Raw genomic sequence first — 51261 nt, 5'->3', positions numbered from 1 at the left:
ATATTTTGGTAGAACAACTTCAGTATAGCTTTGCTTGTCTAGACAATTACCTTGAATCATTCCAAAAGCCATCATCCAAAATGTTTTGAAGGCAGTTACAATCAAATCGTTCTTGCCAAAAGGTATTCATTTAAGTCCTCAGTTTATAATGGCAGTAGTCTGACATGAGTCAGCCTGGTTAAAGGCCATGTTTTCTCTTTTCATCTGTTTATGTTTTCATTATGTTACTTACCCTTGTCTCTGCGTTTTAGTTCCTCCTCTCATCTCCACCTTGTGTGTCAAGCCCCGCCCCTGATTACCTGCACCTGTTTCTCGTTGCTCCCTGATTGTCTGTGCTATTTAAGCCCTGTGTTTCCTCCCTCATGTTGCCAGTTTGTAGTGTTTCCTGTGTGTACCTAGTTGTAGCATATGACTCCTGCCTGCTCCTCTGGATTTGTTTGCCTTCTGATTACTGTGTACTAAACCTGCTACTTTAAAGAACTGATTATTGAACTCCCCTCCTGGGTCTGCATTTGCCTCCATACATTACTTTTCCTCGTGTCAAAGTCATTGCTTTCCAAAATAATTTTTGACAGCGGTGTATCACTTTTTATGAGTTATGAGGTGGTCAGCTTTTCTAAGACACAATGAAAGTGGTGGGGAAGCACTGCTCTCCAGGTGGATTTGGATTGATGCACCTTTCCTGAGTTTTAAGAGAATTCTAAAGATTCACCACTTAAAAGCTTCCATGTTATTTCATCAGTTAGGAACTTTCCTGAGAAAAAAAGGCAGACATTGAATGCACCCTAGATTTTCCTGCATGATTCTGGTCCATTAGACGAGTGTTCTCTCCGTACCAATCGGACAATATTACCTGTCTGCTCCTAATGGCCCCACCTGATGGACACTTATCCACATTCAACTATTTCTGCAAGGATTTATTTTCTTCAAGCTGTTAGCAGAGGTGAGACTGAATCTGAATCACAATTTGGAAAGTTATTTATAATAGATGGATATTTTTAATATCAGAATACGTTGGTTATATTAATCAATTCTGATATAACAAGCATACGGGATACAATTTCTGTTGAACAGAAACAGATGCAGACATCTCTGTACACCCCCACTTAAGACTAGGAGTGAAAAGAATACTTAACACAGGTACAGGTAATTTTCTACACAGCAGCTTTCTCTAAACCATAATTTGCCATGATGAACAGTTAGTATGTTTGAAAGGAATAAAGCAGACAGAAGTGATAAACCCAGTTGGCTACTCAGTTGGACTAAAATCTTTATACATGCAGCATGGTCCATGCTCCATGCAGAAAGATATAAAGTGTATACCATTTTTCTCTAACATGCCTGGCAGCCTTAATGGTACACTATTGCTATTTCCTGTCTGAAAGGGCACCTTTATGGGTCCATCATGTTTTCATTAATGTTAAAGCACTCTAAAGGAAACTATATGCCTGGAAGGTCCAAAGTTTTAAGTGTTTGTCTTTGGAAATGTCTTGAACACATCACATGTCCATTATCCATTCCCTTGAATGTAGAGAGTGGTTAAAATTTAACACGGGCATCTGCATGTTAAAACTTACCAGGCGGCTGTGGAGTCGGTCATCTTCTAACCGGACGATTGTTGTTTGTTTGATACTCAGCATCATCAGCGAAATGTCAGATCTGTCCTCGGGTAAAGACATTTAACCGCAAGTTGCTCCCGCTGCTTAGTTAATACCAATGGAAACTTTACATAGAAACCTCTGCCATCAGGTTGTGAACAGGTGTGAAGTGGGTAGGTGTGAGCTACAGTTTCAAAAAGCTTTGAGAAGTTAGAAGACTAGAAAAGTGCTATACAAGTCCATTGACCATTTACAAGTTATTTTACCATTAACTATTAATATTTAAAGGCTTGAAGACACTTGTCAGTCAATACCAGCTAGTTTGATTTGCTACTGATTATTCTGAGTAAAAAAAAATACAACAAGGATTATTTAAAGCAAATCAAACAACCTCAGTTTTTATTTTTTTAATTTAACAGATTTGTAAATAAATTGTACATCTAACATTTACAAATGAAAGAAAGAAACATGTCAAATCACAGGTTATAAACCCACATAGAGAGAATCACATTATCGAAGAAATGAAGCTTGTAAAGAGGAGAGTTACATCAAAGATTTTTTGTTTTGGCATATTGATCTTTTCCCCATAACACATTTTAAGTAAATAAATCATGCTAAAAGACAGTGAAAAAAGTCATTCTTTTACTTTCTTACATCAAAGTGTGCAACACCCACTACACATAAACTTCACTGTCTTCACCAAGACAAGACCTAGATGTCGTCCACAAGAAACACTGAAAGACTCACATAGATGGTGTGCTTCACTGCCATGCAAACACTGTATTAATGCTGCTAATGTTTCACATTCCATCTAACTTTAAAAAACAATTATATCTTTAACCTTTTAAAGCAGAACACTTATTACACTTTTTTTTCCTCCAAAACAGCAGATGTGTTCTTACATTTAATTAACGTACCCAATATAATGAAGCGATCTCTGTCGACGTAAAGCTTTTTAACACACCATTCACAGCTGATTCTGTTTCCTTTCCTCATCTGGAAACGTATATATGGTACAACTCAATAATACTGTAAACCATCTGCACGTCTTTAATGGACATCTGTCTGGATTTTCATGAGGAGGCCAAGGTTGGCTTCCTTTCACTGCTACATGTTTATTGTTCAAAAAGTAGGAACATGAATCCAGCCTGTGAGAGGCGATCAGCAATGGCTGCACTTTGTCACAAAAGAAACGATATTAGTTCCTGTACTTTGTCTGATTCCAAGTGTGGAAATGGTGTCAGTAGCCTGTGTCATGTTATTGACTCTCCACCTCAGGTGTGATATGCTCGATGGCACAGTCGATAATACAAAACTTCACATTGCATGTAAACTATGAAACAACTAAACATTTGAAAGGTGTGTTACCTGAACCGGTTGCATACATCCTGTTTGTTTGTTTTTTCCTTGTTTGTTCTGATTTGGAGGCTCACCTGAAGTGATGTTTTATATTTAATTTTGCACAGCTTTGTGGCTGTTAAAATACAACTGGATGCATCCAAACCATACTGCACAAAATCCAGAAGTTAGTATCAATACTTAAATGTTCAGTCTGCTGAGGTGGACACAAACAATACCGAACAACCACAAGGTTTCAGTCTACTGTAACTCCCTACTACAAAAGTATGCATTGCATACTGAACTGTGTTTATTCAGAAAGGACCCTTGGCTTCTTTTTTGTGGCGTTTCCTCCTCCACATGAGAAGAGGATGCGTTTAGGAGGACCGTGAACACTGAGGACAATTCAGGATTCTGAGATCCGGTCATAAAGCAATCTCCACCAATATTTGTTTTCAAATGATGGCTTTTGGATTGATGATGGAATTGGTGTGAAAGCCCATTGAATTTTCTCCTGTTGTTCTTGTGAATTATTTACTGTTGTATCTACTGCTGTACAACAACAGATGCTGTCACAACAGAGACTTAAATTGTTGCACAGTTTCTTGGTTTAATCTTAGATAAGGGGGATGAAGGAATTTGTTGCCATTCTGCCATGCAGGGCTGCCAAGGAAAGCAAAGAAGAAGAACGGCAACAAAATAAACAGCGACATCACAGAATCAATTTAAGTTCCTGACAATTCACAAGAATATTTGGACATCTGATCCCGTCGTATCGTGCAAGCAATAAAAAATTAAACTGAAACGCTCTGACTTGTGTATCTCTGTGTCAAAGCCACAATATGAACCATTTTAAAAATAATATACAGAAGAAAAAAGGAAATTTACACATGAAGAGGGTCAATATAGTGTGCAAAAGAATATGTGAGATGCTATAAAAAATTCCACGTTCGCCTAATTTTTGGACAGACGGTTACGCCAAGTTTGTCAACCTCTGCACCACAGAGAGAGAGAGAGAAATAGGAACTTCGGGAAATTGAAAAGGACAGCTACAAACAGTGTCTTCAATTTTATACTCGGATAAAAACCCTCTGTGTGGGTTGAGCCATGCGTCTTTGGGGTTTTCAGAGTTCCTGTCCTCTTTAGTTAGTTTTTTAATAGGTCTCAAAAGGTGGAATAAAAAAATCCCATCATGCTGTCTTTAGTCAGCTCACAGCTACAATGGGCTCCACTGAGAAGATGTCAGTCCTTCCTGTAAGGGCCTGTCTGGCCGTGAAAAGAACACACCTGTCTTTTAGATTGTGGGACTGACTGGAGGAGGCGTGGCTCTGCTGTGAGGAGGCGTGGCCTGGGTGAGACAAGGCATGCCTCTCACTAGAGGACTCATGGTTGTCGGGCCAGGCTTCTCTCTGTCGTGGAGCGGGGGCGGCTGCAGGTCGAGGCTCAGGCTCCAAGCTGATGGCCACCCTACGTCTCCCCCTGCACATATCTACCAGCAGCCTCAGCTCCTGTCTGAAGGTGGGGTTCAGACAGCAGTAGATGAAGGGGTTGTAGCAGGTGGAGCTCATAGCCAGCCAGTGAAAGCAGAAGTAGATGGCGTTAGAGTGGTGTATGGCCTGACTAGAAAGCAGCACCACGTAGCAGTTCAACGGGAACCAGCAGACGGCGAACACTCCGACCACCAGGAGCAGCATGGCCAATGTCCGACGCCTCCTTCTTCTTTGGGCAGCGTGCTGTGCTGTCGTTGTGTCACCGATGGCATTGTGACGCCAAAGCCGGCAGGCCACAGTGGTGTAGGACGCAGTGATGATGAGGAGGGGCAGCATGTAAAGTAAAACAAACGTCAGGAGGTCGATATACTGCCAGTACACATCTGAAGGCTCAGGGAAGTCTGGGACACACAGGCTGCGCTCCTTTTCATTACTGGTGAGGACAATTACAGCACAGACACCAAGAGAGGCACTTTAGTTCAACAGGAGAGAATAAAGTCATAGGGCTTCAACACAATTTGTTTTTGTCATTGATTTTTTCTGTAAAATTGCAGATAATAGTTAAATTGTAGTTTAAGTTGCTTTTTGTAGTCCAATCAGCTGTCCAAATAAATCATTTTCAAAAGAGTTTGCTATTGATTTGGAGGTTGGCGAATCAATAAACATCTGACAAATTTTCTTTTCCCTCTGTACTTTGAACAAATCACTTCCTGAACATTCTTCTTTTCAGGTCTTTTTTAGATCTAAGATTGGTCAACCAACTCCCACAATACCATTGTGACATGTGGGATCTAACTGCACCAGCACCACCACAACCAGCATCATCTATGGAGTCTAATGTTGGTAACCTCAGAAAAGCATTTACATTTCAATTAAACAACATCCTTTGAGAGACGGATGATGATGACTGTTGTTCACCTGTATGTTATAGTGAGGAGTTTCTGGTAGATCGCATGTGGAAGGGAGAAGCAGCTTGCCATTATCCAGATTGCTGCGACCCAGAATCTACCTTGTGCTGGAGACATGCGGGGTCTCAACGGATGCAAAATCACCTAGAAACACAGAGTTTGTTCACACACCTACACACACACACACTTGAGTCATACAAAAATACACAATACGTCCACCTCTGCCTATTTCTCTGGAGAAATGACACATATCCAATTAAAAATCTACCAGTGTCTGAGTGAAATGCTACTCTGCTGATTATTAACCTGATTTAAAAACCCTGAGGTTTCTTACAAAAAAAGAAAAAGGGAACAGCTTACATTCCATTCCGTACACTCCTTTAACTAGTAATATAATTTAGTTTTTAAAGAGGAGAGGTTGCAAAGTTTAGACTCAATATTTTTCCTGATGCACTTTGAGTAGAGATTCTGAGAAGCTTGAACCAAAAATGACTCCTTCGATCTAAAAAAAACGCACAGACAAAAACAACTTTCAGTGCATAAAAATCCTGCCTGGTTACTGAAGTAGCAGTTTAAAATGTTCAGTATTTTCTAAAAAACGTATTCTGACTAAATCACAGATTGGACTATTTTCTCAACTGCAAGTTTATTTGCCGAACATTCACTATTATCAAACATTTTTTTGTTACATACATACTGTAACATGGGTAAAGATGGAAAAAAAAAAGCTTTCCTTTGTGTGCTTGCAGAAAACTGCTTTCAATGTTAAAAACCCCAGAAGAGAACGGAAATAAAAAATAAATATATAAACCACATAATTGGGGATATATTAATTAAAACAGAAGCCTTTGTGCACCAGTTGATGTATACCGTGTCAGCCCCTAAAAACTCTACAAGGGCTTGTTAGTAATGAGAAATGTTGAGCCACAAATTAATAACAGACAGACAGAGAAGACGTTGATGTTGAAACTGTGTGTGTGTGTGTGTGTGTGTGTGTGTATGCGTGGGATTGTGTGTATAGACTTAATTAACCATTAATTCTATTAACAATAGTGTAAGGGGTTTAACTAAATGTCCCTAACGCTGAATCTATAAAACAGACTGGATGATAGAAGACAGCATAACCCAACTGGGGATCTGACATACACACTGAGACTTAATGCAGATTGTAAGACAGACAAGTTTAATGATTTCTGGGCATCTGATAAAAACCGTTAACAGCATGTGTCACAAATTCCTTCCAGCTTAAAATTCCTCTATACATGGTGTGGAGAATCATATTACCTTTACTCTTAGAACGTCAAGCATCTATTCAGAACAATCTCTCATTCCACTGCTGATCGAGTCAGTACATTTTGCTTCAGAGACATTACATGTGATATACGTTTCTTAAAGTATGGTCATAGCTTCTCAGAATAGATCTGCTGACAATCAAGATCATTTCTACAGAGTGTACCCAAACTGAACGAATACAGAGAGAGTCGTTCTATAGTGATACCAGAGTAATGTGATTTTTTTAATTTAAAATATATTTTTTAAATATATAATAAATACTTTTTTAACAGAAGTTTCAATCTAACGGCACATGGCTATCACTGAGTCATCTGTGAATGGACAGTTTGCAGCAAAGAGGTTATTTTGCATAGAAAGGGGACAATTTGTTAATGTTTCGTTTATATATTTGCAAACACCCCAGGACTAAGAGTCCTTGTTTCTTCTGTAACTCTTTCTATGTGCTTCAGTAAATAGATGAGGCCTTTCTGTATAATTTTCCTTGACCCTTTCCTTACAGAGTCCCTGACCCTTTCCTTACAGAGTCCCTGACCCTTTCCTTACAGAGTCCCTGACACTTTCCTTACAGAGTCCCTGACACTTTCCTTATTCAGTCTCTGACTCTTTTCTTATGAGGTCCTGACTCTTTTCTTATGAGGTCCTGACTCTTTTCTTATGAGGTCCTGACTCTTTTCTTATGAGGTCCTGACTCTTTTCTTATGAGGTCCTGACTCTTTTCTTATGAGGTCCTGACTCTTTTCTTATGAGGTCCTGACTCTTTTCTTATGAGGTCCTGACTCTTTCTTTAGGATCCCTGACCCTTTCCTTATGTGTCCCATACAGGGACTGAATGGGTCCATGACTTGCTTTATTTATTAGAACGGTTGTTTCTTACCCTTTTGATGGGCTGAGTCCATGATTTTTTTTTTTTTTTAGTCTAGGTATCTGTTTTTATGCATGTGCATGTAAGTATGAGTGTGTGTAATTGTATGTAATGTGTATATAGGCTACATGAGTTTATTATTTCTTTCTTTGGTTTTGTTTTTGTAGTTTTTTATTAATTGCCTGTAAAGCACTTTGGTCAAGTGAAGCTTTTTTTAAATGTGCAATACGAATAAACTTGACTTGACTGTTTGATTGGATGATCTGTCTCCCTTCTTTTGGTGTTGATCGGCCGAAACACCCCCTAATTCATAGGCACACTACTGATGATGTGCCCGAAAATGTACATTTTTCCCACGTCTGAGATGCAGCTTCTATGCAACTCTCAACATCAAGGCCAACCTCATGTGTATAGCACCCATTGGCACAATAGACAGTTTACCATCATCATTTAGACCATTTACCGTCTCTCAAGATTCTGATCGTCAGAGGGTGAGAGGACATAAAAGCTCCACAATAATTGCGAAGGATTGCACTTTCCCAATTATGAACATGTGTGTTACGCTTAACAAAGTTGCCAGTAGAGAGTTAGGTTTTTTAGATACACCGGTGCAACATGGCCTCAAAATCAACATGGACATTAAATTTTCCAAAAAGCCAAACCTTTTAAAGATGCTCCACGTTTCTCCATTAGAGGCAATTTGTTTGTTTGTTGAGGCAATATTCAGTTTTTTATATGAATCCTTCTCTTTACAACATTGCATGTGTTGCCACGCATTTTTTTCTTTACCCTTGTGCCTTGTGTCTTTGCATGTATTTTAGAATTACAATGAGCATCACTTCTTGTTGTGGATGTGTGGATTGCTTACAAGGCAAAGTTTGTGGTTGTAAAAAAACAAAACAAATCATTTTGGCACCTAAAAGGAACCACAGCAGTAAGTCTTCAAGGACCTTCACAGCACAGACTCACAGAGGAGAAGGCTGAGGCACGACATGTTCTGAAATGTTTTTCTGCTTTATTACTAAAGGGATATAAACGTTGTTATGCATCTTAATTCAAGTTAAACATGATCATGGTGATAAGCGCCAGTATTATCTGTCAGTGAAACATCTGTAGTTTCAATGGTTTCAAGGACAGGCCCTCTTTTAAACTCAAACATCTCTACAAGTCAACACATCTGTTTTGAACATTTCAGCATGCTGCTAACCTTCAAACCAGACTATCTGGCTCTCATTCGCGTTGTTTTCCATTCAGAAACTATTCAATTCAGGTCAGTCATGACATTAATTCATGAATTGCCCCCTCCAGGGACAAATAACGTTTTTTGAATTTACGGACCTATTTGAGCGTCACTGAGACCATTTGTTTGTCCACCAAAATGTCTGCCATTTCAGTCGTTTACCCAACATGCACATGTTAAGTGCTGACTATTTTATGGTGTATTATGCTGAACTAGAAACAATAGGAAATTAATTTGAACTAGCTCACTCGCTTAGTAGCCTAGTGTTGTACCACATCTGTAAGTTGTTGCTCTGGGCTGTTTTGACAATATCCATTGGAACTGTAAATACATTGAGAAGTTCAATACCATTTTAATAATGAATGTGGTAATAACAGGCTATCCACATTTCTCAGCATGGGAAAAGAGAACTTGTACAAGAAGTCTTATATCTCTTCTTAACATGGTCGCTGCCTTTGTTTCAGCACCATGGACAGCTCTGAAAGAAGCACACCAATATGTAGTATATTTAGATTATGTAGTATGCATTGTTCACTTTAAAAATAATACCTGTAACAACATGAAATAAGAAATTGTTTTTATAAATTGGGAGCTTTGTTTCAACAATCTTTTAACAAAAAACAATTAAACTGCTGTTGATTTCTGTTATTTCAAATGCAAAAGGTGAATAGTGCAAACTGTATATGAAGGGTCCGATAGGAGGGTCATTTACATTTTAATGTCCAGGGTCATATGTCAGGAATCTGAACTATGATGGTTGGTTTCAAGGTACAGTACGATTTCTTTAGATAGGACCAACACAGGGCTGAAAATGTAACACAACTTTTGAAGTGCAACTTCAAGACACCTTCTGTGCTGCTGTAAAAAAAATAAAATAAGTGGCACATCAACACATTTCAGGTTTGATTGCAGGATTCACATCTTTAAGCCAACAGAACACATCTCTCACTCCCTGTGTCCTCGTTTCTCTGCCAATAGTCCCCTAAACCAATAGATGTACAAGGTTTATGGTGAGCTGAGATTGTGCACTTGATGAGGAAGTGTTTTTTTTAACCTTAAAAGGAGAAGACCAACCATCTGCAAAAAAAAAAAGAAAAAAAAAAAGACTGAAATACAATCCACATGCTTACACTTTTCACCCTCCTCATTTGAAAACAAGCATCCCACATGGTCAGTTTGTACGCCTTCACGAATCTGTGAATGGGACAAAGACTTCAAGCTCAATCCTCTGATTGTTCCAGATAGTGCCACTACAGACCCAAAGTCATCTAACAAGTCTGCCAGAAGGAGACAGAACCAATATACCACATGACACTAAAATAACAAAGGCCCATAGTAACCCTTTTTTTTTTTTTTTACCATACTACATACAGTAAAGCTCCTCAGATGACTCAAAACTCAGATCCAACAGGAACTGGAAGTGTGATTGAATACAACCTGATGCACTGTTCAATATTGGTAATGTCGACTATGGAAAAAAACAAAAAAACAGAATCATTAACAGAAGAGAGGGGAACAGACAGAAGACTTCTGAAGGCAAAAGTAAACTGCTAAAAGTGTATAATGTAAGGCTTAATGTAAATGATGAAAGTGTGGGTTGAATACAAGACAGAAGCACTTTAGAAGTAAATGCATCCATGAAGCAGCAAGAAAAAATAAAGTACAGAACCACCAAGGTCCCTTGCATTGCCCTAATTGTGCAAAAAACACTGTAAAAAGTTAGCGTGTAGCAAGAACAGAAAGTTGCGAAGGGAGATAGAAACCTGTGGTGAAAAAAACTGAGAACACAAGGCTCATCAAGTCACATGTATTACCAATCAGTGTAGGGTACACAATCACTCCGGCAGGAAACACACAAAGTGGAGAGGAAGTGGACTGAAATACAAGAAGCATCAAAAAGTGCAACAAAAAAAAGAAAGAGAGAAAATGACAGGTGTATCATATCTTATTTTAGGGATGTAACGAAGAAAACAGCTCATACTTTTATGCCATTGTTGATCTCTGCTGATCAAGTACTAACTCAATTCAAAACATTTATTTTAACTGAAAATACATTGAATATTCTCTTATTTAGAGTGACACCGAGCTCACAGCAATCCTCCAACTTGGAAGAGAGATTAAATCTCTGCACTGGCTCCCTATAAAATTTAGAATATAATTTAAAATCCTTCTTCATACTTACAAAGCTCTTAATGGTCAGGCACCATCTTATCTTAAAGAGCTAATAGTGTAGTACTACCCCGAGCTCCAAGACTGCAGGCGTCCTTGTGGTACCTTACTACTATGGTAGGTAGAGCCTTTAGTTATCAGGCCTGCATGTAACAACAAACCAAAATGTTTTGAAAAATATGTCACAAAACCCTAAATGTAATAACTGGTCAATAATGTAACAAAATGCTGAGCCCAAAATGTACTCACTTTTTGCAAAAGAAAACTTTTTGTTTTTGCATTAACTCAGCTAACAGAGTCATTCTACTTGGAAAACGATACAAAAGTCAGCTCTTTGTGTGACCTGTTGAATGGCATGCTCTCCTTGAACAAGACTTTTAATGACGGTGGCTAGGAAACATCCACTTTAACTCAGGGATGACCGGACAAGAATAAGGGGTGAAGGTCGGAGTAGAGGTCAATGACCTCATTTCAGACCCATTTGAAAAGAGAAAAAAATGACATTTCTAAGCATCAGCTACAATAGAAGATTTTCTGAGATCTGGTGTGTTCTAGTTTGTTTCTATCCAAGAGTAGGAGGACATCTGCCATTTGCGATCAGTGAAGGGAACATTTGCTGCTGTATGTATCCCTCATGTACCCATAGCAAAAGGTTTCTCAATCATGAGGCAATCACGCTGCATGAAAACACAGGGGGAGACAACATCTCTAGTTGGCCAATCCTGTAAAGTGAAGCTCTAGTGTAAGTTCAGTCAGGAAGACAACAAGTGATTCACAATCAGGTCTTTCTCATTCACCCTTTCTTTATTGTACACACACTCACTCACTGTCATTCTCAAGCTGGCAGTTTTGGGCTATCATTTGGTAATAAGCTGCCTCGTCAGTGGTACTCATCTAGCCAATGGCACGGCGTTCCTCCCTCATTTTAAACCTATCATCGTTCTGATACCCTTTTAAATAGGATTCTTTCTCTGCCCTATTTTCTTCGTGCGGATGTTTTGTGCGCCCCTTCACCTCCCCATCACCGCCAATCATCAGCAAATTCATTATCCATCAATTCATCAGATAACCCAAATCTAATTTGGATCATATTTTGTTACAAAGTTGTTTTATATTAACATTGTCTTTTTATCCACATAAACTATTTGGAGCTTCTGTTTCTGAATAGCTTTGGTTGTTTTTAACAGTTTTGCAGCACATCTAACAGCTAACATATAGACTTTGAAGCCATAATTCTCTCAAAGGGAAAAAGAGCATCTCTGCTGCGTCCTTTAATTAAAACCAACCTGTCGTCGATCCAGTGCGATGGCAGTCAAGGTCAGAGTAGAGACATGCAGAGAACAATACTGCACAAAACGACTGATGTGGCACATAGTCCTCCCAAACACCCATGTGCTGTTCACGAATCGGACCTGAGGAAATACACAAACACACGCACAGTGTGTACGAAGTGTCAAAGAGGGGTGGAATCAGAGCTGCAGCTCCTTCCATGGCACATATGGAGACATGAGATCAAGCGTTCAAAGTCACCGTCTCTCAAATCTACCTGAAGAAATGTTAATTTGTCTGTGCATGCTGTAACCAGAGCTTATACAGCAGCCTATAATAAACTCTAACATTGAACATTTACTGGCCAGAATTGTACTTACAGTTGTGTTGTTCCGTGCCTAATCCTATAACCGATCATTTTGTTTTTACTAATATTACTGTATTCTGACTTTTCCCTTTATGGAGGTGTTAGAATTATTTTTCACCTGACATGCCATTAATTAGGATTTAAGCCTAACAGAAAAAAATTAGAAGTGAGAGAGTTTCCATCTACCTTGGATGACTATAATGGTGCAACCTTTTAATGTTAATACTGAACAATGCATGTCTTATGTCGCTGGTATATGGTCAAAAGTAGACATTTCTTCAGGGAATAATAAAAAGGCAGGAACATATGGAATAAAAGTTAGATTGGTTACTATAAGGATATGTTTATGCAAAATCATCATATTTGCATTTGCCAAAAATCCACACTAAAAGGAGAAAGTGCAATTCTGTCAAGGCTAAATTCATTACTGTGTAAAGGAGGTCTTACCAGGGTGAAGGGCGTATTGAGCACAGTGATGAAGATATCTGCCACAGCCAGGTTCATAATGAACAAACTGGTGGCAGACTGGGTGCGTTTGTTTTTCATCACCACATGGCACACCAAAGTGTTCCCAAAGAGGGAGATAACGATGATGAGGGAGTACGCGGCCACCAGCAGCGCCTTCACACTCCGGTCTTGAGACTCCCCGCCTCGCCTCGTGTTACTAGCCAGAGACCTCCAGTCCTCCAGCGTCCCGTCGTCAAAGTCCAGCAGGAAAAACCCAGACGTCCGGTTATTCACCTGCTCCGAAACGTTCAGCAAGCGCTCCGAAAGAGATGATATCCCCTCTCCAACAAGTGAGGAGTCGTTGAGTCTGTGTCCCGCGGCTTCTGTCCGGTCCAGGCTTTTGGTACACAGCACCACAAACAAGCAGACAGTTACAATCCTCATGTTGTCCGTTTTAATGTCCCCCACCTGTATGTGGGTATTATGGGAAACTGTCAACCGGAGTCCTGCTCGCTGCCTTGTGTCACTCAAGGCAGAAGGAGATGCTGAAGCACGAGCAACAAGTTGAAGGATGCAAGCCGGCAATGCTGTTTTCAACCTGGAGTGTTCACAGGTGTACACTGATGGAGAGAGAGAGAGAGAGAGAGAGAGAGAGAGAGAGATTCACACTGAATATTGCTTATTGCGATTTTTTAAATTATTCATTAATTTAAAAGGGACACATGCAATGAACTGTATATTCTACACTCTATATTTTATTTAAGTACCCTTGCCTCTCAATTTTAGGTTTAAAAAAGATGCATTAGACTTAAATAAATAAAGAGATAGTGATAGCATACCATACAAATGCAGATATTATAATGCAATTGAAAAAAGAGGGTTAAATAAGAACACACATTATGATAAGGATAAAGTTATAAAAATGTCCTGTGGATCCTGGGCTGTATCATTATGCAAAAAAAAAATATATATATATATATATGCAAGCCTAAAATGTGCTTTGAAGACAAATGTCAATTTAATATGCAAAACTTTGATGAAGGTCCATAAAACATCAGCGTTCAATATGGCAGGGAAGTCTAGATGGTGAGTGATGCAGACTCTCCATTTATATGCAAACCACTGGCGTCCTCAGTAAGGTCCTGAAGTAGGTTACTCTCGGTGTTCATAAATATTAGCTCAAAGTTTGCAAACCTACATTGCCAGGTAGCTTAGGATCACTCCTGTAGTTTCCATAGAAGTTTTCCCTCTCTTTCAGACATGTTAAGTGATGTTTTTTCCTCCATCTACTCTATATCTACCACAGTGTACATCAGTGTACATCAAATCATGTGCGCTGTATACTGAAGAACGTTTACTGTATTTGGTGTGCCCAAGTAGTGCTAAGATAATTGTAATTGCTGATGGTAAAGCGTACTGTAGCAGTATAGTCTAGCTTCCATACTGACACTTTGACTGGTTTCCCAATAAAGGGACCAAGTTCACCATCATCTCTTGTGGCTAATACACTTTCTGTAGGCCTATATTGAAAAGGACCTCTTCCAACCTCACTTAAAAAAATACCAAACCATCCCTCTAGCAAATTGCTGGTAAAATAATTTTCAGCAAAGAATGGTATACCAATTTCATGACAAGAGTCATGAGTTCAAAGTGTAACTATCAACCCTGCTCTCCCCTAAAAATCCAAATCATGTGTCTTCAGTTCGTGCCCTTTTTTTCCTTTTTTTCGTTCTGTTTCTTTTTGCAAACCTCAACCACAGTGAGGACATGAAATTGAGACTGGAACTCTGTGATCTCCAGTGAAGGACCATCCAATCTCCTTTTTGCGCTCTCTTATTGATTGACACCTCTTAAACTAAATTGAGCTCAAACAGACAAGCAGTGTGAGAATTCAGTATCTGGAAGGCTAAAACTTTTATAAACTATATTAATTTACCCACTAACAGGGGCAGCATCATTCTTTGTGTGTGTGTGTGTGTGTGTGTGCATGTGTGTGTGTGTGTGTGTGTGTGTGTGTGCTTGTGTGTGCCTGCATTTAAAATGTGTTATGTAAATTCTCAGAAAGGATTAATTCTAATAACAATAATGCATGCACCTTTGTCAGTGTTTTAGACAGACTGATGAACCCCAACACCATCAGTCCCTCTGGAACTCTTGTCCAAGTCATGTAATGACTTTGCATAATGACATAGTCCTAATTACATTTTGGTTGAAACAGTAATGTCACCTGTGCCTCCATTTGTTTCTGTTTAAACAGTTCCGCCTTCTAAATTAAGCTACTCGAACAGAGACTGTTCATCACTTAAAGCTATGCTAAAATAGTATTTTTTACAATTCATTTTTCATTCTGGATTTCGAGAACATTACTGCTGAGACTGCACTTCTTAAAGTCTTCAATCATATTCACCTCAGCAGTTTTAGGTTTACTTCATCTCAGTGCTGCTTTTGACACAGTTGTCCACAACAGACTGGAATGGAGGTGTGACTCGGGTTATGCACTGAATTGGTTCAAAACATGCTTACAAGGCTATTTGGTGTCCTTTTGTTAATATGAATCTGAGACTAGAAAGATAAAATGTCGCAACCCCAAGGATAAATTCTCTCATTCATTTTTAACATCTACCGTATGCTTCGTCACGCAACTGTATATCTTGTTGTCATCATGACTACAATATCTTTAACTTAATTGTGACGGAGCGGCTCCATCACGGAGTGTAGACGCACACACCAACACACACGCGGACACGTACACTGCCACACACACACGCGCACCAAACTTTCCCCTCTGCCAATGCTCCTTATCACGCAATTAAACATATCATCTTCCTCCTTTCCCTTCCCGTTCCATAGCGCGACCAAGGGTCTCATACATTTAAATCACCATTCAGGGCGTTGGATGCACGCTCCGTGGCGTCCCGTTCGGATGAAACAGAGGCGGTACATTTCCGCCAGGTAAATAGGTGGACGTGGCGCCCAATCACAACCACGTGATTTAGAAATATACGAATCATAATGCCCGGTGGGAGGGGTTTTTTCCTTTAAAAGGAAGGCTGTGTGGGACCTTCAGGACAGAGAAGGCAAGTTACAGAGAAGGTAACATCTCGAGGACGAATGTTTTTTTTTGAACTACTCATGTTGGAGATTTGTGCTGTAAATATTGTTTTTGTAAATATTTTTTTTTCTATTTTTTTTTTGTTTTGGATTTTTCACATTTTTTTGTAAATATTGTGCACTTGTGGAGGCCGGTGAAGAATAAATCCACCAAACACAGTCTTCGACTACGCCTGTGTGTTTTTCCAAACTTTCTTTTCGGGTGTGTAATAAGAGAACCCCGCAACATATGGTGTCAGAAGTGGGATGGCTAGTCGCAAGAAGCTTGTCCGGCCCCAAAAACAGCGCACAGGACTGCGGTCCCAGCGGCGAGAGCAGTTTGAAGAGGTAACTGCCAAGACAGACCCGGCTTGGGACACAGTGCCAACGTCCTCAGAGGAGGACAGTGAGGAGTACCGGTCCTGGAAGGCTCCAGCAGCTCCTAAAGGACCTGCAGATGCAGGGGGTGAACTGGTGGCGATGATGAGAGACTTTTTGGCAGCACAGCAAAGGAGAGAGGAGGGTCTGTTGACAGAGATCCAAGGTCTAAGGGCTTCTCTCCCAGGGGCTGAGCAGCCATGTCGACCTGTGCCCCAGACCCGACAGACGGTGGCACCACAGGGGCAGAGCAGGCCGGCCCAGGTCACTTCTCCAAATACGGCCATGGCGAGCAGTCCAAGATTTGAACTGCCCACCCCAGCACCCCGCCGAGGACAGCGAGATTCAACATCGGAGGCTCCCACTTTTCAGTCTCAGGAGGCCAGTAGTAGACCTGACCAGCCGAGGCCAGAGTGGAGGCACTACCAAGACCCCAAAATTCCACAATATCAGATGGGGGAAGACATTGAGAACTTTTTACTGAGATTTGAACGAATAGCCAAGACCTGGAAATGGCCAGAGTGTGAATGGGCCTGTCGTCTCGTGCCACTGCTAACTGGTAAGGCACTGGAGGCCTACATAGCGATGGATGAAGAGAGGGCTCACTGCTACACTGACCTGAGAGCAGCTCTGCTCTTAAAATTCGACATCTCTCCAGAGACGTACCGGCAGCAGTTCCGTTCCACCGCTGTTCCCCCTGGTGAGAACCCCACCGAGACCTACCATCGACTGAAGGGGCTCTACCGACGCTGGATCCGGCCCGAGCAGCACACCAAGGAGGAGATTGGGGAAGCCATCGTCTTGGAGCAGCTACTCCGGGTACTTCCAACGGAGGTGAGGACCTGGGTGAAGGAGCACGAACCAGTTGAGGGACTCTCAGCTGCCAGGCTTGCGCTACAGTACCTCAACGCCCGGAGAGGTGGACCAGTGTCACGTCCTACCAGTGCTACACACCGACCAGCTTTCCAACAGCAACCATCACGGCCTGCAAGGGGGGAGAGATACCAGGAACCTGCACGTGACCCCATCTCTGCCCCAAACCAGCAAGAGTTGGGTAAGGACTTTGTTTGCTTTTATTGCCAGCAGCCAGGCCACAAAGCTTCTGTGTGTCCCGTACGCAAAGCTAAGGTCACCGGCGCTTGTTACGCACCCCGGTCAGAAGTGGGCCCTGAGGCTGACATGGAGGTGAAGACGCAACACAAAACTGTTACCATCAGTGGTCAAAAGGTGACAGCCCTGTTAGACTCCGGTAGTTACATGTCCCTGGTTAAAAGTACTCTGGTGCCAGTCGGTGCGGTGGACTACCGCAGACAGGCGGACATCACGTGTATTCATGGAGACAGACATTTGTACCCAAAAACGGATGTAATTGTGATTATTGATGAACAATCTTACCTGCTGACTGTTGGGGTGGTAGAGAACTTACCTGTTGACGCCATCTTGGGTTGGGATTTACCTGTGCTAACAGACTTGTTGCAGAAGAAAGAACTGTCCGAGCAAAGTGACTCTGGGAAGGTGGGAGATATGAATGTAAATGTTTCTTGTCCGGTAATCACCAGAGCCCAAGCAAAAGCTGGTGTCCAACCGCTACCAGACCTCGACAGTAGTCTGTGTGAGGGTGGCACTAAGGGGCCGAGAAAATCACGTCGACAACGACGCTTTGAGAAGCAGCTAAGGCTCGATTCTCCAAACAAACCAAGTTTGGTGGGGGATGATATTTGGGATGTGCCTGACAATATTTCAGGATTGCAAAAGGAAGATGCTACTTTGAAGCCATTGTTCTCCAAAGTAGTGAAGGACACCAGTGGGGATTGTGTGGGGAAAGAGATGTTCATTGTTGACAATGATGTGCTTTATGGTGTGTGTAATGAAGACAAACGCCTTGTTATCCCAGCTAGTTGTAGAGCCCTTGTCATGCACCTAGCACACACACTCCCATGGGCTGGACACCTTGGCCGCCATAAAACCTACCTTCGTGTTAGTTCCCGGTTTTATTGGCCTTCTATGTACACTGACATTCAGAAATATTGCGCCACATGCCCTACATGCCAGAAAACATGCACTGCCCGCAAATCTGACCGAGCTTTTCTGCAGCCTCTTCCTGTAATCTCCACACCATTTCGCAGGATCGCCATGGACATCGTGGGCCCTCTGGTGAGAAGCAGCGGAGGTCATCAGTATATCCTAGTTATCTGCGACTATGCAACACGGTTTCCAGAGGCTTTTCCCCTGCGCACCATCACTGCTCCAGCAGTAGTGCGTGCGTTGGTCCAGCTATTCTCCAGGGTGGGGATACCAGACGAGATACTCACCGATCAGGGAACCAACTTTACCTCCAGACTCATGCAGCTCCTCTATAAGCAGTTGGGCATCAAGGCTATCAAGACCACCCCATACCACCCACAAACTGACGGTCTGGTCGAGCGGTTTAACCAAACACTGAAGAGGATGCTCCAGAAGTTTGTGGATGATACTGGAAAGGACTGGGATCGCTGGTTGCCATTCCTGCTGTTTGCCTACAGGGAGGTACCTCAAGCTTCAACAGGCTTCTCTCCATTTGAGCTCCTGTATGGTTGGGATGTACAGGGACCATTGGATCTGCTCCGTAAGGGTTGGGAAACTCCGTCAACCACTGCTGACGACAGAGGGGTGATCCAGTTTGTGCTGGAGATGAGGAATCGGCTTGTTAAGTACCAGGAGGAGGCAGAGGTCAACCTGCGAGAGGCCCAGAAGAGCCAGAAGACGTGGTACGACCAACAGGCTCGACATCGGGAGTTCCAGCCTGACCAGAAAGTCCTACTGCTTCTTCCTTCCTCCAACAGCAAGCTCCTAGCAAAATGGCAAGGCCCATACACCATCACCCGGAAAATGGGCCCAGTCACCTATGAGGTTTACCATCCGGAGAAGAATAAATCCACCAAACACAGTCTTCGACTACGCCTGTGTGTTTTTCCAAACTTTCTTTTCGGGTGTGTAATAAGAGAACCCCGCAACCCCAAGGATAAATTCTCTCATTCATTTTTAACATCTACCGTATGCTTCGTCACGCAACTGTATATCTTGTTGTCATCATGACTACAATATCTTTAACTTAATAAGTGAATTGAAGGAATCAGTTTGAGTATGAGCCAACATTTCAGACAATAAAAAAAACGGAAATACTCATATCCAGCCCTAAAGAACAAGGGTAAAGCTCAGTGATTACATTGACTCCATGTCACTGATATTTACAAAGCAAGCCAGAAATCTTGGTGTAGTAATGGAGTCTGACCTAAATTTTAACAGCCACATGAAGACAGTTACTTAATGGTAATCAGCCTTTTGCCATCCTAACAATATAGTAAGAGTAAAAGGACTTCTGTCCAAACAGGACACAGAAACTTGTTCAGGATTTTATTTTCAGCAAACTCGATTATTCTAACAGTGTTTTCACATTTCTGTGGAGGAAAACAATCAGACAGCTGCAGATCATCCAGAACACTGCTGCCACGGTGGTCACCAACACCAAGAGAGTCAGGCACATAACACCAGTCCTCAGATCTCTGCACGGACTTCCTGTGAGTCAAAGAATAGATTTTATAATCCTGCTCCTTGTGTAAAAAACACCAAATGGTCTGTAGTCCCTTACAAGGCATCCAGAACTCTCATATCCTCTGGGACAGATTTACTCACTGTTCTTGGAATAAGAACCAAGCAGGGTACGTCAGCGTTTAGTGTTTGTGTCCTTCACCTGTGGAACATGAAACCAGCCATCATATTAGTTACTTTAAAAACGGGACTTAAAACATAACTGCTGCCTTCCCAACAGTTCAGTCTCTTCTTACCTACTTTGACTTTATCGTTTCAATTAGGATTATGTATAGGATTTTTATTTATTTTGTGTTTGTCATGTTTGACAGTTAGTGTGTTTTTATTTATTTTAGTCTTGTTTTAGCACATTTTATTGAATTATTTCAATTACACTGAATAAATCTTACTACTGTAAGATGAAGATGGGATTTATTTTCTTGAGGTTATGTTTTATGCTGGGTTGGTTTCTATTTGCATTTTGTATAATTTTGTATCTGACAGGCTTGACTGTTTAAGGTGGGTCACTTTGCCTTTAAGGTTGCCTTGGTGACAGGGGTTGGCGCTATATGTTTTTATGTCACGCATGGCAAGTGTGATTAAAGAAGTTGGTGAGACACACAGCAGTGCTCTTCTTGACCCACAGCCTGAATATATATGTGTGTGTGTGTGTGTGTGTGTGTATATATACATATATATATATATATATATATATATATATATATATAGTGATTAAATGTAGATTATAAATGTAGAATATAAATAAAGTTGTGTAGCATAAAAAAAGCCAGTAAAGGGATCCATAGCTGTTCTAAACTCGCAGAAGAAAACACATCAAGGCCTGTCCTTCTTAGGGAGCATAAAGTAGGAGCAATGCGCCGTGGGCAAAGGAAATGCAGTTAATTTAGCCTCAGGGTCCAAAAGAAGCTTGATCTCGCCTTGACAGAAAGCACCAGTGAGCACGGGCGTATGTTTTCCAAACCAGTTGCATATTTTTTATTAATTGACTCTTCATGTTAATGCAGTGATTGTAGTACCCGAAGTGTCATTACAAAATTGATAAGAAATGTTGCAATAAGCTTTTGGTTAGTTTTACAGACTGACTGACACAGAATCGACACATACCCAAAGTGTCTCTCAGGACTAAGATTATATAAACATATTTACAGCATAGTCAAATCTTCTTTTTTTTACTGTGCTGTAAAAGTGTGAAGGGAGAAACATGGACTTAAAAGCTATAAGCTACCAGCAGATTGAGGCAGGTTCGCTCTGCTCCTCTGCTAGAAAATTCAAAAAAAGCATCAAAAGCTTATTCCTATAGAGTTGCCAAATTATTCATGTGAATAACTAAATGAATTATTTTTGTATGAAAGGTGTCTACTGATAATTTGGTGGGTGCAGGGTAACTGTGAGTAAAATTGCATTCACACCTGGGGATTTCTGTAAAAGTGATTAAATGTGATGATGATCTAATTGGAGGAGTAAGATCTGGTGTTCTGCTGCCTGGTGTAGAAATTGATTAGAGACAGACAGTAACAAGTGGGATGTGTGCTGCTCTTGATGTCATTGTGTAGTTTATTGTTAAAATGATGACTCAAACTTTGATCCTTTTTTCATTCAAAAACAACAGAAAATTGATACAAAAGCATTAATATTGAGATCCATTGACACGTTCAGTCTGTGTCTGAGCTGAAGTGATGAATGATGATAAGGAAAAGAAGTGTATTCAGTGTGAGTACACAGGGGACTATTTAAATCAATAATTCTGTAACTATGTTCATCAGTCCATGGTGGTGGACACCAGCTTTCTGATTCTTTAAGTAAATGAGAAGTCACTGTACTGTATATGTTAACAGCTGACTTCACAGACCCCCTCCTGGACCCCGACAGTTCACCTACAGAGCCAACGCTGTCAACCTGGCCCTCCACTCCATCCTCAAGCTGGACTCAGCAGGAACCCACGTCAGGATCCTATTTGTGGATTTCAGCTCTGCTTTCAATACAATTATCCCGGCCCTGCTCCAGAGCAAGCTGTCTCTGCTGAGTGTGCATTTCCAATGATTGGCCTTCGGGGAGCACAAACTTTTTATTTTGTAAGATCAGTAAATACAACAGCATATGCTTTAAGAATGACGAATGCTACCACCCTGTATCAACGACGATCCATATTCCCTGCTATATCTGCTGGACTTAGCAGATCCTGAAGACGTTTCACCTCTCACATGAAAGGCATCTTCCGTTTTTAACTAGCTGGTGGATGGAGCTAGAAAGCTAGATAATCTGTGGATCATAAGCATGCTAATGATCAAGTATCACTCACATGAGAGTCTTCAAGACCTTCAACCAAGTCCAGTTGCCTCTATGTCAAGCATTAGATATAAATAAGTAGTCACAATGTATTACACTTTGGTCATTTTTATTTTCTTTTTTTCCTAATGACATAAAACTTTGGAGCAGGGTTGGTCACCTGGCGTCCTCTGTGGCTACTACTGCAGACCAACTCCACTTCACATAAAGAAGCAACAGAGGCACGGACGATGTTGTGACTGACTTTGCTTAATGGTCACTAAACAGCTAATGAACCCTAAGAATTATGCGAGGGTCTTATTTATGGATTTTGGTCTTTAATGCAATGAAGAACCATATTCTCCTGAAAAGGCTCATTGATCTCAATATCAACTCAGGGCTACTCCTCTGGATTATAGATTTTATGTCCTGCTGTCCACAGAGGGTGTTAGATGTGAACATAGTCTGCAATGGCTGCCCCAAGGCTGTGTTCTTTTAAACAGTGAATGTAGGATCAATTACATACAAATGAAGCTCAGCGTAAGTTCAGACAGGGAGACTGGTGTTCTTTCATTCATTCACCTCCTCATTCATTCTCAAACCACACCCCCCTACTACAACCTGTATCTCTCTTTCTGGTGATCAGCTGATCATGGGCGTGTATTATCCCGGATTTAACCAACCAGATTCTGCCATGACCCTTTTCAACCAATCAACCTCCTGCTGTCAAACGCTAAAAAATAGTCTCTTTCTCCCACAGTCATCTGTTGTTTCAGTGCAAACATTGCAACCCTCCTCCGGACCAGTCACCTCCATCCAGTTCAGCAGAGTCCAGGTTCAGGCTTAAACCAATTAACTGCACAGAACAAGATCTCAAAACAGAGCCAGTTTCAAAGGCAGGCAACTTGTTTGAGCTGTGGAAAACCTTAAAAACCTTGACACAGTTCAGCGCTGCCAGCTTAGCTTCTCTGAAAATACAGTCATGTTTTTAAAAAATAAATGCTCACAACAGCTTTACCTCATAACAATCAGTGACCATGGTGTTGATCAGGTGCTCAGATTTATTGTTGAGGGTTGTTGTGAATTTTTCTCTTTGATGAATTAAGATCTCAAGTAAAGCAGTTTATCTTTGTGTATTTGATTAAAATAATTGTTCTTTTTGGTAAAAAGGGGAAATCAGCTACAGAAGTAATCACGAATGAATCAAAGATTCCCGGGGCTGCTCCAGTTGCTGAACATATTTAAACAATAATCAAGGTGTTTACTTGCATCATCATGTGTAATCTGTCAGATAGATAGATAGATAGATAGATAGATAGATAGATAGATAGATAGATAGATAGATAGATAGATAGATCACTAGTGTGATAAACCATTTTTAACCTTATACAAGACAACTGATGAGATCTGAACCATGGCATGAACTGTTACTACAGGGTTTTTTTGTGGCTCAGTATAGAGCTGGAGCTCTCTCAGCCAGAATACAAGGATTCAATCCCCTGCTTCTGCAACCATGTGTGGATGTGGGCAATATACTAAACCCAAATTGCCTCTGCTACTTTGGCAGTGTTGAATGAAGGTGTATGAATAGGATCACTTAATAGCCTGCTGAAGCCCTTTATATAGTAGCCTCTGCCAGGTGTGAATGGGTGACCTGCAGTGTAAGGATGTCCAACAGAGCAGCTCTGTGCAGCACATAGAACATTATTTAAAAGGGTGTCATGCATCTACACTTTTAGATGTGTTTTATCAAAGAGTATCAAAACACTGTTGATGTGACTGTTTTCCTTACAGTGCAAATGCAGCGAAATGTGCTCCTCATACTATGACAGTGCTTCTAGTGGTTAAAAATATAGTTTTTATATACTGGGAGCATTATTTCATAAGGCATACAAACAGCCTCTGCTATTCATCAGTACTAGAGAAGCATTGTTCAGAAAGGCAGCAAATCCCAACAGTTAAGCATTTGCTTTGAACCAGCCTCTAGTCATGCAGCTGAAGGCTGCTGGGAGACTCCTTCTCTTCATCTGTAGCCTATTCCTTTATGTCCCATTTATCAATATTAATTTGTTCTTAATGTGTTGTGTAATTATTTTTACTCTGAGTGTGAACATGATTCCTTTTTCTATGACTATCATCGTTTTAATCCTATTTGTCACTTCAATGACAAACAACAAATTGGTCATCATGGAGATTGTGACTGCTATAACTAGCATCAGGATCAGTTTGTGGAATGTGTTGGGACTGTTTTTGCATATACTAGTCACGGCTGTAATGTAAATAAAGCATGCAATAGCCTATAAGACAAGAGTAAAACAAAAGAGTAAAGGATGAGATTAAACATAGGATTCGTTTCTTCTTGACACGTGATTGAATAGGCTGATGTGTTTTAAGAATATGGAGCACAAAGGCAACACCAGTCACGTGATGCAGCATGCTGTTTCTTAGGCTGAAGTTAAATACTGTTGCCTGCTTTTCATCTTTTTAGTTTCCCCCAAATCCCGATATAATCGGTAGATGTCGGAAACAGAACGCTACGCCTTATAGACTACTAAATATTGAGCTAGAGAAGAAGATAACGCGGCAACAGAGAGGGATTGTGGGTAGTGATGTCTTTTCACCAATAGCGTTCGTTAAGCTTCTACGGTGGAAAAACTACATCTCCCATGTGTCCTCCTCACTCAGTTGACGTTGGTTTGTTGTGAACCCGCAAACACTGGAAGGTAATCGTAAAGGTGGACCAACTAGTGTCACATTAAGAAGGTAAATGTTCAGTTTGATATTTACACGGTTGTTGGCTTCAGTTGTTGCTTAGTTACGCCTCGTTCATTAATAACCGTTGAATGTCACGTTAATGGAAGTTAAAGGTTCGTAAGTCGTGCAGGTAGCTTCATATTTACTGTCTGTAAAGTAAACACGCAGGTTTGTGTGTTTAACGGGCAGGTAAACTCAGGTATTGACTTTAATATATGTTCATGTTTGTTGTGTAGACAGGCTTTTGTTGAAGCCCTTTCATAGTTCCTGTTTGTGTGATGATGAAAAGAGTAGGCCATGTAAAGATATCTTCTCACTGTTATGGAAAGGAAATATTACAATGAGCCTGTGTCCTGACACTGCACAGATTAAGTACATTTACAAAGACAAACATTAGAAGTAAGAGATGAAAGCTTGCCAACTCTTAATGTGTTAGTTATATCAAAGTGCTCTAACATTATTTGTTTGACCAACAAGTCAGAAAGTAGTGAACCTTTTCCATCTCCATTTGTTTTGTTCAATTTATTGATGTTAAATGAACAGTGATATAAAACACTGACAGACAGACGTGCATCACAATCTAGAAGCTGAAAGTAAAGTCTAAAATTCTGCTTTAAAAACATGTCAAGACATTTCAGTGTTTCTATGATAGTTACTCATTGCTGTCGATGAAGTCGTTACTATTTTCAGCTGTAAAAACAACAGATTCTTCATAAACACATTAGGAGCCAAATTGAATCCATGAATTTGTCAACACGTAATGCATCTGCACACACTCCCATTCATTTACATGCACAATCACTTAAAAGTCATTAAAAACTCAACTGTGCTCAGTTCAAGAGTGTAGGACAACAAGTTGATGAGCTATGAAAGGGGGTTGTGTTTTAAAGGTGTGTGGCACATGTCTTTTTCATTTTCTGGCTGGAACATTTAATCAGCTGTTATTTGGCTCACGCTCGCTCTTTCCACTGAGTCAAGTGTGAGAAAAGATGTGTGAGTTCTTCACCTTTTTGTGGATGCCACCTCCAGTTACACTCAACTAGCATGAAGAAACACCTCGAGGGGAAGTGATTATAACTCGCCGGCAGAGTGACTGACAGATGAAATCACTGTATTAATTATCATTACATCAGTTGTTCATGGTAATTTGTTTAATTTGTATAATTCTTTAAAACTGTCCATCAGACAGCTGAATTTGAAACTGTCCATCTAATGCACTTGTTCTCCTCTCTGTCTGTCGTCCTCTGACAAAAATAACAAGTGATGGAATTTCCTGAAGACTTCAACCAGCTGGAGCTCCTGAATACACACGGACACCTGATCCCCCGAGGGTCCGGCAGCCTGTGGACAGGAAGCAAGGAGGAGGAGGTGGAAGAAGAAGAAGAGGAGGAGGAGGAGGGGGTGCACAGTGAGGAGTGGTATCGAGAAAAAGAAGAAACTCTCAAAGACAAACCAACAGAGCTCATTCTGTGGGCAGCTGAAAACAATCGGGTGAGTGATGCTTTGTTCTGGCTGCACCCTTCAGACTAAACCTGCAGCCCACTCGTGGACAAAAAAGATTTCAGAAAAGGACTCTGAGACAGTTCCATCTGCTGACCGGCCGTTAACGCCGCTTATCGATTTTCAGGAGTCACACCTATTGTTCTATTGTACCCATTGTTATTTTATCTGCCTTCCTGTCTCTGAAAGTAACAATGAAAAGGCACAGACTGTGCTTCACATGAAGAGTCGGCACCATTTTACTGAGGTGACCCCAATGAAGAAAGAGAAAATGCTCACTCAAATATTCTTGCTATTTGGACATTTTAAAAAAAGACAGAGCTGCTCTGCCGTACGGACACAAATCATTATGGTTATGAACAAAATATGGGAGTGACAAAGCTAAATTCACACTGGATTTTTGAAGCCCATATAAATATTTAGAATCTTAAATGTCGAATGAGTTCAAATAGTAGTTGCATTTAAACCGTGACATGAAGTCCATCAAAAACACGCCTGCTGTCTGGCCTTTGGGTCATGGAGCATTTAGACGGAGAAGTTCAACTTTGGCTTTTAATACTGTGCCAAGTTGAATCTCCACCAAGCCTCATGTGTGTATTACACCCCCATGACTCACACCAACCGAAATGACAAGAGGGACAGTTAAAGGGATACTTCACCCATTTGCATGAAGCTGTGTATCATTAGAAACATGGTAGTGGCGTTGAATGGTCGTGAATCCAACCCTCATTTTGCCCTGAGACGAGAAAAATGTGAAAACTTCCAAGCAAAGAAAAACACATTTTTTTCGTCTCAGGGCAAAATGAGGGTTGGATTCACGACCATTCAACGCCACTACCATGTTTCTAATGATACACAGCTTCATGCAAACGGGTGAAGTATCCCTTTTAAAGAGTACAGCCTACTCAGGACTGGCAGTTGGATACTTTCTGTGTATCTTCTTGTTTGTTCTTGCAGCTTATTATATTAAATGAAGGACCACTGGAGACTAATATTTTCATCGGAGAGTGGCGCTGCTTTGAATGCTGATTAGAAATAACATACGCCGACACGCTTCATGAATTCGGATTATTTATTAATTTTCTGTTTATATAAACAGATCTCCTTTCTTCTGCGAATAGAGGTCAAAGGTCGGATGTATAGATTTAAGAGATATATTTAACAAAACTATCATGTGTTAAACCAAGAGCTGGGTGATACAACAGACATCTTCTCAGAGCCCAGAGTGACATGTTCAAATGTGGTTTCCTTTTTTTTTTATCAACAACACTACAAAACCAAACAGGGCCGTTTTATTACATTATATATAAACGCACATAAATCCAAATTATTGAGGCCGCACTGGAAGAGAGAATTGTACGAGTTTGAGAATGACAGGAATGATAAATCAACGCCCTTCAACACCTGCTGGTTGGCCATGAAAACTGACCTCCGATCTGGCAAAGCGAGGGGCGTTCAAAACTGCGAAATGAATGCAGCAATCAGGTGGCATAATCGAAAGGGGCATAATCAAAACTTTCTTGTTTAATGTGAAATCTTGTATTTAGTCTTGTTTAATAACTCTGTGTAGTTCTGTACTGTAGCTGTGTCAGCCTCTGCTTGGCCTTTAGATTAGCTTAGTTAGGCAGAGGACTCTTTTTTTATTTGGATTAAAGTTTCTCACATGAAGGTCTTTCCACATCCTCTCAGAAATCAATACATGTAAATCTCTGCCTGGAAAATCTAAATAACGATGTGTACGGCCGCCCTAGGATTATAAAAGTGGTGCCTGCATATTTACATTCTGTGCACACTGCCTGTGAACTAATGACCCGAGTAATGCTACAGGCTAGTACTCCCTCTAGAGCTTTATCCTGGACTTGTTTTGCACCGTCAGTGAGGTCGTGCGTGTCTCGTTTTGGTTTGTGGCAATTGACCGTTCTCCTCTGGCATGCTTAAAAATCTAGATGAACTCATTCTCTTTCCTTTCCTTGCTTCAAGTTGTGATTCTCCTTCAGCTGATAGAAACAGTCACCAGTAGAATCTGATGTCAAACGTGCGTTTATTCTTTTCACGTCGATAAACACGTTGATGTGTTGTTCACCTTTAGTACCACACAGGTGATAAAAATACCTCAGTTCAGTATGAACACATTATTTCAGCTTGTTCACATGTGACACGCACCCTGCTCTGCAAACTGGGAAATCTAAGTGTGCAGAACACAGTGGACAGCCATGGAGGCCCTAGCGAACGCCTCATGTAAAGCATATCATGGAAATGTGATATTGCTCAGGAGATTCCTCGAAGGGACTGAAACTCAGAATAATTGGCTCCTTTGCTTCGATTGACACGTTTCTTTCAATCTGTCTCTGACACATTACATTTAGAGCAGTGCAGATTGAATAGCTGGAACATGCTCAAAGTGTTAAAAGGACCATTTCTCCAGAATTTTTTCAATATGGATGGTTAAGTAATAAGGAACCATTGTCACATGTTTTGATGAGTCTGTCATAGTGGAGATACATTTTTCTACTATCATTTTTTTAAATAGTTTTTTTCTGTGGGAGTTATACTTTCACTCACGAGGACTGTGGACAGAGTAGAAGATCAGAGAGAGAGAGAGAGGGGAATCTACGTAAATGGCGTGCGACAAAACCTTGAGGCCATCGGCACCCCGAGAGTTTTCTTGATTTCTAAATCAGCAGTAGACTTTGCTTTAACCCATTCAGACCTGATGAGACGTCTACATCTCATAAGGCATTAAACATAAGTGTAATGGACCTTTTGATTTACAGTTAAAGCCAATAGGTTTTTTTTTAGCTTTTAAATGTTTAATTTTGAAGGTCTCTGTATGATACAGCGGCTGAGACAAAGATTTTACTCAAACATGGAAATTCTGTGCAGTTTTTCTGGATGAGTATTAGCAGACAACAAAATACTTAAAAAAAAAAATCAGAAAAATCAATCAACTTTTTCAATTCAACGTCACAAAAAATATAAATCATGAATTTGATGGGTGGAGCAGGATTCAAAGAATCAAGGCAAAAGTCTAATATTTTATTTATACAGGACCTGCTGTAAACTTCCCCCCGAATCATTGTAAGTACTTTCCTGATGCTCAGCCTTTCTGTGGTTTTCTTTCAGCTTTCTACAGTCCAAAGTTTGTTGGCTGCTGATCCCTCCCTGGTGCACTGCTGTGATGAGGACGGCTACACTCCTCTGCACCGCGCAGCATACAGCGGCCATGTCCACGTGGTTTCTGCCTTGCTCGCTGCTGGCTCGAACGTGAACCCGCACACCATCGATGGCTGGACGCCCCTTCACAGCGCCTGTCGTTGGAGCCGTGTCACTGTGGCGAGCCTTCTCCTGCAACGAGGAGCCCAACTGAACGCCCAGACCAACGGCGGACTCACACCTCTACACCTAGCTGCCTCCCACGCCAGCTCCTTCAAATCTGACTCGGCTCAGACGTTAGAGCTCCTCCTCTCACAGCGACACCTGAAGCCTAACCTCCGCAGCAGCAGCGGGGAAACGGCCAGTGAGGTGGCCCGTCGGAGTGGACCGCATCATTTTTTGTTTGAGATGGTAGAGGACTGTGTGAGCGTAGTACCCAGTCCATGAACACAGATGCATACTCGTTTTTTTTTTTCTTTCTATCATTTACACATTAAATGTAGAGTCAGTGTCCATTGTTAACGCAACTTTCAAACTGGGCCGTTCTGGGGGACCTTCGCCACCAGAAGCGTGTGCACCCTGTCGGACTTGGTGTGTAGGTTTACTCCCTGTTACGACACTGCAAGCTACCTAAGAAAAGGATTGTTGTGATGGAAAAGCATATTAGCATGCTAGCACAAGCTAACCGCTGGTGGCTTGCACGCGCCTCCGCGTGTGAAATCCAACCCCAGGTTCACCCTCGTCACGGAACTTTTATACGCTTGCCATTTTTCCTCACTGGTGATTGTGTTTTCTCTTCTTTGCCACTACACCTGCATCCATCGTATTTGCTGGTTTACATCTGTGCTATCGCTGAAATATATCCGCTCCAAAAACTCACCTGTGTGCTGTCATTGGCTGGGGGGAAACACATCAGCTCCCTTCCCAGAAACCTATAAGTCAAGTCAAACGAACCAAAAGAGGACAGGGTCTCTGCAGACAGAGCCGCCACACGTGATGACTGAGCAGCATTACTTTGGTAAAAGTCTGTATTTTATGTTCTGTTGAAAAAGTCTTTGATGCTTTTACTCTCTTGTCCTGCAAAGTTTCAGGGACAGTAAATCCATGAGAGTTAATTTTTAAAGATGATACCATTCAGTAGCTTACAGTATTCAGTACTGTCTGTCCCCTCTTATGCTATAGAGCTCCCCAAGGCCTTTGGTGTTATTTATCCTCACAAAGGATCCTCGTGTTGTTTTATTCCACAAAGGAATTCCAACAAGTTGTCAACCTCTTCACAGACGACTAAAAACAATCCGATGTCCTAATAACAAGAAAAAATGTGTTAAAGCCAGATGTTTCACAACACTTCCTCACATATCATTCAAAACCTTCCGAGCACTGAAGGGCTGCCAGCCACTGCTGGGTTGTTGTTGTTGTTGTTTTTGTTGATGAAACTTCGATAAAAATATTTAATAGATGATTTTTAAGGATTCAAAAATAGCACCAAATTGCTTAACGCAAACCGACTTGTGTTTTTACAGGAGAGTCTCTTTAAAGTTAAAAGCAGGTTGTCTTACTCATTGAAGTGCTGACTTCTGACCTCTCTGGGAACAAATGTTTGAGTGGTGCTGGTTTGTGTGTGTGCATCAAGGTCACTTGAAACACTTCACCCTGGATGTTTTGTTGTCCATGCCTTGAATTTAGAAGAGGAGGATCAGCTAGATGTGAAAGAACTTTGTAACTGTTTGACACACTCAATGTCAGGTACTTCAGCCATGCCACCAAATATGCAAATGTATGTACAGCCTTTGACCCTGAGGTGAGTTGAGTAGTGAAGAACGTCAGCCCCTGCTCAGTTTTAAGTAGAGACAAATAGAGATCTAAACCAGGCTGTAAACATGTTTATTCCTGCAGTGTTTTGCACTTGTGCATTGGCTTCGTCTTTGAACACTGGAAGATGCTTTAAAACATCCTTGCTCAATGAAACAAGAATACAGTGAAAGTGTTAACATTAGGCTGAGTCGGCTGTGGGAGAATGAGTCAACACATTTTCAAATCTCTGTAGGTTTGCACTGGGGGTTGGGGGGGATTGCAATTTCATCTGTGCTGTATGTTTAACATGGAGCATATTTGACAATAAAGAACCTTGAACCTTGAACCTTCATTCGCCAAGTCAGACAATGAAATTAAGCAATACCCCTTAAGTTGGCATGTTATATTATACAACACGAACTACCTCATATAAATCATACTTCATACACGACCTTTGTTCAAATCGTTTGGAATAGTCACATCTAAATGGATTTTGTTGTGCTCAGTCGCAGGTAAAGGGTTTCTGTAATGTGGTTCACAGATCACAGGATGTGTATGAACATCTGTCAACACCTAAACCACCACTGCTTCTGTCCCTGTTTTTGTCAGGGTAACATTTACGGGTCACAACATCATCGGATTCCTTCTCTCTGACTGTCTCCTGTCAAGTTGGTCTCCTCGTGACTCCTCAATGAAGGCAAAGACTCTCTGCTGTATTATTTGCCCTCAGGGTGAAGACAATAGTGAAGGCTGCTTCTCCACATACAAGTCCAGTGGCTCTGTTCCACTCCACTTGCTTGAACTGGCACTTTCTCTGCTTCTCTGCCACTTATTTCACTGAAAATACCTTCTCTATTCGAAATCTGTTCTACACTGATCATGGCTGCATTGAAACGGACACATTCTCAGCCACCGACTGGATACCCCCCCTGCACTATATACTGTATGTTCCCTGTGCACAGCCTATATGTTCTCAGGTGTGCCTGGTTGCAGGAACAAACAAATAAAGAAATCGATAATCCGTAGCACACTGAAAATGACTTTACTGCAACATTATTGTGCATCTCTGCATTAAAACTTACATTCCTTGTGTATGCAGTTTTATAACAGCTGAATCTGAGGTCGTAACTTTGCATATCATATTATACTCAGTGAAGTGTAGCTATGTAAATCTGAACTGTACAGAGATTTGAATTCTGTAGGTTGAATTTGAGAACTTTGTCTTTTTGAAAATGTCCTACAGTGGACCGCAATATCAAATTACCAAGTATGAAGGTCTGTGCAAAGTCTGGCTGGAACTTTACATGAAGTTTTCAACATTAGGAACTTACCTGTTACATTTATTACATATTTAAAGAAACATCACACACACACTAGCGTTCAGATTTGCATGGGAATAAGAGGTAAGGCTTGTTCTTTGTGTTTAGAGATGCTGAGCAGCAGTACATATGTTTCAATGTAGCAAATGTAAATGTGTATAATAATTTTACAGGATATATGTTGGGCTTTTTTCGCCTTTATTAGACAGGACAGCTGAAGAGAGACAGGAAAGGCCGGGAGGAGAGTGGGTGATAACACGCAGCAAAGGATACAAGTCAGAATCCAGCTGCCATGAGGTCTCTGTACATGGAGCGCAGGATATAACCGCAAGGCTATCAGCTCCCTGATCTCAGCCATCTTAAGGATAGGTGAAGAAAAAAACCAGTTCAGTGTCAGCAGTAATCAGAATAACACCAGAGAAATGTCAGCAGTGTCGTCAATAATGCAAGTTTCCACATATAAGGTAAGTTGTGGTAAGGCTGTGTCTGAAGGCTATTTAATCTATCCCACATTACATCATCTTGAGTGTATTTTCACATAGTGGCCCTCGAACTTCAGGGGTTACAATATTTTTTATCAGTGTCTTTTGTTCCCCTCTTAGATCAGGTCAGTCAACATCCGTTGGGCTCTTTGTAACGCTCGGCAATGAGGTTGTTTGCATCCCCTGGTTCAATGGCAAATTTGAATCTTCTCTTTCAGATTAAACGCTTCTATTTAACTCATAGATGAAGTAAATCGTCAGAGGCTATTTGAAATGCTAATAATACATTTATTTTTTTTCATTTAAACAAGTATACGCAACACATTACAAACACATGTAGACACAGCACTTTTTAAACTCTGAAAAACAGATAAACCTCTGAGGTCATATTATGGACTCTCCCTGGGTTTGAACCTCTCCTGGATATGCTGAGGCAGCATGTGATTATGTGCTTTATACATCACAACTGCAGTGTCGAGGTCAACAAGGTCAATGTTAATGCTTTCGATTCAATAAGAAGTGCTCTCATTTTTCACTGGTAGCAGCACATGTAATTGTATCTAAAGTGTACTAGAGGTTGTGTGTATTAGACAGATTTTTAAATACTGCATACAAGAATTATCCTTACTGTCAAAAGTTTAACCTCCACTCTGGATTGTATCAAGATGTTAGCATTTTCTGTCAACTTTTAACTCTGTATAGCACTTTAGTCAAGTCAAAGGTTGACTTGACTTTTTTTATAGGCAGACAGACAGACAGACAGACAGACAGACAGACAGACAGATAGATAGATAGATAGATAGATAGATAGATAGATAGATAGATAGATAGATAGATAGATAGATAGATAGATAGATAGATAGTTTGTATACTTTGACACACAAACGTGTGTGTGTGTGTTTGTGTGTGTGTGGCATCCAGATAGACAGATGTAATAGTTACAGAGGCCAGGAACATTAAAACTGATGATTGAAAAAAAGATTTCAGTTATGCCCCTGCAAATGCAAATGCAAAGACAATGATTAGTTCAAATCCAGAGAGATAACACCCCCTACCTTGTGAATATTTAGTTTGATAAGCCATGATCTTCAATCAGCTAATGTTTTTTGTGACAATTGATGTATATACTGTAAATAATTCATCGTAAATAAATCCTTTGGAGTTTGAAACCAACAAATCCATCCATTATACATACCGCTGGAGCTGATCCCAGCTGTCATTGGGTGAGAGGCAGGGGACACCCTGGTCATTCACGGGGCTGACATATAGAGACACAAGCCACACTCACATTCACACCTACAGGCAGTTTAGAGACCCAACCCTCGCACACAAAAAAATAAATTTTGATGAAAACATCAACGACATTTTTCCAAACTTGTTCAAGTAGCTTGAGGCGATACAGAAAGCGAACCTTTTAGTGTTACCACTTTCGGACTTAAAGGCTGAGAGATGAATTCCTAACCCAGCACAGTCACCTCCTCTCAGGAAAATATTCTTTAGTATTTTTTTTTTTTTTCAATGATGGGTTCACCTCAGTCCAATCCGAGAGGCACAGGCAATTATTCCCTTGTTCAATTGCACAAGCCTCAACATTCAGTAAGCCTCATCTTTATTCTCCACATGCAATCATTCAAGTAAAAAAACCCCACAATATTCATGAGTCCGTGAGCTTATTTAGATTTCATGTTAGCCTGAATAATAACTGCGAAGACCTGTTGATGTATCTTCAGATGGTATGGACAGCTGGATGCTACTTCTGTAGATCTAGTTATGTTATATTTGTCATGGTTTATCATGAGGGGCAGGGTGTGATTAAATAGAAGAGTAATGACATAATAGCGGTACTATTAGTGAGATAAAGACATGTTTGAGTGTGTTACTGAGTGTGTGTGTGTGTGTGTGTTCCTTTTTGAATGTCTTGTGAGGACACATCAACTGAACTCTTAAGTGCGATGACAGTGAAATGAGGACATCTTATGTTTTTTTCAAGTCATTAACAAAGGGTTGTCTGAAGTTAATAAATGCTAGAAATGGTTAACGCTTGAACTTGTGTAGGTTTGTGTTGAGCTGAGAAACATGCTGACGTTTTAAATGTCAATGCTCAAATATAATTATGTACAATTATGATCATTTTCATAATGACAAGCTTTCCACAGATTTTTTTTTTTCCTCCAGAAGTTGTTATGCCAAATTACTTTGCAGGAAACTACTCAATCAGCAGCCATGCAATAACATTATTATTCATGTAGACTCGGAGTGTGCAATGGGTCTAATATTCTCTCTTGCATAGCTTTGTTTTTGATGCTCTTTAGTAAACTATCCAGCTCTTTATTTGCATAAACTAGGATGAATGTTCCACATAAACACAAATACAATGTGTGTTTAGTGTTTTTTATCAAAGTAAGACTTCAAGGGGAAATCAGTTTGACTGAGGAGGTAGAGTACACTGTTACAGAGGTTATGGTCCTCGACACATCAGCCGCGGGTTCGACTTGGCCTGCTTAAAATTCGACAGTCATTTTACATCATTTTGTGTGCTTATAGTCACTAAATTCATCAAAGTCAACAACTGATATCACCAAAGATAAAGCTGTCCAAGCTCATGCTCCCTTCAGGCATGGACAGGTATGCTTACGCATTCAAGGAGTTTGATGAACTGACTGCACTCTCTATGTTCAAAAGTATAGCATTAATGTCAACAAAGGCAAAGACAAATTGAATGAGACAATAGTGCAGTGGTACAGGTTTTTAAAAATAAAAACATATTGCCAACTTAATGCCACCCCGCAGCCTGTCAAATGTCTGTGTCCCCTACAATACAGAAAATCAATGTTTTGCATTTCATCACATTCTTTTATTATTTATATTTTACACAGCATCCCAACTATTATTTGTACTATTATCATAAAGTTTGAATGCCCAGCTTACCTGCATGCGAGCACAGCTGCAACATGAGTGTCTGCTGATTATTTACATAATTATTCCTTTTGGTGAATGAGTTAACATTTAATCAGTGACCCAGCTGTCAAATTGATGCCAAAACATCCACCCTGCTTCACATTCAATTATTTTTATTCAGAATCTACTCTCCTGAGCGCTTACAATGTTCCTGCAGAAAACTCCCCTCTCGCACGATGACAGAGGCTACTGTTTCAGATAACGTCCGAACGAAATGCTGTCAAATGCAAACAAAAAGGCCGTCTTCAGGGATTCTTTCACACTGCAGTGAGACTCATAATCTGAGGCTGTCAGTGGCAAAGACAAAGACGTTCAATGGAAGTCATTTAATCAGCTCAGTTCCCCAGGCTTTGTGTAGCCATTGCAACCTTTTTCCACAGCTGCTGTCTGTGGCAATCTTCATCATTTATTTCAACATTTCATCACCATTAGTCTTTTTTTCCTCTTTGCTGCGTGATGTCATTGTCAGTTATGACAATGTTATGAAAGTTAGTTATGAAAGTCCTATATGGATGGACAGCGATTGCAGGCTGATCAGTTTAAACATTCTTTGCCTTTGTAACTTTTACAGATCAAATTGTACGATTTAGAATCTGTGCACTTTATGCACTTTTACCCATTTCACTTTTAATGTTTGATGTGCTTTATTGAATATATGTAACTCTCCTTGTTATCCTTATATAAAGGGTACTAATAAAGTGAGTTGAACCTGAGACCCCAGATAGGCTCCAGCTCTATAAATGCCATGAATGTTCTTTAACGTGAACACGTCTTACAGACAGAGCTTGTTAAATTTGCCTCCCACACATAATCAAATGAGCTTGTCTAACCACACTCACATCCTCTGCTCTGTGTGATAGTGGCAATGTATGGAGAACAGTCCTCAATAAACTTTGTGTTGAACTTAGTGTTCCTTAACCAGATGGTAGAGATGGGTGAATATGATTATGGTCATTAGGATGCTGGATGTTATAGCATCCTGTTCACAGCAAAGTCACAGTTCACGGCTGGAATATATACATGTGGTAGCTGCTGTCTCACACTCACAAACAGAGCTGTTGTTAGTATTACTGTAAGTTAGTATAAATATGTAAACACTGTTTTCTAAATGTCTGTTTGAAAAGCTTTTGCTTTTTAAAGCCTTTGCTCTTCTTGCTCTTTTGGGGTTTTTTTGCCTTTTTATTCATTGCTGTTTAAGTTTTAAGAAAATACTCGGGCTGTACAGTGGTGCAAGACAAAGCTGATTTAAACACTGGAAGAAGACCTCTGGTCCAAACATTGTGATTTATAGAAACCTGTTGTGGCATACGAGCAAGTGTTCGGGCATGCATTCTTCTTTTTTTAATCCCTGCACATACATGACGTGTTTATAATCAGCCTTTCACACTACTCATGTGGTGGTAATGCGGAGCAAACAAGACCAGGAAAGAATGAATCTGCATGCAAGTAAGCATGGATGTAAATGATACAGGTTTCAAAATGCAACAAACTCATCGCAGATGTCTGAATTTGTCATGATAAATATTTTCATAGAACAAGCTAGGCTTCCTCACTTGGCATGCATAGTTCTTGCTTTTAAGCTTTTCATGCAGTCAGATGAAGCTTAAGCTAGCTATCAGTTACCTTATATTAATTCTGACCAATATAATGATAGGGGGAAAAAAAAGTTTCTTTGATATTTATGTTGAATTCAAGAGAAACGCACCGTAAATCATGTGTACAGCATTATACACACATGATTTATTTTTCCTCATATTGTGCGGGCCTTGTTTTAAAATTGAATACAAATGTATTGCATTTTGAGAATCAATGGTTTGCAGCTGTACATGAATCTAAAGTTTTTCTCCTCAAAGTAGGAATAATTTACCAGTAATAAAAGCTCTTTTTGTATGATAGAGGGGGAAAAAAATGCAATTATTTCAGCCTTAATTTTATTTAAGAAAAAAATTGCCTGATTATTTTCCGAGGTTGGGATTGATCACAGGGGATGCTGCTATAGGCTGACAAAAAGCACACATGTATCTGTTTTGCAGATGGGAACCGTATCTTGTGACACAAACAACACAACAGCTCTGAGCTGGAGCTGGGATTTTTCAGCTGGATGGCTAAGGAGGGTTTTCACAACATCACAGCCAGGAGTAAGTTTCATTTAGCAATTACATTTAGACTCGAGGTAGCATAATTGGCTTGCAGTTGATTAATTTAGGAAATGCTCTGAATGTAAATTGAGCCTGATTCTAACAGTCAGAGGAGGACAAAGAGAGCTCCCGAGTGAAGGAATAAAAAGTAGCATTGTTGCATTGTGGGTTCATTTGACTGTCCTTATAAAACTGGATGAATAGCAGAGGGAAGTTAAGAAAATCATTATAAGTCAACTCTTCAATGTTTCGTTGTGTTTCTTAAAGCCATAGGGAGCCACTACAGGGAGGCAAAATAACTGCTTGTGTGCTCTGGAGCACATGATTGCCAACCCCCAATCTAATTGGTCTATATGACAGCTACCGTTATGATTTTGAGAAACGAGTATCTCGTAAATTTAGAAAAACGGGGCAGAATAATATTTATAAAAACTTCAGTGTGACAAATCAATCTGTATTGCTACAGCATTTCTGCACCATTTGCGCATTAAGGGGTTTATCTGTGATTCAGAAAGAACAGTGCAGATTTTTTGGATGTAACGCATCTCTCAATTCCAAAACAATTCTCCTGTTCATTCATACAACAGAGCAGCTTTGTACTTCCTTATGTGAATGCAATATGCTTCCATGCTGTTCTTTGTTCTTAGACTCGAGTGTCTTTAATGTTAGGACAAATGATAGCAGCTACATGTTACTGAACCAGAATCACTGTCCCCTTGTTCCTTGTTTGTCCTTCATCAGAGCTACCGTACAAGTGTGTTATTAACTAAGAGTGCAGTAACACACAACACCAAAGTACAGAATATCTCATTTTGGGATCAATTTAGATGTTAGAATGTAACAAAACAGTCAACATTGATCTGCTAAGTGAAGAAAATAAGCTTGTTTGTGTCAAGTACATATGGAGACACAGAGCCAGATTGAACACGTTGCATTGTCTTGTCTGTTTCTCAGCTTGTTAGCAATGTTTCTCTCCACCATTAAAATGTTATGTAATGGCAGAATAACAGGCCTCTATGAAAACAAAAGCCAGTCAACACTGACAATATAAACTGTCTGAGAAAACACCTACAGCTACATTTATGTTTTTATCATCATGGACACACAAAAATCAGCCATGTGTCTGTTCATGTGCAAATAAGCGCATGAAGGTCTGACTGGATGACTCACATCGAGAATGACAGTGTTTGATGCTGAAATCACTTTTTCATTCATAACAGAAGTGATAAAGAAATGTGCAGTTACACTCAATGTCAAGTACTGTTGAAGTACTGTATTTATATTCATCAAGTCCAGTTTTGTATTTTTCTAAAAGCAATAAAATATTGCTGTTGCAAAAAAGCCTGTAAAACTTTTCTGCAAAGCTTTCTTGATTTATCCTTGTGTTGTTCTCTGACCCAATCCCATCTCCAAGGAAAAAAACAGAGCTGGGCTCCTAGTAAATGTGTGTGCGTGATTAGTGTTAAACAATAGGACATGGAGCGAGAAAGCCTGAGCCACATCCCCTTCCAGGGGGGCGTGGTCAGACACAGCTCATTTACATTTAAAGCTACAGACACAGAAACAGCATGTACAGAGCAGGGCTGAAATAGAGGGGTTTATAGGCATGATCAAATCAGAGTGGATTTATAACAAGAAACTTCACAGGCATGTTTTGGGGGAACTTGGGACTTCTTTAAAGTGTTTGAAAAGGAGAATATGTGACCTTTAAGAGTTAACTTTTTTTTTGTTCTGTTCTTTTCTTGTTGAATATTAACTTCCCCTTGTGTTGATGCTTTTCATTATCACTGTAGTGCTATAAAAAAACACAGTTTATTTCTGACATAATACTGCATACAAGAGTTTAATTATATTTTCATGAAATTATTTATAGAGATGAGTCTTCTTTATGAAATGTAAATATAAGAATATATTTTATTCATATTAGAGCAAATAGCATCACCGTGCCGCAGACACTGTTGACACAGTCTGAGTCACGAAGAACCTGACTCATTCCCATCTCATGTAAAGACTGCAGACTGGCAATAACTGCAAAGTTATTGTTTTGAGATGTTGAGATGGCAGTTCTAGACCACTTTTACTGAGGGGGCATCAGGCCATTTATTTTCGTCAGAGAGGCACAATCAGCCCAGGATTAAAATAGACAAAGATGAGGTCGCTAAAAAAATAATAATAATAATTTAAAAAAAAAATGTGTACCAAAAATCAACATGAATGTATTGTTGTATTACCTTGCTCTCCGTTTTTGGGGGAACCAAGCTCAGTGTTACATGGGCACTGCCCCCTGATACAGAACCAGCCCATGGACATGATGGCATGTTAAATAGAGATGGAAGTCACAAGAAAGATTTCATCCACATGGAGAAGTTTTAACACAGCAACAGTGAGGGAGCAGCCTTTATTTACTCAAACACATCCCAGTATTCAGAGTGTGCACTGCTGTTGCATGTTCCACTACAGCTAATGTTTTTTTTGTTTAATCTCCCCTTTAACTTCTGCAACCCTTACAGCAGCAAGCAGCTTCTTAAATCCATCCTCAGGGAGTTCATGCTGGGATTTATGAAATATAATTTTCCCCAAATCTTGAGAAGAACGTTAGTTTAATTTCAGCCACAGTCTGTCTCAAGGGATGGATGGGACATGTATTATACTGAGGTAAACAGAATAGCCTATTACCACAGCTTCAGGGCAATTTCAAATTGTTTGACTGTGAGTGCATGCATTAAAGAAATTGAGAATTTCTGGGGGTACATTCCCTCATCTACCGCTGCTCGCTTCCCTCATAGGAGTCCTTGTCAGTTGTTAAATGTGTTGTAAAAAATAGTAAGGGCAAATGTTAGAACAAAGAGAAATTATATCTCTTAAATAACTGCAAGTGGGAAAATGAAGTAGTGTATCCAAGGTAAAGCTGATTCTCATGCAGTGCTGGAAGTGATCTGAATATATTCAGTCTGTAGGACTGTGAAGCGGAGCTGCTCTGAAGCTCCTGAGACTAAGAAACCAAACATGAAAGCTTTGCCTAAGGCCAGTCCTGATGGCACAGAAACATTTCGATATAAGCAATACATTTTCCAGGTTGGTTGAACACACAGCCACAACACTTCTTAATCTTTGTCTTATTTGAATTATTGATTTGTATCCCAGTATGAGGTAAAATAATTTCAAATGTATCTGATTGGCCATGGGCAACCAGCCAGCAATAAGAAACAGTTGTTAGTGTGAAGATTAAACAGTGTATTTAATTAACACGAATGATTCAATTAATTGATAAAATCCAAAAACAGCTTTAGAGAGTTGCTTCTCCTTATCAATACCCCTTCAATGTATGCACTGTAAATATCATGTTTATGGTTGAGAGCATGGGGGAACAGCTAGAGCAGCAGGCTCTTTGTAGAGGCACTAAACCTCCATCAAAACCTCCTATGCTAACATTTTAATTGAATTTTGCGGCTCTGTTTTGAAGGATTTCTTTAATTAAAGCACAGTATGTAAAACAGAAAGTCTTACAGGTGATGATTGTGGGGGAGTTTTGTTAATGTTACCCAGATCCAAGAATGCTGATTTGCCAACTTTCATGCATGTCTTTAAGTGATGACTGCAGAGGCTTTTAACTTTTATTACCTGTATATCCAAATTTGCATAAATTAGGGTGGGGGTAGCCAAATTATGTGTCTGTTATATGCATGAAAACGATCTCCAAAAGGCATCGACAACACAGTTGTACATAATATTCTCAACTCAACTCAACTTTATCTATAAAGCGCTTTAAACAGCCGTAGCTGTGACAAAGTGCTGTACATCCATGAAGAGCACAAACATAAAACATAAGTAAAACACTAACAGGGTTAAAACAATAAAAACAATAAAACACTAAAACAAGAACAGAGTCTCATGCTGGGTTAAAAGCCAAAGAATAAAAATGTGTTTTAAGACGAGTTTTAAAAATGGACAGTGAGGGGGCGTGTCTTATGTGCAATGGGAGATCGTTCCAGAGTTTGGGACCGGCAGAAGAAAAAGCCCTATCCCCTCTGAGCTTCCGCTTAGACCTCGGTACCTCCAGGAGCAGCTGGTCAGCTGACCTGAGGCACCGGGCAGGAGCGTAGGGATGGAGCAGCTCAGAGAGGTAAGGTGGGGCGAGACCATTTAAAGATTTAAAAACAAATAAAAGAATCTTAAAATGAACTCTAAAGTGCATTCATGTGTTTCATGTGAGACCAGAGCATGTACTTTATATCAGGCTGCGTACATTGAAGTGCTTTAATATGGGCCTCATTAGGCTTGAACTGCTTTATGTAGCCAGCCTGTGGTTAATGTGTTCTACAAATCGAAACTCTTTGAAACAGCTTAATTCCAGCAGGATAACGAGCCCTTGAGCCAGCATGAGAATAAACATTAGGGATAGACTTTCTGAAGAGGTCCACAAGGCTAGAACAAACTATCTATGTAACACATGAAGGACGTCCCCATTAAATATGATGTTGGATGATGCTGAAGAGAAAGGCTTCACCTGGGCTTCTCTTCTTGTGTGTTCTTTCATGCGATCAGAGTGCTTAATAATAGCAATTGGATTTATTACCACAATGGGCCACTGTCATAAGTGGTCTCTTATCATCCAGACTCTGCCTGGCTAATGGAGTCTTCTCTTTAAAACTTCAAAACATTTGTTGTCCATTATTAGTGAGTTGAGTCCTCTATTAACACAGATGGAGGGGAAACTGCCTGAGAGGAATCTTTGACCTGGAAAGAAGCAATAATCTAGCTGTCACAGTTTAGGCTCAAAGCGATTACAATAACACACAATGTTATTCATTTGAAAAATAAAAAGTGCAAAAGGCAAATTATCTATTTGCCCTGCTATTCTTGTTAATGTGTCTCATCCACGAGAGGTTTAAAAGTTCAAAAGCCCTCATTTGTTTGTCAAGCTCTGTAAAGCAGAGATATTTTTCAGAACTTAATGAAATAAATGCAAGTCGTTGTTAAAATTCACTGTTGTTGTACCAGATTTTCAGTTAAGAAAATATGTTTAGCCAAGCTATCGTTGTGGTTCAAGGGCTTAAACTGTTAATCAGCCAATCACTTCGGCTCTCAACAAGTATCTCAACAAATATGGGTTAGAGGATATTTCTATTAAACTTGGTTCAGATAGTTGTGTTGCCCAGAAGATGAACAAGAAAATTGTCAAAGTGAACACAAGCATGAGCGGATTTATAAGACATTAGACATTCCAGACAGGCTTCTTCTATCACAGCTGCATTGAAATGTCTGACAGAAGATGACAATTGGATTGTGTTTATCAATTTGCTGTAAAGCTTTTGAAGGACAAACTGTTATAACACCAGCAATTTGCTGTAAAAACAGTACAGAAAATGAACGCACTTAACTTCATATAACACATAAGGAAAGCAAAAAGAAAGAGATACAAATAAGGAGCATTTTTTTATGTCTACCTGACACACAGTACTGGATAAAGAAACATCACGTCACAAAACATCAGACAAATAAAAAACCAATTGGGCAACAGACCGAATTACCCATAAATAGTCCCATTAAATCATCACTTACGATTTACCGAAAGGCTTTCACAAAGGGTTCCTTCTGTGCACACTCTCTGCAGTTAACATCACATGGATATACCCTCTGCTGGTTTGTGTCCTACTTCCTCTCAGAGAGGATTTTTAGAAACTCTAGGAAGGTGCAAGTGTCCAAAGTACACAATTTATTTACAGGTGGGCCTCGAGTGTCACTGCTCAACCCCCCTTTGTTTTCAATATACACACACATCCACTCCTATGGTCTCTCATTGTTGTGCTGAAGATACCCAGCTTTTCCTGTCATTCCCATCAGATGACAACGCAGTCTTAGCAATAACTTTCTCATGCCTTTCTGATATATTGTAATGGATTAATTAACTCCACCTTCAACTCAACCCATCATGGACTGAGTCATCAGCCAATACATCAATACAACCTCAGATTATGACACATCAACATCATGTTGATATGGCGGATGCCTCGCAATCACACCCCACTCCATATAGAGGTGTATGCTTCTAAATGAATGATTGTGCTGATAGAGAGAGCACACTGTTTTGTTTATCTAAAGGCAAATTATTATTATTTAACTTCTGTTAAATGTGAAGTTCAAAGACAGGCTATAAAAAATACCAATGTACACTTTAGGGTTTTTAAAAAAAATATATAAATTATGTTACTTTCAATAAAGTTTGATGGTTTATTTCGACCTGTACTGCCATCTTGTGGACAAAAGGAAAAATGCAGTTTTGTAAGTTATAAGCAAAGAATTAAAAAAGGACAAAACAATTATCTGATGATAGTCAAACACATTATTTGACTATAATGAATCCACTCTGAATCATGATGCGTTCTCGTTTCAATCTTTTAAAGGCTCAGCTCTATTTCATAATGAGGAGAAAAACAACAAGCTCTTAAATGTAAATATCCTTGAAAAGATTTTACATTTATGCTAATATCTAGTCAGAGCTCTGACAGTAAAAGAGTTTTTTTTTTCTTTAAATCAAAAACACTTGACAGCTATTACATTAAGACAGATGCTCTTCAAACCTTTTTTTTTGGTAAAATCACCTTTGGCTGATGAAATGAGTCACTGAAAGTGGGTCAGACATGTCAGTGACATCAGAGCTGAAGAATTAGGCCCTTTAGTGTTGTAAAAAATATGGGAGGAAAATCTATATGAACTGTGATGAGAAGCTATCTGTGTAAACACACAGAGGGACAGTGACTGGTTACAGTTTTTTTAATCGCTAACAAGCGCTTACCCATACTTCAGATACTTTTTCTAAACTCTTAGCACAGACTCACACCTACAAAACACAATTGGCCAAATGCATAATTTTCTTCTCAAAAGTGTATTTTGTTAAATATAGACTAACTCTTCATTTCATAATAGAGCACATCTCTGCACACACCAACTTTACCAAAACACTGGAAATCTGACTCAAAATGAAATTATTCTGTCAAAGAATAACACTTGTTTTCACTTCACAAGGTACATGCAGTCAATCAAAGTACACCAGGTTTCTATTGTTGACATTACAAAAACTACATAGACTTTTATATTTCAGTTTTCATGTATTTACATGCAATCCACCGTCTTTACACTAAATGTCTTGGCTGGGAACTGTATGTTCACATGAATTCATAAGGGGCCTGGTTGGCCTCCAATTCCATAACTCTCTTAAACAAAGTTTAAGTCAATCTCATTTCTGTATACCATACTGTACTGTACTGTAAACTATTACTGTGTAGGTTACCTATTTGCAAAGCTTATAGCTTATCTGGACATTGAATTGAATATATACACTGTCTGAAAGGGAACAGTGTAGAGCTGCTTCCTCCGCACTCTGTGTTTGGACAATGTCCACATAATGGTTATGAGACTGATGACTGATCGATATTGTCAAATATCTCACGGTGCTCCACAATTCTAGTTTGAATTTCATGCAGTTTTATTGCATTATTTGCAACAACCCTTTAACAATGTAACAATGGCAAGCTCTTGATCATTATTGAGGAGCTTTCCTCTTCCCCCAGAGGGAGGAAGACGTTGCATTCTTTAGAGGGACAAAAAAAATCAGCATATGCATTACTGTATGACCTTATTGACATGTCAAGTGAGAATAGAAACAATGCATGTAAAATGCAATACTTACCTGTTGGTTTGATGAAAGATTTGTATAATCGAGGCAACCGCTGATCACCTCAAATTGGGCTGCACTCTTTCACCAGCCTCTCTTAGTGGAAAAACCATGGTTGATTACATGGTCAATGATAGTGGCATGAATTTCATCACTGACTACTGTTCTTGCAGCCCTTGGAATGCCACCAGCACACATTCTTACACCTCTACCTTGCCCTCTCACTGGCCCCGCTCCTCTCACAGGGCCTGCTCTTCTCCTTGGGCCCCTTGCTCTTACTCTTCCTCATCCAGACATTACAGTGTTTGTCTTTTTCAGTTTCATCACTCCTCAAAGTACTTTTAACCCCTGCCACTGAGTCTAAGCCGGACTGCAATCAGCTGTGGTTGGCCCAATTTACCCAACATAAATCAGCTGTGTGTCAATAATTCAAATGTTTGTTTATTATCAGCTGAGATATGTTGTTTTTGAACTGACATCATTGCAGAGGTTTTTCTAAGGTTCTATCTAAGGTTTGGAAGATTTTGCTATTGTGGGATGTTTTCTGTTAACATTAATAAATAATACAAAAACAATCCATTTTGTTTGTCTGTTAAGAAAATGTAAGCATTGTGGAAATGTGTTCACTGACTGCATATTGTGTGAAAACGACACGAAATGTGTGAATGGTATGGCCACAAAAGGCCGATGCTGTACTGATTGCGTTTAGTTTTGAAAATGTGACAACTGGTTGGACAAAACTGTCATATAACTCCCTGCTCATTAAACCTAAAGGTGAATCATCTTTGTATAGCGCCACAGCCAAAGAGGCTCGCTTTCATATTCTATAGCTTATGAGCCAACATCTCCCTCTAGTGTCTTTAGTAGTGAACTGCACTTGGGAGACCATTCTGCAAATATGACTTTTTTTTTTTTTTTTTCCAAAACCATTTTCTGATCTCATTTTTTTTCATTTGACAGAAATATTTCACTTGTAATAGTTTAAATAGATGGATACATTTAATTCAATGTAAAAATAGACAAATAACCACAGAAGAAAAACATGAGTTCAAATTTTTATAAGACTTATAAAAAAAAGAAAAAACATAACACAATAACGAAGGCATGTCATACATTGTGTTTTTTCTTTGTTTCTCTGAACAGTATTTACAAACAGGCTTTTATGTACAGATAGCAACAACTGAGAAATGAAAAAAGCTACATAGAGTCAAGCACAAACAACCAGTTAGCATATTGATAATATATTTGTTTTATGTACAATGTAACTGGCTAGGCTAGAACAATAAAGAACAAAAGATGAAGAAAAAGGTTAAAATCACTTCAAGTATCTTGTCTTGAGGTTTCGTGGAGGTTTTTTTGTCCTATGGACGCAGATATTTAGCAACACTGAAGAGAAACCAAAAATCTGGTCAAGCTGCAAACCGTGTAGTGTGGTGGGGAAAGGTCCAGAGGAGCTTTCAACGTTTGGGAAAGAAACAACACAGACAATGCAACAAACATGGAAACACAGAACAATCACTTCTCCAATAAATGCCCACTTTTCTCTTTTCCAACGAAACTTAAGGAAAGTCTCCTCTTCACACATAAAGTGATATCCAGCTTAAAGGCCTTCAGCACATTTTGCTTCTGCTTTGAATAACAAATGTGCAACAGGCTGAAAAGTAAACAAAAAAAAAAAACAACCCACAAACAATGGGGAAATGAGAACGTTTTTCAAACACTTCATGTTTGTGGACTTTGTGATTTACTAAACATCTTAGGTATCTAAAAGTAACTTCACAACATTCAGAGGCCATTTAATTGTCTCGCTCATGAAATCACATCTCCCACTCAGGGAAATTATCTCCATCGTTATGTTGTTTTCATTTAATGAAATAAAAACTGCAAAAGAGTAAGTTATTCATTCAACTAGTACCTTACATGTTAATTAAGGTCCAAATATACTGAAACCATAGTGGGAATTGCACAGTTAGCTGTATGAAAAGAACTAGCTTGTTGTAGGAAAGCGCTTGCTTTTCTTCTATTAGCAGTAGTTATTCCTACTCTACTTAAATATAACCACTAGTTAGAAAAGTGTAGCCCGCGCACAGGCCATTTGTCCTATTAACGTCTCTAAGTGCATCAACACTAATGCTACTTCACGACGTTCAAATAACAACACTGAAAGGTTTAACTGCCTCCCCTCCCATTTACATTTCAGTTTAGTGTGTCCATTTTGGTAGGAGAGGAAAAAGAATGTCCATTTACAACACGAGCCAGGCTACAGCAAGAGCCATACAGAGCGCTTTCATACAGCACCTTTCCATGTGCCCCGCTTTTATCAAGACTTACCTGTAACACTAAACCAGGAGCACCATCATGACTCTAGTGTCATTTTTAAGACCTTAAAGTGGAGCAGCAAAATAATAAATATTCAAATTTCTGTTCTTGTATGGCCAAAAGAAAAAAAAAATGCTATCAGGTGTCAAATTAGAGTAAATTAAGGAAAAAAAATTTAAAAAAACAATGCTAAAGAAAATTTGTGAAATTTAGGACCAATCACTCAAAATTAGTGCATTTCCTGGACAACAGGGTACCATTTGAAAATCTGCTGCTACACAACACGCACGCCACCTGCCCTGGCCCACCTCTCAGCAGACAGCGAGGGGCATGGGCTCACTCTCACGCCGCTGGTTTTTCTTCAGCAGCTGGATGCGATTGTGGCAGTAGAACTTGATGGCTCTCCAGTCACGGTGGTTGCTGACCAGCAGGGGGCACTGCTGGAGACAGCGCTCACAGTCGGCCTTGGCGGGCACTCGCAGCTCTGTGATGTTTTGGGTCAGGTGCTCCTCAACTGCAGCGCGCTCCGCCTCGGACCAGGGTCGCTTCAGGACGCCTCGCTTTCCTACAAAAGAGGGGGATGAATGAGATCTAGCTTCTAACTGGACCTAACCCAGTGTGCTTTGAAAACCGTAACATTCAAACGTAGACACTAAAATAACAAACTGTGTTAGTCAGTGTTAATAGTTTCTTTCATAGGCTTTACAGTTTCTTTATTTTAAGGACTTCTTATCTTCACCTTCAAACTAAATCATATATAAATTATACATTTTATGTAAGTGCATTTACACCGAGGTCTTCAACCAATGATTGTTAAACTAAATGATTTTAAAATGAATCAAATGGTCAGGTCTTTGAACGTTGTAAGATCTGGGAGCAGTAAAGGACAAGCCTTTTGTTTAAAAAAAAAAATCAAAAATGATAAAAACATTAGATAACATGAAGGAGTTAGGACTTTTCCTTTTCATGTGTGTAATCATAAAACATCAATGTGTCTCAGACCTGTATGAGTCCTATCCTTAGAAACCAAAACAGACCTGATGTGGGCTGACCTGAGCCTCTCCTGCGATTTGCCGATGGATGAGGAGAAGGAGGAGGAGGCGAGGCGAGCTGGACGTTCTTCAGCTTCTTTGGTCGTCCAACCCTCCCGTTGTTCTTGCCCTTCCTCACATACAACAGGGTGGGTGTAGAGGTTGAAGAAGGGGAGGGCAGCTCTGGTTTCTCCTTCACTTGCTCACCTTCAGACTCTCCCTCTGAGTACGAGTCTGCAGAGTTTCCTGACATGACTGGGCGGATGGCAAGAGAGGGAAGGTGGCAATGAGAGAGGAGGCAACAAAAGAGGGAACTTCATTAGTCTAACCTGTCGCCTCTGTCCGACTTCTCCCACATGAAACATATCTTAAAGAGCTTTTTTTAAACTAATAAAAGGGGCTGAATATTAAATAAACAGGCAGCAAGCACTGAACCTTGAGGTGCCTCTGTGAATAAATCGTGCGCTTTGGACACTTCTCACTTCCAAGGATCTCTAAAAGATCGGCTTGAGAAATATTAGCTTATGCAAACACCTGATAGGTAACACCAGGTATCTTATAATACTGCAGTCAATGCACCAATCAGATGCCAGAATTGCACATAGTTTCATGTTAAAGATCCTCTAGTGATAAAAAAAACAAAAACACCCCTTTGCTGGCAGAGAGCTTGTTGTTGTAAATAGCAGCAAAATGTATTTAATCTGTGTTTTATTACTATTTATATAGATGATGTTTAACTGCACAGATATCAGAGCATCTGTATCTGCCAAGTCTCAAGTCTACGTATCAGAAAAAAAATACCTGCTGGGATCAGCTTCAACACATCACTCTCTTATCCACACACACATATATAAACAAAATAAGGAAAGCGGAGCCTCATCCTTCTCCAACCAACACTGTGTGACACCATGAAGCACTGACACGTCTCGGACAACAACAAAAAAAAACCACACTATCCAACTCACCATCCAGCTCCAGGCAGATGTGGTTCAGGCTCATCCCTCGGAACAGAACTCCATCTCTCTCTCCACACAGCACAACTCGGCCCACTCGGCCCATCAGGCCTGGGTCTTGACCAATCCCCGCACAGTTCTGTGTCACATGATACTCTCTCTCCAGGAAGTGCTCCAGCCTCTCCACGGCGCTGCCTTCAAGCTGCCCAGGGTCCTCTCCCTCTCCGAGGAGCAGCAGCTGGGTCAGAATGGCTACTTGTCGTCGGACCCTGGTCTGGGTCAGGGCGCGAGGATTGCGGGTACCGCTCGAACGGGCCAAGCTGCGGAGGAGGTCGGTGCCTCGCAGCGGGGTGGCGGGGGAGTGATAGGGCCGAGCGAAAACGTACGGGTTAGCGGGGTCGACGCCGACGTCCTGACGCGTCTGCAGGAGGAGCTCCAGGCAGGGCTCGCAGTGAGGGGGGAGGATGAGGGGCTGGACTCGTCCGCGCTTACCCTGGACCCCGACTCTCGGGAGGTGAGGGAGCACGAGGCGCTCGAACGGGGACAGGGAGGCCTCGAGTGGGGTGAGAGCCGGAGGGGCACCAGGCGGGACGGGGACGGGGCACTGCGGAGTGACACGAGCGTGGTACTCCGCAATGGACAGCTTGGAGACCTCGCACTCACGCCGGCGGTTGTAGAGGATGAGGAGCGCCAGGCTGGAGTGGCAGAGAAGACGCCACGCCTCGGCCGACTGCAGCTGTCGAGACAGAGACAGGAAGGCCGAGTGCTGCAGTCGACGAAGGTACAGGACGAGGGAGGACAAGGACGAGAGGAGCGGCAGCAGATGATGACGCCCCGAACCACTGTAGGGAAAAAAAAAAAGGAGATAAAAGTTTAATTTCTT

General features: G+C 40.4%; 3 protein-coding genes across 6 annotated transcripts in view; 1 reads left to right on the top strand and 2 right to left on the bottom strand.

The window, feature by feature from the left end:
- Nucleotides 1–3489: 3489 nt before the first annotated feature.
- On the bottom strand, nucleotides 3490–13469 carry LOC306820312 (G-protein coupled receptor 83-like). The gene is made up of 4 exons (XM_079338133.1): nucleotides 12982–13469; nucleotides 12185–12310; nucleotides 5345–5478; nucleotides 3490–4859 (listed from the first exon to the last, which is right to left on the bottom strand). Exons 1-4 carry the CDS (start codon nucleotides 13423–13425, stop codon nucleotides 4142–4144), a joined length of 1422 nt encoding a protein of 473 aa, XP_079194259.1. The 5' UTR covers nucleotides 13426–13469; the 3' UTR covers nucleotides 3490–4141.
- Nucleotides 13470–24941: 11472 nt separating this feature from the next.
- Nucleotides 24942–31168, top strand: ankrd49 (ankyrin repeat domain 49). Of its 3 annotated transcripts, none has more exons than XM_079338409.1 (3): nucleotides 24942–25065; nucleotides 26318–26547; nucleotides 29680–31168. In XM_079338409.1, exons 2-3 carry the CDS (start codon nucleotides 26320–26322, stop codon nucleotides 30154–30156), a joined length of 705 nt encoding a protein of 234 aa, XP_079194535.1. In that variant the 5' UTR covers nucleotides 24942–25065; nucleotides 26318–26319; the 3' UTR covers nucleotides 30157–31168. The 3 variants fall into 3 exon arrangements, with proteins under 3 accessions (XP_079194535.1, XP_079194537.1, XP_079194536.1); XM_079338411.1 differs by lacking the exon at nucleotides 24942–25065 and adding an exon at nucleotides 25085–25186; XM_079338410.1 differs by lacking the exon at nucleotides 24942–25065 and adding an exon at nucleotides 25234–25255.
- Nucleotides 31169–47118: 15950 nt separating this feature from the next.
- The window catches only part of LOC306820026 (uncharacterized protein), a 17944-nt gene continuing 13801 nt past the window's right edge, over nucleotides 47119–51261 (bottom strand). Inside the window, exons 7-9 of one of the 2 annotated variants that reach the window (XM_079337669.1) lie at nucleotides 50391–51220; nucleotides 49447–49680; nucleotides 47119–48959 (exon numbers count right to left, since the gene is read on the bottom strand). In XM_079337669.1, the coding sequence (XP_079193795.1) occupies nucleotides 48706–48959; nucleotides 49447–49680; nucleotides 50391–51220 (1318 nt within the window). In that variant the 3' untranslated portion in view covers nucleotides 47119–48705. Of the gene's footprint in view, nucleotides 48960–49431; nucleotides 49681–50390; nucleotides 51221–51261 lie in introns of both variants that reach the window. The other variant, XM_079337668.1, reaches the window with a different exon arrangement.

Source organism: Symphodus melops (genome assembly GCF_947650265.1).
Source record: "Symphodus melops genome assembly, chromosome: 2".
In the NCBI taxonomy this organism is placed as follows: domain Eukaryota; kingdom Metazoa; phylum Chordata; class Actinopteri; order Labriformes; family Labridae; genus Symphodus; species Symphodus melops.
The sequence above is the reverse complement of the archived record's forward strand: the minus strand, read 5'-3'. Positions and strand labels throughout refer to the sequence as shown.

Excerpts from the sequence above, each read along its gene's own strand:
- LOC306820312 (XM_079338133.1), bottom strand. The coding sequence starts at position 13,425 with ATGAGGATTGTAACTGTCTGCTTGTTTGTGGTGCTGTGTACCAAAAGC. Across the intron at positions 12,311-12,981 it reads TCAATACGCCCTTCACCCTG|GTCCGATTCGTGAACAGCAC; the intron begins GTAAGACCTCCT and ends GTATTTCCTCAG. Across the intron at positions 5,479-12,184 it reads TCGCACTGGATCGACGACAG|GTGATTTTGCATCCGTTGAG; the intron begins GTTGGTTTTAAT and ends CTGTGTTTCTAG.
- ankrd49 (XM_079338409.1), top strand. The coding sequence starts at position 26,320 with ATGGAATTTCCTGAAGACTTCAACCAGCTGGAGCTCCTGAATACACAC. Across the intron at positions 26,548-29,679 it reads GGGCAGCTGAAAACAATCGG|CTTTCTACAGTCCAAAGTTT; the intron begins GTGAGTGATGCT and ends GTTTTCTTTCAG.